Source organism: Cucumis melo, chromosome 1 (assembly GCF_025177605.1).
Source record: "Cucumis melo cultivar AY chromosome 1, USDA_Cmelo_AY_1.0, whole genome shotgun sequence".
NCBI lineage: Eukaryota > Viridiplantae > Streptophyta > Magnoliopsida > Cucurbitales > Cucurbitaceae > Cucumis > Cucumis melo.
In genome coordinates, this window is record NC_066857.1 from 10,032,824 (window position 1) to 10,104,912 (window position 72,089).

The window sequence follows — 72,089 nt, forward strand, 5'->3', positions numbered from 1 at the left end:
GACATATTAAATATTTTTTAAAGTTGTAAATTCAAATAAACTTAAATGTTAAAAATCAAGGAACAACTTGTAATTTAACCTAAAATTTCAGTTTAGTGTCTATAATTTGAATTGTTGTTCTAAGAAAAACCATATTCATACATTAACAAAAATAATTGCATTGATCTCTAGGATTTTAGATAGTATGTCTCACGTTAAGGTTTTTTTCTTTAAAAAAGATATGACAGGTCAGTAGATGCTCCAAGATATCTCTACTAGGTGGACACCTCATAGAACCCTCATCATTCTTGCTTCATTAATATAAGAAAGAGATACATGAAAAGCCAAGGATGAGGTCCAACAAAAACTACAATCAAAAGGCTAGAGGCAAGCCCAAGCAAACTAAGAAAGTAAAAAGCGTTCAAATTAAGAGCAATATAATTGACACTAAAATTAGTAAAAAGCGACAATCTGTTTGCCCAAAAACCCAAAAGAGCACAAGTGTCCTCCCAAAAATTGATTGTAGACCTATTCTTTTCTTTAAAAGTATGATTGTTTCTTTCCAACCATATAGTGCAAAGCACAACCGAAATAGTATTGAATTTGATGATGCCCTTTTTGCTTTTTTTATTCATTTTGCACATCTTAGAACACAAAGAAGAGTCATTTTGGTGCTGCATTTTCCATAATAGGAGCCTTTCAATCTTTACCCAAAACACTTCTGTAAAAGAGCAGCTAAATGAAAATATGGTCAAGGTCTTTAGAGCTATTACGACATAAGATACACCAGTTAAGATTCTGATGAAGACTTGGAGTTTTTCTTTGAAAAACCTCGACAATGTTTAAGCATCTGTGGATAAGAGACCAAATGAAAAATCGACATTTTTTTAGAATTTTAGACTTTCACAGCTAGTTGAAGATGCCACTATTGAAATTTGTATGGTCTTGTTCAAAATTGATAAGATTTGTTTTAACAGAAGCAACAGTGAAGCTGCCATTTGAGATTAATTTCCATTTGGGAGTATCTTTGTCTCTCCCTTCATTTGGATGTGGAAGAGTTTGTTTAATTTCCTCATGCTAGTTGATTTTTCTCTCTACTTAACTAAAATAACTATGCTTAAATTATTTTTCACCCAATTATTTGAACATACTGTTTTCTTTCTCGCTACCCTTTTCAAAAATGGTTGTTTTTAAATATAACAATATTTTACTTTTTTATAGTGATAAGTTCCACAAAGACTACAATATGCATTTCAAGAAATTCAAATAGTAGTATTACAGTCCAATCACTAATAGATTTGATATTTTACTATATGTATAAATATTTTCAGTTATCTTATCATTTAAAACACTTCTCCATGGAAAAAAGTTCCAACAATTTAGAATGCTTACTCTTCTACAAGAAATTTATTAACAATATTTATAGGGAAATTTCATCCGATGACAAAAAAATTTAGAAAGCTAGTCCATAGCACTTCTTTTTTGCATATTGTAAATATGACAAATATGACAAGTAATTTAGATATATCAGAAAGTTATCCACTTTTAAATTTGTTAGTTTTGCAATTTAGAAAATGTAATAAAAATATAAAGAAATTTGGAGAGTTTTTGTCTAAGTAGCCAAAAGTATAACTTGAATGAATGAGTAAGACACAATGAGTCTCTTTGGTCAAAGGAGTTTTGTTTAAATATATATATATTATATTCTTTATTTTTTATATTTTTTTTCCCTCTACCTCACGTCCAAAAGCGATAGAATTCAAACTAAAAGTACTTGAATTCTCTTTACGAGACAAAGTAAAAGTTGTTCGGACATGCTTCTATTTACGACAGAATTAAATATCTTAGAAAAAAATATAGATTATAGAATTAATACTAAATCAAAACAAAATTACAAGTTTAATGCATAAACTCTTGCTTATTCTTGAGTTTGTATTTATCAGTTCTTTTGACATTAAGAAGAATGCCTTAAAATTATAAACATCTTTAATTTATTCTTTTATATATATCTACTTTTCATTAATGTTTTCAACACCACCTAGAGTTTTGAAAACTAGAAAAAGAAAAAAAAAACTCTTTAAATTTTGGGTCTTTCCTTTTCTTAAATATTGACTAAAAATTCAATTTTTTTTTTAGAAACTTGAAAATAAATTGAAAAAAAAAAACAAGCATACATTTTAAATGATAAAACTAAAAATTCAATCATTTTCAAAATAATCATGTAATATTATATATGATTGAGGCGGAAAGATGATTTCTAGTTATTCTCTGGAGACATTTCAAAAATAGCAAAATGAACCAAAACATTTTTAAAAATATAGTAAAATGAATCCAAATATAAAAAATTATATATTTTATTAATGATTGAAATTCATATACATGTACGTCAATAGATTTTATCTATGTTTGTCAATATTGATAGACATTTGGTACATTGATTGAAGTGATCTATCAATATTGATAGACATTGATCGAAGTGATTTATTGATGTATTTACAAAATTTTGCGTACGTATTGTAAAAACATTTTAGCATTTTTTCATTTATAATAATTAACTTATCTATTTTTTATGTAAATACACTTAGAAAATTTTACTTTTTACTATTTTTTATTTTAAATGATTTCATTATAACTTTCTTTCTACAAAACAGTATGGCTATGTTGTGTGTTTGGTCAAAAATTAGGGTTTCGAGGTAAATTAATTATAGATATTTGGAAGAGCATGCATGCATTATGAAATGATTTTGTTCCTTTGCTATCATTTTGTAAAGGGCATCAAAGCCCGACGTTGATTTATATATCTCCATCACCTTTTTTCTATATCAATTTTTCTTTTGTGTTTAATTTCTGCAGTTTCTTGAATGTCATACTTTTGAGTATATGTTTGTTGGGATAAAGTACAATCTTGTAAATGATGTGTTTTCTTGTTGTTAAAAGTAATAATTTCAAATTCATTTACTAAAAGTCTCTTAACTTTGTCTTTATGAATGGTTTTTTTTTTTAAGGTATTTGTAAAAGGTTTTCCACATATGGGTGTACAGTATGGCCAAATTATGTACAAATGGTAGTATATATTTGGCCAACAATAATAAAGGTTCGTTTTTCTCCTTTTCCCTCTTTATGACAAATTAACTTTCTTGTTCAACTATAGTTTTAAGTATCCCAATTTAATGTATGTGTGTTTGCATGTCCAACTCAAGTTAGGAGAGATTTATTATATATAGTACATATATTCTTTTAATACTCAATATATTTTCTTTTAATACATTTTTTTCATGAAATATGTTATGTGTAAAAATAATTAATTGGGCATTTTTTTTGCTAACCCTAGTTTATATATTGCATTTCTTTACATTTTAGGATCAAATTGTAAATACTTATAAATAAATAATACGTTGAATATAAAAATTGGAGAGGTTGTTTGCAGCAAGATTTTCGTATTTGATTATCGATAGTGCCACATAACGAATACAAGGCAATCAAATGTAATTTTTTATTTGAACTAATACTCCTACCACTAGCTACCAAGATGTAGCAGCAGAAGTGGCGAGTTGGAGTCAATTTGCTAGACAGCACTAGGTACATACTGTCTCTAAGCTAATTTCTTTAACTATAGCAATAAAATTGTTAAATAAAATATTTTAGTAAGTAAAATTTATATTAATATTTTATTCCAAAATAGCATTATTCAAATTATTAAGAGAACTAGCAATGTGGAAGTCCCTTTAAGTACCAATACTTTTATATTTGGGTTTGGGCCCGAAGGAGCACCCTAGTTTTGGTAGGGGAGAGGAGATAGGCAAAAGTAGGTTTGTCGATATCTTCACAGACGCACGTGCCGCCGTCCATCCGCCAGTTGAGCGAGACGAGGAATAAAATGATAATATAATATTTTTTGCTACACTTATTTTTAATTTTCCAAACTGTTTATTTTGTTATAAACGTTTTTGTAAATTAAATTTTTAAAATTGAAACCATTTCAAATTGAAAGAAAATATAATTAATCAGCGGTTTTCTTTAGTCATTAATTTTATGGTCGTTTGAGTCTCTTTCCCCGCTCACTATATATTTATGGTTCTCATTCTTCTCACAAGACATAAGACACATAACACAAAAACACGAAACAATTTCTTCCTCTCCAAAGTTCTCTCCACCTGCTACCCTCTCTTGATCAAAATTTCTTTCTTTCAATATACCAAGTATAAGAGTGTCTAGTTGAGTGTTGGTATTCCGATCAATTTCCAATGTAGTTCTGATTGACAAAACATGACTGTTTTATCCTGGGGACGATGAGGCAATACAAATCTGTTTGCACAAAAGAGCAAAGTCACGAAACATCTTAAAGAAAGCAAGATTTGCGACTCGGTCTTTTACTCTAACTTGTTTCTGTTTTGCAATAGGCGTTTTGACTAGATGAGTTGATTATTAGGCAACTTGATCATTAGGTGATTTGACCAGTAGGCGAACTGACTAGAGAAGGCATTCTGTCCAGATGAGATACCAATACACTAGGTGAGAAAGAATGTGTTTTATCTAGGCATTCTATGTAACGACCCAACTTTCCGGACTAAGCTGAGGTCACTACCAAACACCAAAACTCGACCATTCAACATAAAATTTAAAACGGACCAGTTACGATTCATTAAAACATTAAAAATCTTACAAAAGACAGTTTCGGGCCCTATTTTAAATAATCAAAAAGTCACAAAATAAAATATCAAGTCACAAGTTCAAAATCACAAGTCAAAATATTCTGACAAAATACATAGCGGAAGCGATAAGAAAACCAGACGCGTCCATATGGCCTTCACGCGTCCTTCCTGCCTCTCGTCGGTCTGCCCCTCGCTGTACCCCTACCTGAAAAGTTAAAGAAGAGAAAGGGTGAGTATAAACATACCCAGTAAGGGACCCACTACTGGGCCCGTTAGGGAACAACAGTTAACTTCCTATTCGGGGGTACCCTACATAACAGTCTAGTGGTTCCGTAGAACGCACATATCAGTCTAATGCTCCCGAAGGATGCACATATCAGTCTAGTGCTCCCGAAGGATGCACATATCAGTCTAGTGCTCCCGAAGGATGCACATATCAGTCTAGTGCTCCCGAAGGATGCACATATCAGTCTAGTGCTCCCGAAGGATGCACATATCAGTCTAGTGCTCCCGAAGGATGCACATATCCGTAAGGCACACTACCCCATAGATGAAGCTAACCGTTACCCCTCAGTCCATTCTAAACTGTCTACATCAGTCACATCTCGACGGCATTCATATTACAGTTCCGCCATAGGCTTTGTCAGTCAGATAGTATAGGTTTAAACATCTACACCCTCAGTTGCTATATGCATTACCGATTCGCACACCATTAGGGAAAACCCTAGATCCAATCGACTAACCAACCAAAAACCGGACTCACTGTTCTTCCCCGTCCAAACTCCATGAACAACATCCAGATCAATGTTTTACTACATACTGAACCGTAACTTTAAGGTCCATCAACATAAAATCTCAATCCACAATTAGCAGTCACAGTATCTTTACATCAGACTAAATATAATATCAGTACTTAACAGTCAACACGCATACAGTTATTCAGTACAGTCACTAACGTGTAATCCCCTGTGGATTACTACGTTTTCAGTCTGGATTCGGGGTCCAGTAGTAGGAAAACCCTTACCTGATACTCGGTTATGCCCCTCGATCGAATCCACGCTCAACGGATCAACCTGAACGATAACACAAGGGTTTTAGTTGATGACTCTAGTAGAAGTCGCTTTAAAAGGTCCGAAACGACACCCGTTGACTTACCCAAGGAAAGGAGGACTACCTCCAAACAAGCCTGCCGCGGGACCCGAGAACTTAAGCGTCAACTCCTTACTACCTTCAAGGGAGAAAAGTAGGCCCATATCTTATTCCAATATTCAAACTCGAATTGGATGTAGTAACATTAGGGAATTCATCAAAACAATCCTTACCGAAGACTCACCGTGACCCGAAGTGGAGGAAGGAAGGCTTAGGTGGCTCGGCTCGGCTCGGCTTGGACTCGGCTCAGCTCGGCTCGGCTCGGCTCGGCTTAACTCGGCTTGGTTCTCGGCTCGGCTCGGCTCGGCTCGGCTCGGCTTAGTTCGGCTCGCGGCTCGGCTCACTCGGCTCGCGGCTCGGCTCACTCGGCTCGCGGCTCAGCTCACTCGGCTCGCTCGGCTCGGCTCACTCGGCTCGCTCGGCTCGGCTCACGCGGCTCGCTCGGCTCGGCTCACGCGGCTCACTCGACTCAGACTGGAAGCGGTTTCGGGTCGGGTCAGCTTGGAACCGGGTCGGGTTGGACGAAAACGGCAGCCACGGTTTTGATGGTCCTTTCTTCCGGCGAACGACGGCGGTACGATGGCCGAATGGCTTGCCCTTACGTCGATGCTGGTATGGCGACAGCCGACGCCGCACCACCGAGGCAAAGACGGCCGATGGCTGGCCGTGCACGCGGAACCCGGAAGAAGAACGGTCGGGACGGCTGTCGCTGTGGCTTCCCGTCGGTGAGATGCGGATGGAGAAATATGGGCGGCGCAAGACGGAAAGGAGAAGGAAACAGACGAAGGAGAAACGAAGGAGAAGGAGAAAATGAAAGGGGGCGGCGGCGTCGGGCGAAGGATGGAGGAAGAAGAGAAAATGGATGGGCGGCGGCGCTGCGGTGGAGAAGAGACCGAAAACGAAAAAAAAAAGGGGGGGGGCGCGCGTCTCTTTAGGGTTTTTTTTTAAAAAAAAGTTTTATTATATATATATATATATACTTTTAATAATTATATTATAAAATAATAATAATAATTATATAAAGTATTAATAATAATATATAATAATATTAATATTAAATAAATAATAAATTAATATTATGTAATAATAATGTCATTGTTTTAAAATAATAATATTACTATAATATTAAATAATAATAATAATTATAATATTAATATTATAATAAATAAAATAAATATTAATAATAATAATATAATTAATATTATATTATTATTATATCAACTTACACCAACATTTTAGATTTCCGAATAATTTACATAAAACGAGAAAATTTTACCTCGAATTTTCGGGGCGTTACATTCTATCTAGGCGATATTCCTTCAAGGCGTCCCTACAATTTTAAGACGTTCTTTTTGCTGCGATGGTCGGATCATTCCAAAGCGATTTGATCTCTTTTGATCTCAACAGCCCATTTCATTTAAAGGAGCACACTTTATACGATGGAAGCAAAAGATGCTATATTTTATTACATTGAAGAAAGTTGTTGCCACATGTACCACTGAATAACCAAAGGTCTTAGAATCCAATTCCAACGGAGGAGCAGATTAAGAGTCTTACTGCATGGACAGAGACACATTTCATTTGTAAGAACTTAATATTGAATAGACTTCCTGACGAGTTGTACGACTATTACAACATGGTGTCAACCTCAAAAGAGGTTTGGGACGCTTTACAAAAAAAATAAGATACTAAGGAAGCCAGATCCAAGAAGTATGCGGTAAGTAGATACTTGCGATATCAAATGATTGCTGTAATTATTGATAAGCCACCTTCACTATGGAAGGACTTTAAGAACACTCTAAGGCACAACATGAAAGAGTTCTTGTTGGAGAGTCTAATTACGCGACAAGATTGAGGAGGAGGTGAGAAAACATGACCAAAAGGAAGAGGTGAATGTCGTTTCTAGAAAGCAATCCACTGTCGTTCTGAAGCCAGACCTAAAACCAAAAGGAAACAAAATGAAGAGAGCTCCCAACAAATAGAAGAACTCCTAGAAACCCTAGTTTGAAAGTACGGTACAAATTGTTTGCTATAATTGTAATAAACTTGGGCATTTAGCTACAAATTGTAGAAACGAGAATCATCTTAATGTACAGGTGAACCTGGTAGAAGAAGATTTAATTAGTAGCTATGATCATAGAAGTAAATGTGATCGGAGGCTCTAAAGGTTGGCGGCTAGACACTAATGCATCATGCCATGTCTATCATGACCTTAGTTTATTTAGAAAATAAAATAAAACTAAGGATAAAAATATCCTTCTGGGGAATAATTACACAACTGAAGTGACCGACATTGGAGAAGCAGAACTGAAATTCACATATGATAAGACACTTGTCCTGAAAGAAGTTCTGCACAGTCCTAAAATTCGGAAGAATCTGGTCTCAGAATATCTCCTCAACAAAGTCGGCTTCACTCAAACAATAGGATCATATCTTTTTACCTTAACAAAAAATAATGTATTTGTGGGAAAGGGTTATGCAACTGATGACATGTTTAAATTAAATTTGGAAATGAATAAGAAAAAATCATTTTCTTATATGTTGTCTACTTTTAATATTTAGCATGCTAGACTTTGTCATGTTAATAAAAGATAATTTATTAGCAACATGAGTAGGTTAAATATTATTCCTAGGTTATCTTTACATGAATTTGAAAAATGTGCATGTTGTAGTCAAGCTAAGATAACTAAAATTTCACATAAATCTATAACTAGGATAGCTGAACTTTTAGAATTAATTCATTCTCATTTATGTGAATTTGATGGTATGTTAACTAGGAATAGTAAAAGGTATTTTATAACCTTTATATATGACTGTTTCAACTTTACTTTTGTTTATCTGCTTAAAAATAAAAGTGATGCCTTTGGTATGTTTAAGGTGTTTATAACTAAAATAAAGAATTAGTTTAATAAAAGAATTAAGAGACTTCATAATGATAGAAAAACTGAATATGATTCAATTGCTTTTAATGAGTTTTATAACTAAAATGAATGGAAAAGTTGAAAGGAAGAATAGAACTCTAACTACGTTAGTAGTTGTTATCTTACTTGATTCAGAAGCAGTACCATCTTGGTGGGGTAAAATAATAAAGACCGTTAATTATGTCCTTCATAGGATTCCTAAATCAAACAATAAAACTTCACCATACGAAGTCCTTAAGAATAAAACACCAAGCCTATCTTATCTCATAACTTGCTGTCTAGCCTACGTTAGAATACCTTATCCTAAAAGAAGAAAACTAGTAAGTAGAGCGTATGAATGTGTCTTTATAGGATACGCTGAAAATAGTAAAACCTATAGGTTCTATGACTTAGAAAATAAGGTAATTATAGAATAAAACGATGTAGACTTTTTCAAAGATAAATTTCCTTTTAAATGTAGAAATAGTGGGGGCTTAAATAGTCAAACTAGTGGAGTATCAAGTTCAAGCAGTCTACCTTTAGTTAGGATCCAAACCCAAGATAAGGAAGTAGATCCTGAACCTAGAAGAAGCAAGAGAGTTAGAACAATAAAAGATTTTGGAGAAGACTTCGAAACGTATAATGTAGAAGATTTGAAAGATCTAACAGAACCCTTATCCTCAGTGGATGCCAACTTATGGCAAGAAGTCATCAATGATGAAATGGACTCTCTTGAATCTAATAGGGCTTGGCACCTAGTTGACCTAACCCTTGGTTACAAAGCAATAGGTTGTAAATGAGTTTTGAGGAAAAAACTTAAACCTTATGAATCAGTAGATAAGTATAAGGTTAGACTAGTATCAAAAGGTTTTAGACAGAGGGAAAACATAGATTTCTTCAACACTTTCTCCCCAGTTACTAGAATCACCTCAATTAGAGTACTGATTTCTATAGTTACCCTGAACAATCTCTTAATACATCAGATGAATGTTAAGATTGTCTTCCTAAACAATGATTTACAAGAAGAGATCTATATGAAACAACCTGAAGGTTTCATAGTTCATGGTCAAGAATCTAAAGTTTGTAAATTAGATAAATCCCTCTATGACCTCGAAAAGTTTGACAATCTAATAATGTCTAAAGAATTCAAAGTAAATGAGAGTGACAAATGTATCTATTATAATACTGAAGATAGGTTATGCATTATCATATGCTTATATATAGATGACATGTTAATCTTTGGATCCAACCTGTATGTCATAAATGATGTAAAATCAATGTTGAGTAGAAATTTTGATATGAAAGACTTACGAGAAGCCAATGTAATCCTAGGCATCAAAATTACTAGAACTGAAAATGAAATTTTCTTAGATCAATCTCATTACATAAAGAAGATCCTAAAGAAGTATAACTGCTTTGAAAGTAAACCAACTTGTACACCTTATGATTCTGGTGTTAAATGATTCAAAAACACTAGCGACAATGTTAATCAACCCGAATATGTAAGCATCATTGGATGTCTGAGATATGTTGCTGACTGCACTAAACCAGACATAGTTTATGTTGTAGGGTTACTTGTAGGTTTACTATCAGGCCTAGTTTAGAACATTGGAATGTTGTAAAAAGAGTAATGAGATATCTTAAGAAAATCCAAAACCTAGGATTCATTATCAAAAGTTTCCCATTGTACTTGAAAGTTACAGCGATGTTGATTGGAACTCTCTCTCAGATGACTCAGAAACTACAAGTGGCTATATTTTTAATATAGTAGGAGGAGTTGTTTCGTGATCAAAATCTAAGAAACATATCATCTAAGATCGGTACTAGCCATAATAATCAATTACGATAATACTAAAACTAATGTAAAAGTTCATAACAATTATTACAACGGTAAGAGATGACAAATACGTCGTAAACCTAGTACCATTAGAGAATTTCTTACTACTAGTGCAGTGGTAGTGGATTATGTGCGGTCTGGTAACAACTTGGTTGATCCTTTGACGAAAGGACTAGCTAGAGAGAATATTTTTTAAAACCTTTGAAAGAATGAGACTCGAGCCTATAGAAAACTGAATTACTTATGAGATAAACCCAACAAATTGAAAGGTTGAAGATCCTAAGAAATAAGTTCAATGGTTAATAACTGATCATAAGTGATATGAAGAGAATCATGCTAAAATAACTAAAAGTTCTATTCTTATGATTGAGTGATTTGCATGACATCCTGAAGCGTATGAAAAGGATGAACTTAGTTCTTAATGAATTCTATACTTGATATCAAGTAGGGCACCTAGCTACAGGAGTACCTTTGATATTTTCACCTTTGTGGATGTGGAAGTGATGGCCGCTTCCTATGGAATTATAGAGAAATTCTCTAGAGAGTGCACTAAACTGGGATATACGTGCAAGGCCTTAAAGCACGAACAATTTTAGAACTTCACTCGAATAATGTTTGTGTGCACTTTTGTTAGAAGTAAAGTTCAAAACTACGAGTTACTTTACAATAGTTACTACGTAAAGGTTGAACTCATTTAACACCTTTACTTAAACACAATATTATAAAGATAGACACTGCTCGATGAAAATGTATTAAAAAATTTCAAATGAGGTACTGTGTTAGTAAAAATTTTCAAGTGGAGGATTGTTGAATGAAAACTTTTAATAAGCAAAATTTACATTAATATTTTAGGTAAATTGCATCAGATGACAAAAAAATTTAGAAAAAAGCGACCCTAGCACCTTTTTTTTACATATTGCAAATATGACAAATATGACAAGTAAGTAGATATGTCAAACGACTACCAAATGGCTATTATAAGGCTATCCACTTTTAAATTTCCTACTTTTTCAATTTAGAAAACGTAGTAACATGGGCCCCATTATCATAAATGTTTTTGCTATGTTTGCAAACGTCCCAATACTTTATTCCAAAATAGCATTCCGAGCAATGTGGAAGTCCCTTTAAGTACCAATACTGGGTTTGGGCCTCAAGGGGCACACAAGTTTTGGAAAGGGAGAGGAGATAGGAAAAAGTAGGTTTGTCGATAACTCCACACGCACGCGCTACCGCCGTCATTCGTCAGGTGGGCAAGGTGAGGAATAAAATAATAATATAATATAATTTTGCTAAAATTATTTTTAATTTTCAAAACCATTTCTTATGTTATGAACTTTTTTGTAAATTAAATTTTTAAAACCGAAACCGTTTCAAAATGAATGAAAAAAATTATTAATTAGCGATTTTCTTTGGTCATTAATTTTATGGTCGTTGGAGCCTCTCTCCCTGCTCACTATATATATATGGGTCTCATTCTTCTCACAAGATAGTAAACACAAAAACACAAAATAATTTCTTTCGCTCCAAATAATTATCTCCACTTGCTATCCCTCTCTAGGCCAAGATTTCTTTCTTTTAGTATATAGAGCATAAAGGTGTCTAGTTGATTGTTGGTATTCCGATCAACTTCCAGTGCAATTCTGATTGATAAAACATGACTATTTTATCCTGGAGATGATGGGACGATATAAATCAATTTGCACAAAAAGTAGAGACGCGAAACGTCTTAAAGAAAGTGAGATCAGGGACTCAGTCTTTTATTCTAACTTATTTCTATTTTGCAGTAGGCATTTTAACCAGGCAACTTAACTAGACGAGTTGATCATTATGCGGTTTAACCCGTAGGTAATTTGACTAGTAACCAAGTTGACTAGAGAAGGTATTCTGTTCAAGCGAAATACCAATACACTATGTGAGATACAAGGTGAGAAAACACACATTCTGTTTAGATATTTTATGTAGGCGATATCCTTCAAGGCGTTCCTACAAAAAGGGGAGGGGAGGGGGAGGGGAGGGGGAGGGGGAGGGGGAGGGGGGGGGGAGCAAAATTGGACTCCAATCAAAATTTCTATCATTGGAATATCTTTGTTGAACATATGTTAAATATTTATGCATGCTTAATTTCCAACATATGTTAAATATCTTTGATTTGATCAAGACTTGTTTAAAGAAAGCAATTTAGTTTTAGTCATGCAAACAAAATCAAGAGGAGTAGGAGGAAATTTCATGTTTTATTTGGGTTCTTTTAGAGGGAGAGTCAAGCCCTTTTCATTCCAAATCATAACTTTCATACAGAACTATTAGATCCCGATGACTCAAAGCTAGCATCATCTTTGTTTTCACTGTGCAGAAGAGTACCTAAAGTACTAGGATAAGCATTTATATCTAGCGCGAGCTTCAAGTTATTTCCCTTTCAACTATATAACAAGTTGTTTGGTACATATGTGAACCAATGCATGATAAGCCTAATTAATTAACCAAAATGTCTTTTAACCTAATTAAACAATGCATCCTAACATCCAAGATAAGCTTAAAATTATAGCATACAAGATTCAATTAGGATTTGCTCCCAAAAATTAGAAAAATATACTTACTTGAACATCTTTCTAGACAAAGAAATTAGAGTAATGAGCTCCAATCCAGATTGAAAAAAATATGGGGAAAGAAAATAAAAAATCTAATATTACAAGTAGATAAGTGGACATACAAAAAATGTGTTATCTAATCTTGCTTAATTCAAGATTGTTCTATAATTTGTATATTTTAATTTGATTATCCTATAAATTTCGAGAGTCAAAAAAGGAAGAATCGAGCATGGGATAAAAGCTAGGGAGCTAAAATGGACCAATTTGGAGTTCGAACGAAGAAATTAGGCCAAAAGACTAAAAAATTGCAAAACTTCCACTTAAAGGGTGCATAATCTGTGTTTTTATGACAACGGCACACAAATATAAATTCATAGCTTCGAATTTTAAATTATAACTTTTGAGCTGATTGGTCGTTATGAGCATATGACCACTTGTTTTTTTCGTTTTTTTTAGGTTGATTATGTAGGATTCTCTCCCTACCTCATATATTTGTGAGTTTTTGAATCAAATCTTACATTGTAGTGTTGATTCAATTCTGTATTAATAAGATTAAATCATATTGTCATATGCTTGTGGACATATGGTTGTCACTTTGGTTTAATGTGCAATTTGTGACACACGATTGAATATTTATACCAAGAAGTGCAATAAGTTGGGTTGGTTTGCTAATAAAATTAGATTTGCATTGATCTAACCAACTTAGAATTGAAACAATCGAATCATTAGCTATGCACTTGATCAAGCATAATTCGAACAAACATGTTTCATCTCTAAGTTAATTATTCCACTTAACATGCCCTAGATCTTAATGCAATTAGCATAATTCGAACAAACATGTCTTTCATCTCTAAGTTAAACTAATTAGTTATTTAGGATAATCTAATTAGGTTCTCTAATTAGAATGGTTAGGTGAAGGAATATATTAAAGTTTGGTGATGAGAATTCGATAAATGATAAGGTGGGAATTAGCGTCATCGTATGTGATTAACTAATGGTGAACATCTATATTATGCTGGCTATGAAACACCATTTTCTTTTGACAAGATTTGTTGACCTAGATGAGGTCATTGCCATTTGTAAGGATTGCTCCAAAAGTTTGGAAGATGGTTTATTCTATTTCTAGACCGAAATTGATTACCTTATCATTTATAATCTATTTTTGGAAAAAATGTGACAAGTAAAGTGAGTCCAAACATTTGTTGAATTCTCTAGTAATATATATTTGTCTTAGAGTTCATTGAAAGTTTTCTTTTTGGTCAACCGTAAAAATAACTTCGTCACTTATAACTTTTACCTTAACTTACTTAGGAAACATTTCTAACTTTTTATGTTCTAGCTCTTCAAAACCACTTTCTCTGTCATTCAAAATCGATCTTCTTCTTCTTGATCTTCTTCTTCTTCTTCTTCTTCTTCTTCTTCTTCTTCTTCTTCTTCTTTTTTTTTTTTTTTTTTTTTTTTTGTCTCTACTCTATATTCACATAGATTTAGAAAATTTAAGAAGTTCAATATAGAACTATTATTTTAAGTAAAGCTGCCATTTACAATAATTTCATTAATTTTGAACTAAATATAGATGAAACAAAACTTATAATTATATATATATATATATATATATATTTCTTTTGTTGGCATAATATGTAAGCATAAATCACAAAACTGACATACTTGATTCTATGTAATTTCATAGCGATGAAGCAACCATTGCTCCCTAATTAAGTGTGGTCCAAACCTTTTACGAAAAGTTCAAAGCTCACCTAAGTTAGTCCAAAAAGAGCATCCTAAAGAGACATGATTATAACATATTTCAGAATTAAAAAAATATATTGATAAGAAATGAAATGGTAGGGTCTTATTTAATAAATCAAAAAAATTAATAAAAATAATAATTATTATTATTATTATCATTATTATTATTATTATTATTATTATTATATGGAGAAGGAATGATGACCTCATAATATAAAATAGTTGGCAATTGGTCTAAATATAACTTTGCTTAGAACTCACTATAAATGTAATGTGTAAGGGTACTATATAAATAAATTATTAAACAAAAAGAAGAAAACTTTATTTGATTTCTTTTATTTAAAATATGTTTATTTAAGTAATCTTTTCAAAAACCATACAAAAAGTGCATTTAAATATATTAATAGCATATAACGTATTTTGAGATCTAAGAAAAGTTGCATTTTCTTCTCTTCTCTCTTATTATAGCATATATATATATATTGGATTCTAACAATAAAAAAAAAAAAAAAAAAAAAAAAAAAAGTACTGCGTTTAATATATAATGTACTAAAAATACACTAAAGATATTTGAAGAGCTAGTATCCAACTTTTCATTTAAATGGTTGAATTTAAAGGTTAGATATGTCTTTTCGTTTTTATTATCTGGCTAAGTACGTGTTTAAATTCATAACATCGGTAATTTCTTCCTTTTAATGTTGTATTTAAATGTACCAACATTTTCAACTTTTATCCTATTATATGATTGTCCTCTGATATATAAAATTAGATAGTGATAACCGGGTAGAATTGTGAAATAGTAAAAAATTCAACCAAAATTTCTACCCAATTTTTTTTTTAAAAAAAATAGATAAAGAAGAAGAAAGTTCAATTTTTTTCTAATTCATTAAGTTCTTTTTATTTTTTTTATCCCAAGTAAGCTTTAGTCAATTAGTTGCAAAAGAGTTTAGGCTGATGTTGCACGTAGCCCTAAATACTCCAATACAATATAGTATGTCGACACAGAGATTTTAATTAAAATAGTCAAAAACTCTATGGTAACTAATTTACAGGATCAATCTTCTAGATTAACTTTTTCCCAAATGAGTGAGATATTTACGACTTGTTTTTTAGCTATTATAATCACCTCAACGACTCTCATTCAAGTAATTCTAACGGTCACACATTCTATGAGTTGATCCAAGTCTTTCTCTTTCCATCTAAAATTAAAATCAACAAACACAATTAATCCTAACCCTAAAACAAAATTTAAGGCACTAAGCACAAGATGCAAGAATCCTTTGCTGCACTGTAAAAATCTCTAAATTGAGGAAAGAATAAGAAATTAAACATAAAAAATTAAACAATACAAAGTTGTTAGAGTATTGATAAGAATTGACTTCTAACCCCAATGTCATCACACATAACAAAGAACTCATCTAAAATGCATGGGTATAAGAATTCTCTAGCTAAGCACATTTCTTCTTGAGTTGAAGTCAACAATTTCGAGAATAGTCTCCTAGTTTTCAAAATCTTGAAGAAAAAATCGACTTAGAATTATTCATTTTAATTGATATCCTCAAATTCTATATATATCTATGTAAATACTTGTAAGTGATCAATCACTAATTAAAGGTAGCATCTCGACGTTGTCCATAAAAAGTCAAGAATACCACTAGCTTGTAAGACATATATATTCCTCAACTTCGACTTTTTGTTAGCATTTGTAGCATCAAAACACCTTATAGGTAGTGTATCTACGCTAGCTCCTTGGGCCTATCTCTTCTTTGATTACCGTCATTTGAAGCAACCTACATTATCTTGACATTGTCATTTATGCAAGTCTTCATTTTGTACTCTCTATTATATCTTTTTAGTTTCAAACGTTCCTTTTCGCTCCATTTATCCCTATTTTCTTCGTCTAAATTATCATTATCATTTTATTGTTCAAATTACTCAAAAGCATGTAATATAAGCAAAGGAGCTCATGAAAGCATGGATATTCGTCCAAAAAATTAAAATCTAAATTTACCAAAGGATAGGACTAATATATTTTATGTTCAATCAACAATGTTCATGTACTTCTCCAATACTTGGAGTTCTTGAAGATGAGATAATCTTTCCGATCTCGTAACTGCATAAAACCTTTACTTACCAGTTTTATTGACGTCTCTCACACAATGTATTATATAAATCTTTATATAATTTCTTAACTCAAAACTGAAAAATGTTTATTGATGACAAAGATGACAATTAATTAATTGACTCTTGAAGTCCTTGCATATATAGGAAGATTTAGGCTTGAAGATTAACCATGCAAATTAATTTGGGTTTAGGGTAAGTTTCAACAAGCAATTCATTTTTCTCAAGTTGGCTAATAATATATATCTAAATGTTGAAAGGTAATTAAAAAAAAATTAGTAACAATCTTATAATTGATTAAAATTGAAATTCAATAAAAAAAAATGTCTCATCAAACCATTTTCTTTCAACTATCCAAAATCATATTCAAAAAAGAAAATCCAAAATCATAATTTGATCGGTTGTTTAAAATATATAACTAATTCACTAGAAGAGTTGACAATATTATTACAACCTCTATATATTCCTAACTATGTGATTTCCCTCTTTCCTCTGGTTCATGTGAACTCACAAAAATATCTTCTATTGTAATGAATATCTATAATGATTTTAAAGAGTACTTTCCCCAAAAGAGGATTTTATCAATGATTTTAGATTTCAGATGGGACCTTCGATTTTTAATTAGTAATATTTGAATAAGGGTGTGAGATAATCAAAAAATCCTTTAGTTAATTTTAAAGCAAATAACAATCGGAATAGCTAAATACACAAAGGAAGAAAAATAACACAGAGAACTTTAATAACCCAGTTCGGCGAATATCGCCTAGAGCTTCATAACTCAGATAAGAAATATTATTATGATTTACAATAGTCAATATAAATCAATACAATAAGGAACATTCTTCTTATGTATATGATTATTTTTAAGTACAGTATAACTTAGAAGGATTTAGGCTCTCCTGAATTTATTGATAAATCTTCTTGAAGATAAACATAGGTTCCCATGAATTCATTGACCACAATTCAACTATTTCAGTCTTATTTCATATTTTTTATCAGCTCGTACATAGTAAGATTATCAGTAGATCATCAATAATTTGTCATTGCAAAGAAGGTAATTGATGTAACTTCGAAACCTTTCTCCCGAAAGAATGCTTTCAAATTGAATGTTCAGTAATACCCACAATGAATAAGCACAGAGCTTTAATATATAGCCACACTTTCAAATCTTCTAGATCTTTTTTAAGAGATATAGATAAAAGATTTCTATTTATGATGAAAATCTTTTATCCTTTGAAACAAAAATCGTTTTAATCTCTTCATTAATTAATCCTTAAATAATAAAAAGAATTTCATATTCCTAGAAGATATTTTATCTTTTAAAACAAATATCTTTTTAACCTCTTTTTTAAATAATTCTTAAATAATAAAAATAATCTCGTTATTATTATTTTTTTTTTTTGACAAAAATCTCAACTTACTTTAGTTAGGGTCCTATATCATAAAGTTAGGTGAGTTTTATAGAGATCATGACATGGCTAAAATCTAACCTTGATTAGAAGGTAATTTATTTAGTGTTAAATTCCAAAATAATCTTGAGTGTATCAAACGAATTACAAATCTCAACCAAAAATAAATATAGCTTAACTAGAATAAAGTTTATATTACTGCAAGGTCAAAACTTGATTGCCCCACGTACATATCGTAAAAATATGCGCAATGCAAAGTAAGTGCTAATATGAGTTCCAGAAATCTATGATCACAGGGTAAATTTTGATGCTTATATTATTTATTTTGGTTGTCTTTTAGTGGGCATGTAGAATGAAGGATTTACTAGAAATTGGAATAAGTGTTAGATGCTAAAATCTGATAAAAGGGAAAACACACTTGACTTTTCCATACCAACAATTATTTATTTATAATTTAGGAAAGATGTAACCTACAAAACAAGAAGAGCTCATGTAAACTACGCCTTTGATGTCAAGTTAAGTCGATAAGAATAAGAAACTTTTAGTTTGTAGTAAAAGTTTTAAGCGTGAAGATGAACTCACTTCTTTTAAAAGTCATAATCATGTACGTGTATAATGAAATCTTAACCTAGGGTGTCCCTTTTAAAGGTTTCCGAGTTAGATTGTGTTAGTCCTTGAGCCAAACGAGTTAGGGCATGCATTTATCATGCCCCATTTTCCCAAATCAAGAGGGTTGGTTTTGAATTGATTCTTGGTTGAGGTGGAGGTCAAGGTCATTTGGCCTTTTGGTTCAAACTTTATTCTTCTTGAGGTCCATAATAAGTCAGGCATATCCTACTTTTATGAACTATTGGAGATCAGGCTCGGCTTCGATTTCATCCTTAATTGATGTCGAGCTTGAGCAAGTTAGTTTGGGCATTTGGTTCAATCTCCTCTCTTCTCCATGATCAGTTGGGTCTTAGTTAAGGTGAGATAATTTTTTTTGGCTCTAGCTTTACCATTAAATCGATTATGCCTCTGGTCCACATTTATCTATAACAATAAGTATTCTAAGTAAAGTTGGATAAAAATTAGAACATGTACAATTTGTATAATTCAAGTTAACTTTTTTGTTTACCAATTTTATTAGGCCTACACTAGAACAAATATAGGCTTTAATGTCGCTTGGGAAAAATGAAAAAAGACCATTGGTGTCGGTTTTGAAAAAGCGGATCTTTAATGTCGGTTCTCCACCGACATTAAAGACAAAGCTTTAATGTCGGTTTTAAAACGACATTAAAGGTCCGCCATTTTGAGAACCGACATTAAAGGTCCATTTAAATTTTAATTTTAATATTTTTATTTTGTGAAAAAATAGACACTTTAATGTCGGTTTTCCACCGACATTAAAGGTCCATTTAATTTTTTGTTGTTTGTTAGATAGTTTGTACCTACACTTTAGTTAGTGAAGGAACTTTCTATTGTGTTTATAAATCACGATCTTATATATTATCTTTATACTTTAGTTAGTGTGCTTGTATTTTAGTGTTGGATCTTATGCATTGTAGGTGTTTACTATTGGTTTGCCATGGATGGTAGGATGTGTTGTTTGATATGTGTGATTATATATAAGTGTATATATTGGAGGATTTGGAGTAGTTGGACTTATAGTATTGAATATAGTTGTGTTTATTGATATGTGATTATATGTAAGTGTTGGATGATGTGTATTTGTTGTAGTTCTATATGGAAGTGTATGCTGGAATTTTAGGTATTATTGAGTGCATTGCAGGTGAATTAGGTATTATTGTGTGCATTGAGTAGTAGGCATTATAGCTAGTGTGCAAGCCATTTTTTTATTTTTTAAAATATACGATGACGAACATTTCCGGACGTAATTCGACTCAAATAATATCGGTTTTGCCGTCATAAAAACTATTATAAATACGATATGAAATGAATCTTTAAAAACGACATTAAATGTGTCTTTAATGTCGGTGGAAAAACGACATTAAAGATGTGCACTAAGCGACATTAATGTCGGTTTAAAAACGACATTAAAGACAGCTTTAATGTCGGTTATAAACCGACATTAAAGACAGCTTTAATGTCGGTTATAAACCGACATTAAAGATGAACCGACATTAAAGACCTTCAATAACACCTTCAAAGATGTCGGTTTATAACCGACATTAAAGGTCTTTAATGTCGGTTTATAACCGACATTAAAGACATCTTTAATGTCGGTTATAAACCGACATTAAAGCCCAACCGACATTAAAGGCCTTTAATAACGCTTACAAAGATGTCGGTCGCCAAGTGACATTAAAGGCCTTTAATGTCGGTTTTAAACCGACATTAAAGGCCAAATTTCTTGTAGTGCTAGTTTGATAATCATTTTGTTTTTGAAAATTAAATCTATATAAACACTATGTTTACCTTCAATTTATTAGGTCCAATTTAGTAATCGTTTTTATTTTGATATTTGTACTTTTAATTTTTTATTTATTTTAATTTTACATGTACCTTATTTTGATCTTTATACTTGGTAAAAAGTAGTAACTTAAACTAACCAACGTTCCACTTTATTTCAGCTCTTTAGTCTCCATCAACATTTTAGCACTACCATTCATTTCCTTAAAAGAAAAAAAAAAGTTATAAATTTGTTCCAAAAGTAGAGTTTCCATTGATTTATCAATTTTTTATGTAGAGATCTATATATATATTTATTATTATATTGGTCTAGACAATATATATATATATATATATATATATATATATATATATATATATATATATATATATATATATATATATATATTTTAATAAATTACAACACTGAATGAATATTTAAAGTATATATATGAACCAAAATTATTTCCAAACTTGATTTTAAAATTAATTTAATGTTTGATTTACTTAATTAAAGAATTACAGACATGTTGCAAATAAAAAAATGGGTGAAATTAAGCATTTCAACAAAAATCACTCACAAACATATTATTAACTATTATATTAGCATTACATCTGCTGTTATATTATTATTATTTGGATAAGATTAAATAATAAATACTTCTTTTTTCTTTTTCTTTTTGTAAAAAAAGCTTATTGATGACACTCTCAAAATATATAGTTAATACCCTACAAAGACTTTTATAAAAGTACCATTTGTTTTTTTGTGAACAAGTTATATAGGTGTCAAAAGCATAAATTAAAATTATTAAGTTTTCTTTTTTTTTTTTTATCAATTTTTCCAATATGCTTCTAAAAGATTCATTTTGATACCATTTTATCAAATGAACTTAGTTAGTTGTTATTAATTAATGGGGTTCTTATCTACATTTAGCTTATTTTAATGAACCAGATTTGACACATGTACACATGTAGTATTTCCATTTAAAATTTAATTTGAATAATAAGTATATAAATGTTTTTTTTGTACAACCTGGAATAGGAACCATTTCCAACTCTCGTAGGTTCATAGTATACATGTTGGACCGGTTAAACTATTATTATAGTTTAAGTTCATTACTAAATTGAGTAAATTTGTAGGCAACTTTCTAAAAATAACAAAACGGTAAAATATTTCTACTCTATAAAACAATTTTGGAAACGAAAAAAATCTGCAAAAACGTCTGCAGAGGTACAATGAAAAATATAAAAACTGTCCCGTCAACAATGCGCATAATATATTTGGTACAAGATTGTTTCAATTTGGCTATTGTTTGGTACACCATCAAATCTAAACAATTTATTTTTTCTATTCTTCCGTTTAATTTGATTACACGATCGATTAGATTTCGTTATAGGATCGTTTAGATTTGGTCGTTAAGATTTGACTACATGATCTTCTAGATTTGGCTAAACAAAAATTTTTAAGATTCTTTTAGTACACGATATTCTTTAATACAGATCGTTTAGATTTGGCTAAACGAGTTTTTTTAATTCTTTTGGCATACAATTGTTTATTTATTTTATATGATATTTGGCTACTTCAATATAAACGACTCTTTTCAAGATTCTGTTACCTTAATCTAAATGACGAATGAATGAAGAGAGATGATAAAAACGCAACAGAAAGATGGAAAAACAAATCTAGAAGATTTGAAAAATTGCTAATTTTACGGGCTTTATTAGACAGACCGTAAATATTTGAGTAATTTGTTATATTTATGAAAAATTTAGCAAATTTTTATCTAGTGCTATTTAAATAATTGAGCTTTATTATAAAATACATTTATAATTAACTGGTAAAAAACACGAGCGATACAATTGGAAAATTATGGGTTAATTTAATTTTGTGGAATGGAAAAAGTTCATATCTCAATCTCAAATATTTTATTCTTTTAAATAATATAATGTATATTATATTTTAATTAATTGTAAAATTTACATTTAAATTTATTTACAACATAATCTTCAAATAGAAAAATTATAAATAAAAAATAAAGTTTACCACAGTTTTTTAATTTACATTCTTAAGTGATTAGGCTTATAAGCTCAAGAGGAATCTACCAATACAAACAATATCGAGTTGTTGTGAACATATATTTCAAAACACTCTTGCTAAAGAAATAATAAAGTAAATAAATAAAAACCTAAATCCCACATTTTTCTTTAACGCCTCTACTTTTCATCTACTTGGCGCCACAATGCACATTATCTGATCTACATAAACCTTTGTGTCGCAACAGATGCTTAGCTATAGTCAGTCAGGAAAAGATTCCTCCTTTGATGTAATGCTCCGAGTTTAAAATGGTAACATTGTATCACATTAGGGATGATAAGGATCTCGAGGACATGAAAAGTAAGGTTAAAAAACATAAAAGAATTAAAAGTTACTATCTATACCAACAAAGTGTATCTTCCTTTTCGGTGGCTCGATCATAAGAACTCCAAAGTTAAACGTGCTTAGCTTAGAGCAATTCTATGTTTGGTGACCTCCTTGTCAGAGATGCATAACCACATGTGATGATTGCTTTCTATTTGTGTGCAAATAATTAATTGTAAATTTCGCATGATATTTATGAAAGTGATGAGTTAGATTAAGTTCGTTAACCAAAATCTATTGTTTTAAAGAAAATTGAGCACAATATAGAGAAAATAGATATAATCTCTATAGCAGGAAGGAATGACATTTGTAAAAATTGACCATTTTTTACCGGTGATAAATTTTTCAAAATTATCAATTTTGCTCTTTAGTTTCCTTCCTTTCATGCTATAAGTGATACTTATATCACTGATATCACGTTATCAGTGATGACATCTATCAATGACGACAAGCATAATATGTCAATGTTAATTTCATGAATTTATCATTAATAATTTGAACTTTGAATTTCTATATGATATAAATGTTGGAATGCCTTGAATTCGTTAGTATAACACTAAGAACAACAAAAGTGTAGGAGTTTCTATATGTATCTATTCATGGCCATTTACGTTTTTTACTATAGGGTCTAGAGAGGTGCAATATATAAACCTTTTGTCCTAGTGTCGTCGTGGACGTAAATAAACCACTTATATCTATATATGTCAATTTCTATACAATTCTTTTTATAATTGTTGAATTTGTAATGAATGATTTAAGCGAAGATGGTACAAGATGAGCTTTGAAACTTGAAACAAAAATTAATTGATGACTAAATTTTAAAAAGGGAAAGTCTATACAAAGATGTTTAATTTAGAAGTTGATTTTGGAAATTAGTAAACCAGTTTTTTTTTTTTTTTTTTTTTTCAAAAAAGGGGAACCACTCGGTTAGATGATTCTAGCCCTAAATACACATTTAGAAGATTTGGTTACACCTCATTCTCGGCCAAAGAGCTTAGTTCAACCGGTTTTGGATTATGAGTTCAACCTCATTCACGGATTGAGTTTTTTTTTTTTTTTTTCCTTTTCAGATTTATTTAGAATTTTGATTGTAATTTTTGAATTTTTAGGAATATTGCACTTTATTTCTCTCATTTTCTACTCTAGTTAGAATTTTGGTCTCTAAATTGGGTAGGATATCATTTCTTTTTTAGATTTTTTTTTTAAATATAGCAAAATGAATAAAAATATTTAAAATTATAGAAAGATATGATAGCTATAAACTACTATTTATGTCTTTATGTGATACTTTGTTATATTGTAAACATTTTTAACAATTTTGTCATTAAAAATAATTTATCATTTGTAAATGCATATTTCTTTTTAACAGAAAGTATATATTTGATTTTAAGGAAGTATTTCATTTTTTATTATAGGATTATGTTTATTATTTGTTGTGCCAGTTTAGGTGTTTGGCTTCTTCTTTCAATAAAATTTATTCTTTACATGTTTTTTATTTTAATATTTTAAATATGATAATTTTCATCTTGCCCTTATTTTTTGGAGATTTAACACCAGCCCTGGGAGACAAAAGTTAGAACTTTAAAAGATATGACAAGACACACAAACCCTAAAGTTTAATCTAACATATCCGTGTTCTAACCTAACTGAAGTTCCAATTTTGTGAAATTACAACAAAAGAAAAGTAAAAAAAAAAAATTGTCGTAAGAAAGAGATTGGAGCATAATTAGAGTACTTAATAAGTACTTACACATAAGAAAATTAAATAAAAATGTATGTATGAAAGAGAAAAAAGAAGAAGACGAGAGAGATGTTAAATCAAATAATATGTATGTGTGGGGAACACAAATGATTAGCAATTCCACAAGGACAAGCTGGAAAGTCTGACATGGAAAGACACATGGCAAGAAGTGTTTGGTGCCAAATGGCAAAGGGTGGCTTGAGCAAAGGAGGGAGAGAGAGAGAGAGACAACCTAAGCTGGATTGTGGGAGTGAGTGACAGAAAGCGACCTTTTTTAAAACAGACAATTCCTTTTGCTCAAACTTCGTCTTATATAATTGTTTCTTTAATTCTAAAATTACTTTTGCAAAACCCCAAAGTTAAATGACTTTGAATAGTTTTCATGTTAATTTCACACAAATACGAAGAAAAAAAATATTTTGACTATGCAAACCTTCAGAAGTGAGAACCACTAGAATTATTTTCATAAACAATTTTTTTCAACGATTTTTTCTTACATTGATTTTTTAATTAAATTGAACCTGACAACCGTTAAAAATTTCATAATGAGAAAACTAAACACACTCATTCTCCTTATAAGATGGATTAGCTACTTTATTATGTTGTCAATTGACTATATGTATTTGATAACATTTGATATTCACTAGAATAAGAAAAAACAAAAGTTAACCATTTAAACGAAAACTAAAAGGAAGAGACAGAGAGCACAAAATCGTATACATTTCACAAAGAAGAAAAGGGGAAAAATCCTGTAGAACAAGTTGGAAAGAAGAGTACAAATTCCTCCAAAAATATTGACCTAATATGGTAGATAGGGTTTGCATAACATAAAATATAAAGGAAAAAGAAAAGGGAAAATAAGAAAGTGAGAAAGAGAGTATTGAGAGATAAAATTGCGGTGGGAAGAAAGAAGTAAGAGCAAGAGAAGAGAGGAGGGAGGGGGTGGGGGGTGGCGTGAAAACAATGGTTTCACGCCGTCCAAACAAACCTTTCCATTTCATCTGCCACCCCACGCGCAATCACTACCCCCCCCCCCCCCTTTTTTTTTTTTTCATTTTTCCAATTTGTTTTTTGTTCTCTCTTTAGTTTATATATATATCTTATCCTCTTTTATTCTTCTTCCATTCCAATTAACAACAATCTTCTATACTTCTCTTCTTCTATTTTCACATCACAACACATCACAAAAGCATCTGCAACATTTCTATGTGAGTTCATATACAATTGTATATATCTATATCTATCTCTCCTTCATTCTTTCTTTCCTTATTAATTAGGGTTTTCTTTTATTCCATCGATATTCTTTTTTCTATGGTTATATTATATATACTTCATTGAGTGAAAAAAACATTTGAATAGAATTGTTTAGAGCAATATTGGATGTGGCTTAAGGTGCACTCATCTACAAACAATATCGTCAAACTATTTTAGTTGAAAAATTGAGTTTGTTACTAAAAACTAATAGTTGGTCATTTAGATAGATAGATTGCACGAACATGAGTTCACATAGGAATGCACTCATACATTTTTAAGGTTTATATTAGAGTTCGGTGCTTTCTGTTCAAAATTTTGTTTGAAAATTACAATTTTTTATAGTATCAAAAGAATTGCTAGTCATATTGTCTTGATGAACATTTAAGTAATTTTCAAAAGAGTTTGAGTTTCGTTCTATCACTTAGAATTCTTAGAACGTCTTTAGAAGGTATGTGTTTTCTCTTCTTTTTCTTTTTTGTTTTGTTTTGTTCTCTATTTTTGTTTTTTTTTTTTTTCGGAAACTCCACTCCACACGTGTGACCTACAAAAAGAGAGAGAGAGGAGAAGAGAGAGAGAGAAAGGTTAGTTGTTGGTGTGAAAATGTCTGTAAACCACAAAAGGAGAGAGAGAGAAGAAAAAAGGGAGTGAACTGCACTCAAAGAAATGTATCAGTAACATGCTTTGTGACAGCAAAAGTCAAGCTTTTCGGCCAACTTTTATTTTCTATTTTATTCTTTAAAAAAAGAAACAAAACCCTAAAAAACAATAGTTTCACTTCATGCAGCTAAGAAATCACCCAAGATTAAGATTCTTGTCTCAAAACAATATCAAATTTTACACTACTAAAATTAAACATTCTCTTTCTTTTCTCTTCGTTTCTACTCATTATTGTCTGCCATTATATCCAAAATAATTTTCAGTTATACTATTATTTAATTCAATAAAATTCACATAAATAATTCATACAATCAAAACATTTAGGAGAGTTTTATCTAACCGTAATTACTAACTAAATTCTTACATTCTTCAAAATAATTATACGAATAGAAATTGAACCAAAATTTTTCTTTAGCTAGGGCTTCAAATTCAAGGCTTTATGGTTTTGGTTTTAATGGCTACTTCAGCTCACATTGTTTTATATGTTTTCTAACAGAAGAAGAAGACGGTAGGCGATATTAAGAATGGAGATTTTGGAGTCATGTGTGCCACCAGGGTTTAGGTTTCATCCAACTGAGGAAGAACTTGTTGGTTATTATCTTAAAAGGAAGATCAACTCACAAAAGATTGACTTAGATGTTATTATTGATATTGATCTTTACAAAATGGAGCCATGGGATATTCAAGGTAATTTATTATATTCATTACATTCATTCACAATATTATTTCTTTCATAGTCAAGCTTTTAGTGGAAGGGTTAGCTAGCTTCAGAACCATACATATGTGTATATATATATATATATATATATTCATTTTCCAAACATAATCCATTTCCCCTATTTGGACTTTCTCATTCACTCTATAAAAACTAGGCTTCACTTTTTCACTTTCAACCATTTTGAAAGACTGAGTTTTTTTGCTTTGTTTTCATACTGCTTTTCTTTATGTGCAAAATCAATGGAATCCACTTTGTTTAGTAATAATCCACTCTTCTTAAGTATTGTTTTATTTATTTATTTATTTATTACTATAGAAACTTATGTTCGTTAATTTCTTCATATTATTTTTTGGTTTTCTTGTAAATAATAAGCTAAATTTGATGTGATTCTCACTCGTTCAGCAAGTACTTTTAAATTGTTAAAAGTAGTTTCTATTCTATCAAAAAATCACATCAAACTCACTCTTAAATTTACAATATATGATACGTGCAGCAAATTGTAAATTTGGTTATGATGAGCAAAAGGAGTGGTACTTCTTTAGTCACAAAGACCGAAAATACCCGACGGGAAGTCGAACGAACCGAGCTACAAGTGCTGGGTTTTGGAAGGCCACAGGGAGGGATAAGGCAGTTTTGTCAAAGAATAGAGTGATTGGGATGAGAAAGACATTGGTGTTTTATAAAGGTCGAGCTCCAAACGGAAGAAAAACAGATTGGATTATGCATGAATATCGTCTCCAAACCTCTGAACTTGCACCTATTCAGGCAAGTTTTCTTATATATTAACTTCTTTCTTAATTAATAGGATGAAGAACCATGTAGTGTAAGAAAATTGCACTTCTTTTTAATTGTTACTGATACAAGAGGAGGTAGGGGGAATCGACTTAATTTCTAGTTTATTTGATACATTTTAAAAACAAAATCATTTCTGTAACACCAACTTTTTCCAAAAAAAAAACAAGATTAATAATTCAAAATGTGTGTTGTTAATGACTATAACTTCTCATGTGATTTTTTAAAGACTAAAATTTATTTAAAAAATCTTAATAAATAAAAAATAATATTTCTGGAAGGGCAAAAAGAAAAAAAAAAGTTTTAAGATAAATGTGCTTTTGACTTTCATATTAAATATTTTTCCTATTATAATAAATTTTAATTTTGAATTTTTTGGATTTTGAAAGTTATATTATTCTTACCAGACACTATTTCGGGTATCTTTTTTTTTTTTTTTTTTTTTTTTTTTTTTTTTTTTTGCTATGTTATATCTACTTTTCTGTAATGTTTTTGAAAATCAAGGTAAAATCTTGGAAGCTAAAAGACATACTTTTTAAAAAATTGTTTTTGTTCTTAAAACTGTACTAAGAATAAGGTATTTACTTTGTTAAACGAAAACGACGATAAAGAAATTGTAAGAAGAGAAGCATATACAAAAATATTAAAAAACTAAAAACAACAAATAAAATAGCTATAAAGAAAACTCATTTGTAAGTTCATTTAGATCGATTCAATTAGACTTTAATATTTTGAGACTCAATTGTTCGATTTTTAAAAACACATATAATATAACCCAAGATTTTTGTTTTGATATATGCAGGAAGAAGGTTGGGTCGTTTGTAGGGCATTCAGAAAACCAAGCCCTAATCAAAACCAAGTCATTGGACCTTTGAATAGCTATCAACATCAAGCTTTATACTACGATCTCAAAAACAACAACAATAACAATAATAGTCAGTTTGTTAGGTCCCCTTCATTTTCAGATGCCATGACCCCTCACACTAACATGGTCAACTCTTCAGACCAACACCTCTCAAATTTTCACCAGGCATATGGCTCCGATCTTGGCCACCACCAACAACAAAATTACCAATTCGTCCAGCTCCCTAATCTCGAGAGCCCGACACTCTCGACAAGCTTCGGAACCAACGAAACAAAGATAAATAATAACAACAACAATAATCACAACGGTCCGTGCCTTGAATGGAATGTTGATTTGGATGACTTCCTCTCATCGTCGCAGATTGTTGAAACATCCCCTTCTTCTTACCCTAATTTTCCCCAAACTTTTGTTGACTTTTGTAATGATATATGAAAGAAGATATGCTGAAAAATTAGTTAACAAAATGATTTTAGAGTGTTTTCTTTTCTTTTCTTTTTTCTGTAAGTATAAAGAGAGATCAGCTACAAAGTGAAAGGTCTTCTCTTCTTTGAAACAGATATATATCTGATTGATTGATTAGGGTTTATGAGAAAGTTGTTTTAAATTGTAAATGTATCACTGCATGTAGATAAATTTATACGTATATGCATGTAGTGATCCAATGAAGTTGATATTTTCTTAAGAATAAGATGTTTCTTTGTGTTTTTTTAGTTATTAATATTATTTTCTCATCACTTCTAATTTAATAAGCTTTTTTGGGATCAGTGAAAAACTTGATCAATTATTAGGGTCATTAATTTTATTATTATTCTCATAAATGAATCAACTATATATATATATATATATATATATATATATATATATATATATATATATATATATATTATTTTATTAAAAAAGATTTGTACCTAATAAATTTTGGATCTAGTTTTCATGTGAATGGTAGATTTAAAAAAATGTTACACATTTAGTAATTCATTTTATAGATTGGCTTTCAATTTAGTTCCAAAATTTCTAAATGATACAATTTTACTACTCTAGAAATCTAAGTTTTGTTTTAACTTAATCACTAAGTTATAAGTTATAAAGTCTTATGCTTCCAACTTTTAAAATCTATGTAAACTTAGAAACAAAATCGATTCCAAAATGTATGGACCAAAAAGTGTTATGGGATTGGACTGGAAAATTATTTCTTGCTTAACCCAAAGTTGTTTCCAGCCAAAGGCAAGTCTTTTTTTTTTTTTTCCCTAACGTTCTAGAAGAAATTAAAAGGCTGCTTTCTTTTTAAAATAATAAAACAATAACCAATAATAATTTATTTATATTCCTCACTTGTCATGGGTTTTGATGTGCATGCAAGAGAGTTTAAAATTAATGATAAATTTCTTGCTAAAAATAATGAGGTTGGCAACCCAAGGACATTAATTTAAAAGAGAGGAATAACTGTATTAAAATAATAATATTAAATAAAATAAATCAAAATATTTATAAAATATAACAGAATTAAATATGACATTCTACTCGCCATATATCGAGATTGACCAAGATAAAACTATTATCTAGATATTATGATAAACACAAATAATTATCTAACTTGATTTGTCACAGTCTATCATAGATAGATCATTATGATATTTTACTATATTTATAAATAATTTCAAAAGTTTTGTAATTGAAGTAACATTCTTACTTTTAATAGATAAAAGAATAATAAGGAAAAAAATCCAAAATGGTAGCACATGTCTAATTGTAAATATGACAAATATTGACCGGTTAACTTTTTAACTTTTTCTAGGGGGTTGCATCTTCTTCTCCTTTTTCTTTTTCTTTTCTTTACTTTTTTGGATTTTTGCTTCCACGACCTAGAGAGATGACAGTGGCGTGGCCATAACTTCAAGCTGGGCACACTTATGTATTATAGGATTAGAAATTTAATTCATAAAGTTCCAAATATTTAGTGTTTAAGTCTCTAAACTTTGTATGATAGATTACATATTTTATTTTACCCCTGGTCTCCACGTGGCTCTTGACCTAGCGCAAGTTTATATAAATATATAGAAATAATATCAAAATCATATTATATCGTCAAGACGAACAAAACTAATACATATCGGTAGATCTAAAATTTCATAATTGGGGCACAATTTTTTATAAGATAAAAATTTTAGCTCGTTAACGTCTCAATTTATGTCATATATAGTTCTTAAAATTTAAATAATATATAGTAGATCTAGACATCTCGAATGTGTATCTAACGTGCCATACCAAATATATTTATTTAAAAGAATAATATATGGATTGTATATTCGAAACTAAGGTTTAATTAGAAACAAAAATAAATTTTCTCGTTTAATACCAGGACTAATTTGTAACCATTTTATATATTTTCTGAAATTTTTCGATACAAAACTAAAAAATTATATATTTACTAGACATCTTGAAGAGGTTTGTCATTGTTAAAATTGAAACTTTAGATATTTAATTAGTCATAATTTTAGAAATTAAAAAATAAACTTATGCTAACTTGAGTCTAGTTTTAAAATGATGGGATAATAAATGACAACAACAAAGTTTATATGTAAAAATGTTCTTTATATATCTTAATTTTTAAAATCTAAAAAAAATAACCAAATAATTACTAATCAACATTAAAACATAAAAAAGTATTTGTAAATAAATATGAAAACCGAAAAATACAAAATAAAAAAAAAGTTTGTGGGTTGAGAAGACCAAAATAAATTTTAGATTTAGTTTTCATTTGGTCGTAGAAATTAGAATTAATTAGATATTTTGAAAAAATATTTAAATAATTATTTGAAATTTGAAACTGTTGGTGGAAAGATTTGATTTAGTGAATATTATTGGTCGATTTAATTTTGGTGGATTTGGGAGTAATTATATATAGTTATATATATAATTAATATTAAGGGAATGGTGGAATAATTATATTAAGTATAATATAATTATTAAAGATTGGTATATTATTTTGTAAAGATAAAAGTGATGTGAGTGAGGAGAGAGAAATAATTGATGTTATTTTTTGGATTAAGAAAAAGAAGATAAAAAGGAGATTGGATTGGTATTAAATGAAGAGAGAAAAAGATATAAATTTTGTTTTGAAATAAGGAAAAATAAGAAAAGAAAAGAAAATAATAATAATAATTTTAATTATTATTATTTTCATTAAATAGACTCCTTGGCAAGCGTGCATATTATTCTTCATCTTCTTCCTCACTCATAAAACCCTAACTCTAGTCGCTGCCCCTTACTTCATCGCCCGTCGTTCAACTGCCACCTTTTGCTTAATCTCTTTCTCCATTGTCGTGTCTCGTCAACTCTGCCTCTCGTTTTGGTCATTAACCACCATGAAAGTCGGTCGTCGTTCTCTTTGTTTGCAAAGTCGTCGCCTTCTCCATCTTCATCCATCACCGTCACCGGCAGTGTCGTCATTAGCTCCAATTTTCGATCGTCACGTGCTGTCAGTCGTTCGAGTCGCGTCTTTGCGTAAGCCGACCTGCACGCATCCCTAGTCGAGCCCAACCCGAGTCGCACACGTCTCTTCGAAGCCGCCTCTTAGTCGCGTGTAAGCTGCCCGATCTATCTCTCCTTTTTTAGCGAGCTAAACTCTCCTACCCAAGCCGAGAGCGAGCCATCAAGCCAATTTCCCCTTTAGCTGAGCCACCAAGCTTATTTTAGCCTTCTCCCACCTATTTTGGGTAGTTTTGGTAGTTTTGATTTGGTTTTGGTATGCCAATCAAATATTAATTATTGGACCCTAAATATTTAATTTTGGATTAATTTGGTTAGATTTAACTTGAAGTTTTAGGCTATGAAATTGTCCCAACCAAGGATAAATTGGATTCGACCTAAACTTTGGGTAAGTTGAATTAAATGGATTTTTTGAATCTTTAAACAACTATTAAATTTAGTATCTTAGTTATTGTTGGGAAGCTGACTGATGCTGTTAAAAATAATTTGGTTAAACTAATCTCCAAGTAAGAGATTCTCCTACTAGACCCTCGTACTGAAGTAAAAGTTTTCATGTGTATTCTTATTATGCATTGATGTAGCTAAAGTGCATAATGTATTGATGTTGTTGATGACTGATAGTTATGATTGAGTTAATGTTGATGATGATGACTGATAGTTATAACCGAGTTTATGTTGATGATGATGACCGATAGTTATGACTGAGTTATGTAGATGATGATGATTGATGATGTTAATGTTAATGCATGAAATATTAACCTCATGATTAAGAATACTATGATTAATATTCATGTCATGCTTATGATGTTATGTTATGCTACATGCTATGGACAGGGTGTTCAGTTAACTTTATCTATTAGAGTCGTACCTACATAGTTGTCTCTTGGGCTCACCACCTTTTTATGATTGTGTAGTCCGACGGGATCACCAGTCTAGTATGAGATGATATGTATATGAGTGACTCGACAGGGTCACTCACAGCCTGAACGTCTTAGTGTTTCCTTTAGGTTCATTAAAGACCAGTTTGTTCTAGGTGTTCCTTTGTGTTCACCAAACACCAATTTTGTCCTAGGTATTTCTTTGGGGTCATTATGGACGAGAGATGTTCCTACAGGACCACAATTTGTGCATGTTCGGGAACATGCCAGTTTAGGTGTACTACTTTATAGGACTCTAATAAGAAGTTAACAGACACCTAGCGGGACTAATTAGGTCCCTTACTGAGTATATTTTTGTACTCACTCTTTAAATGTTTAACTTTTCAGGCAAAGGTAGACATAAAGGTAGAGGAAAGTTGGCGAATGACAAAAGTGACTGTGGCATATTATAGGGAAACGTTTTGCTTCCGCTGTTATGTTATTAGTTTTAGTATTTTTGTACTTTCTTTATCACTCTTTTAAAACTAGATAGGGCTCGAGCTGCTCGAGCTAGGATTTTATTTTTTAGATTTATTTCTACTTACATTAATTTATTTATGAGTACTTGAGTTTTTGATTTGGAAAATTTAGTTTACTTTTCATTTTGTTTTAAGAAAGTTTTTATTTCTTTTAAGTAATAATGACCTCAGCTTAGTATAAAAAGTTGGATAGTTACATGAGGTTTTAGGATTGATTGGGAAAAAAATAGACTTTTAAGACAAAATATGAGTGAAAAGTTCAATTTACCCATGAATGAAATTTTCCCTTCTTTTCCACTCAACAAACTCACTCTCTTCTCCCACTTGTTATCTTCTTCCTCTAACTTCTCTCTAACCTCTTACAGACTCTCATTCTCTTGAAAAATTGGTTATTTTAATTATTAAAAACATATTTTTGAAATAAATTTTCTATTAATTTTCTACTTTTACTACATTTTTATTTTAAGTTTCCATCAACATTTGTAACGACCCGAACTTTTTAACTAAGTTAAGGTCATTACTAAAAAGGTAAACATCAAAAGATACTTTTTTGAAGAGGATAATTAAAATCTTTATAAAATTAACATCAAAACGTTCACGAAAATCACAAAATTTACAAAAATAATTTGAAAATGTGACCCGCGAGTTCTAACAATTTTAAAGAACTAAAAACAAATAAATAGAATAAAATCTTTAAGTAAAATGGTTAAAATTTAAAAATACTGAAAGACATATAAATGAGTGCGGAAGCTGAACTGTGTCCCCACATGGCATGTCACGGATCCCTCGCTATCGCTCGCCAGCTTCTTAAGTTCTTTACCTTAGCCTGAAATATTAAACATAGGAAAGAGTGAGTATATAAATATACTCAATAAGGGACCTACTACTAATCCCGCTAGGTGATCTGTTAACTTTCCGTTAGAAACATAATCATAACGTTGTGTGTCCAATGGAGCACACCTGAGTGAGTGAGACCTTACGAACACCCCTAATCGTGCGAGTGATTCCGTAGGAACACCCCTAGTCGTGTGAGTGATCGCAGGTACACACTCCATAAACATATATGTAATACGTAGGTACACCCCTAATCGTGCGAGTGGTCCCGTCGGAACACCCCTAGTCGTGTGAGTGATCCCGTATACACTCCATAACCATATATGTAATACGTAGGTACACCCTTAATCGTGCGAGTGATCCCGTCAGAACACCCCTAGTCGTGCGAGTGATCCCGTATACACAATATAACTGTCCCCTAACCATGCATGTGATCCGTAGGTACACCCCTAATTGTGCGAGTGATCCCATAGGAACACCTCTAGTCGTGCGAGTGACCCCATAGATAGGACCACAATACAGGTGAGGTAAAAGCTTAACAGACGAGTTAACAGACACACCACAATCCAAAGCATGTAACAACATCATAAACATCATAACATGACATGAATATTAATCATAACGTCCTTATTCATGTGATTAATATATCATGTATCATAAATATCATAAACATACCAGTCATCATTGTCAATCATAGTATCAGTCATCATCATCAATTATAATATCAATTATCATCTATAGCACCGCATTATGCATCTTAGCTACCATCAATTCATAATGGTAAATACATGTATTCTCTTAAATTTAGTTCGAAGGTCTAGTAGTATAATCTCTTACCTTGAGATTTTAGCCAAACAAAGTATTCCCTAGGTGACAGTAAAGAAATCTTCAATTAACTTGATTCTAATCATAAAAGGAAAACTCAGTATCTTTATTAATGAAATTAGCAATTGGCTAACATCCAAAATTCTCCCAAATTAATTAACTTCTCAAACAAAAGGGGTTGAAACCAATTCAACCTTAATTGGGAAAAAAATTCAAGATTTAAATCTTAAAAAGTTTAGTCAATTGAACCTTTAAAGAAACCCCAAATAGATCTAAAATTAAATTAATAAAATATTAATTTAATTTCATTGGCTTACCAAGGTTACTCAGATGGAGGTTGAAAAATCCTCTTATTCTTGATGGGAAAAATTCATCACTTTAAATCCTTAAGCTTTCCAAAGAGACTAAGAGGGTTATCTTAGAGAAGAAGATGAAGAACCTTTTTCTCTTTCCTTTACTTTCTAACTTAAGCATTCCAATGCGACCCAAATAATAAGAATAATATTTATTATTATTATTTCCTTTTCCTTTTCCTTTTAGGATATATATATAATACCAAATATAATACCAAATATATACATATATCTTTATTTCCATTATCTTTCCTAAATAAATGCCTTAAATGCACAAAATCTTAGGCATTTGTAACCATTAATAATAATAATAATAATACTTCTTATTATTATTATATTTCTCTCACCAAAATCTAAATAAACATATATATTTATTTAAACAATTATTCTCTCTTTTAAATAAATATATATCTTTTTCATCCAATCAAAGCAACCATCTCTCTCCTCATGGATTATCTTCTTTTTCAAAAAAAATATAATTATATTCCATAATATAATTAACTTCACTTTTCCAAATTATTAATTAAATATATATATCCATATATATACTCAATTAAATCCAATTCCACCAAAACTAACTTTTCCCTCCAAAATCTCAAATTAACTTAAATCCTCAATTAATTTAATCAATCAAATCTTTTCCAATAAATCACTTATAACTTCCAACATAAATTATCTTAACCCAACCATAACAACTTCACTCCATAATCAAGATTTATCTTTCTGCAGAATAATTAATTATCTTCTACAATAATTAATTATTATTTATCTTTCTCCAAAATAATTAATTATCTTCCACAATAATTAATTATTATTTATCTTTCTCAAAAATAAATATAATTATATTTACCCAAAATATAATTATTTTACCTTTTCTCCCCGGCTAAATATCCTTTTTCCAGAATACAATTATCTTTTCCTTAAATAATTATATTTCAACAAATATAATTATCTTTTCCTTTAACATGATAATTATATATATTTCCACATATACATAGAATTATTAAATCTCCAACAAACCTTCCACCCCACAATTTAATTAAATAACATCCATAATTATTTAATTAAATTCAACTTCAACAACACTAAAAATCCACAACTTTACTTAATCCTCTTAACTTACCATTTAATCAAAAACTCAACAAACACCACATGCCAAAACCTCTAATTAATTAAATATTCATCCAACAAATATTTAATTAATTTCAATTCCCACAAAATCAAATACTTTTTATTAAATGAATTCAAAATAACGCCCACTAAATTAAATCTAATTAAATAAAATTAAGATAATTAACTCCAAAATTATCTTAATTTTTTTGGGGCGTTACAACATTCCCCCCCCCCCCCCCCCCCCCAATTTCCGATTCTGTTTTTTCAACATGTCATAAATTTAGATAAGTAATAAGTTAGATTGCTTTTTTTTTTTTTTTTTTTTTTTTTTTTTTTTACTTTTTATAGATAGATAAGATATTTTTTAAATTGTGTTACATTAACATATGTAGTTGAATTTGGATATGATTTGTTGTACAATTTAGCATTTATATATATTTTTTGCTTCATCTCTTTGGTTTAAATTTTAGAACAAAACATTTAGGTTTATGATTATTTTATTTTATTTTATATGTTTATGTGAAAATTAGATAGGCGTATACTCGAACCTTGATTTACTTACCTTATTTATTTAATGATTTATTAAACTTATTATTTCAAACTTACTTTTAATCTTTCTTGCCACTTTTGATCAAGTTGTCGTGTTATTTGGTAAATGTTAATTCGGTTGTTTTTTTACTGTTATATGCTACTGATTTTTTTTTATGGAGAAATTCTTTAAAGTTGATTTTTGTAAATGAGCTTATGATTTCTTAACTAATATGGAAAAACTAACATTATTTTACACATTAGGGGAGCTACTATTTTTTTTTACCTCACAAACATCTCACAAATTTTAAACTTGAAAATACCCAATTTCAAATCAATTCTATAATTATTTTAGGTGATTTCGCATATTTTATAGAGTTTTTAGGTACTATTTTTTTATCTCGCAAACATCTCACAAATATCTCGTAACTTCCAAACTTGAAATGATTAATCCTAAACCAATTATAGGTGATTTAGGAAGATTTTGCACATGGTTTAAGGAGCTTTTAGCCACTATTTGTATCTTACAAACATCTCGTAAACATTTTGCAAACACCTTGCAACTTCTAAACTTCAAATATCTAACCCAATGATCAATTATACACTTGTTTTATGTGATTTAGTGTGATTGTACACATTGATTAAATATGTGACTAATATTTATGATATGACTAACATGTGTGGATGTCGTTATGGATTACTGGTAATTGCCTCATACTTGTAGCAATATGTTCTTTCGCAGTTGTGTCTCTTTTGGGATTCATCAATTATTGTATTTCCTTCAGTTGGGATTCACAAGTTCGGAATGTGCGAGATATATGCGAGATATATACGAGATGCGTGCGAAATAATATATATGTACCTAAAAGGCTTCCTAAAAATGCGTAAAAGCACTTCATAGGACTTAAAAGAAGTAGAAATTCGATTTTGGAACACATAGTAAAAGTTTGAAATGTGCAAGATGTTCGCGAGATAATATATATGTACCTAAAATGCTTCCTAAACATGCGTAAAAGCACTCCATAGGAATTAAGAGAGGTAGAAATTCAATTTTAGAACACCTAGTAAAAGTTTAGAATGTGTGAGATGTGTGTGAGATGTGTGCGAGATATGTGCAAGATGTGTGTGAGATATGTGTAACGACCCAACTCTTTATACTAAGCTGAGGTCGTTACTAAAAAGGAAACAATGACAAGAGACACTTTTTGAAACGAGGGAAGAATAATTTTTCATTAAAAACGGAATATTAAAACACTGAAACATAAACGCGGAAGCAAAACTGAGTCCCCATATGGCATGTCACGGATCCTTCTTTGTCGCTCGCCAGCTTTCCTCTACCTTTACCTTCGCCTGAAATGTTAAACATAGAAAGAGTGAGTATAAACATATACTCAGTAAGGGACCTACTACTAGTCCCGCTAGGTGTCTGTTAACTTCCCATTAGAGTCCTGAAAATGGTACCCAATCTCTGGCACGTTCCCGAACACGTGCAACATGCGCTCCCGTAGGAACGAAAATCTGGTCTTCGGTGTCCCGGGGGAGCACCTAGGACATGCTGGTCTGTAGTGAACCCGGGGGTAACACTAAGACAATCGGGATGCGAGGACCCCGTCGAATCACTCGAATCATATCTATATCCATGCTAGACTGGCGTCCCGTTGGACCACACAGTCCTAAATAGGTGGTGATCCCGAAGGACACCCATGCAGGTACGACTCTAATAGACAAAGTTAACAGAACACCCTATCCATAGCATGTAGCATAACATAACATCATAACATGGCATGAGTATTAATCATAACGTCCTTATTCATGTGATTAATATATCATGTATCATAAACATCATAAACATACCAATCATCATCGTCAATCATAGTATCAGTCATCATCATCAATTTCAATATCAATCATCACAAACACAATATCAATCATCATCTATAGCATCACATTATGCATCTTAGCTACCATCGATGCATAATCATAATTACATGCGGTCTCTTAAATTCAGTTCGAAGGTCTAGTAGGAGAATCTCTTACCTGGAGATTTTAGCCAAACAAAGGTACTCCCTAGTTGACAGTAAAATTCTCCAATTAACTTGATCCTAATCATAAAAGGAACATTTAGTATCTTAATTAATGAAATTAGCAATTGGCTAACATCCAAAAATCCTCCCAAATTAATTAACTTTCTAAAAATTGGGGTTGAAACCAATTCAACCTTGATTGGGAAAAATCCAAGATTTAGATCTTAAAAAGTTTAGCCAATTGAACCTTTTACAGAAAACCCAAATAGATCCAAAATTAAATTAATAAAATATTAATTTAATTTTATTGGCTTACCAAGATTACTCAGATGGAGGTTGGAAAATCCTCTTATCCTTGATGAAAAATTCATCACTTTAAATCCTCAAGCTTCCAAAGAGACCAATCTTAACTTCAACTGAGGCGGCGACAGCAGAGGGTTATCTTAGAGAAGAAGATAAAGAACCTTTTTCTTTTTCCTTTATTTACATCTTAAGCATTCCAATGCTATTTATAGACCCAAATAATAACAATAATAATTATTATTATTATTTCCTTTTCCTTTTCCTTTTCCTTTTAGGATATATATATATATATTATAATAACAATAATATTTATTATTATTATTTTCTTTTCCTTTTCCTTTTAGGATATATATATATAATACCAAAAAAATATACATATATCTTTATTCCCATTATCTTTCCTAAATAAATGCCTTAATCTTAGGCATTTATAACCATTAATAATAATAATAATACTTCTTTATTATTATTATTTTTCTCTCACCAAAATCTACAATAAATATATATTTATTTAAACCATTATTCTCTCTTATAAATATATATCTTTTTCGTCCAATCAAAATCAACCATCTCTCCCTTCATGGATTATTTTCTTTTTCAAATAAATATAATTATATTCCATAATATAACTAACTACACTTTTCCAAATTATTAATTAAATATATATATCCATATATATATACTCAATTAATTACAATTCCACCAAAACTAACTTTTCCCTCCAAAATCTCAAATTAACTTAAGTCCTCAATTAATTTAATCAATCAAATCTTTTCCAATAAATCACTTATAACTTCCAACATGAATTATCTTAACTCAACCATAACAACTTCACTCCATAAACAATATTTATCTTTCTACATAATAATTAATTATCTTCCACAATAACTAATTATTATTTATCTTTCTTCAAAATAATTAATTATCTTCCACAATAATTAATTATTATTTATCTTTCTCCAAAGTAATTAATTATCCTTTTACAAATAATTATATTTTCCCAAAATATAATTATTTTACTTTTTCTCCTTTAATAAATATCCTTTCCCCAAAATACAACTATCTTTTCCTTAAATAATTATATTTCAACAAATATAATTATCTTTTCCTTTAACATAATAATTATATATATATTTCCACATATACATATAATTATTGAATCTCCAACAAACTTTCCACCCGACAATTTAATTAAATAACATCCATAATTATTTAATTAAATTCAACTTCAACAACACTAAAAATCCACAACTTTACTTAATTCTCTTAACTTACCATCTAATCAAAATCTCAACAAACAACACATGCCAAAACCTCTAATTAATTAAATATTCATCCAACAAATATTTAATTAATTTCAATTCCCACATAAATCAAATAATTCTCATTAAATGGATTCAAAATAACGCCCAATAAATTATCTTAATTTTTGGGGCGTTACAATATGTGTGAGATGTGTGCGAGATAATACAATTTTACCTAAAAGGCTTCCTAAACAAGTGTAACACTCCAAAGAACTTAAGAGAGGTAGAAATTTGACTTTTATTAAAGATTGTGTTCTAAACCAAGGAGATGAAGCAAAATATATATATTAATGCTGAATTGTACAACAAATCATATCCAAATTCAACTAGATAAGTTAATGTAACGCAACTAAAAAAATATCTTATCTAACTATAAAAAGTAAAAAAAAAAAAATCTAACATATTACTTGTTTAAATTTATGACATGTTTAAAAAAAGAATCGAAAACCAGGAAAAAAAGGTTGATGGAAAATTAAAACAAAAATGGAAAATTAAAACAAAAATGTTGTATGAGTAGAAAATTAATATAAATTTATTTCAAAGATATTTTTTAATAATTAAAATAAACATTTTTCAAGAAAAAGATAGTTTGAAAGAGGTTAGAGAGAGGTTAGAGGAAGAAGATAACAAGCGAGAGAAGAGAGTGAGTTTGTTGTGTGAAAGAGAAGGAGAAATTTCATTTAAGGGCAAATTGGACATTTCACTCAATTTTGTCCTAAAAATCTATTTTCTTCCAATCAGTCCCAAATCCCCCCAACCCCTTACAAAATAGACTATATTTGACAATTTTCCGAACTTTTTGTACTTCTCAGATTTGTACCATTTTGAGAAACATTTCTTCAATGTTAGAAAAAAAAAAAGAGTATATTTATTAAACAAGTTTATCTCTAAAGAAAAAGTAATGATGAACAACACCACCATCCGAAGGTTAGTAGGTTTTTTATTTTTTTATTTTTATTTTTTTATAGGCCTTTAAAAGTATGAAGTCTATTAATAATAGCCTAATTTTATTATAGTCTATCACTAATAGGCTTCTATCCTTGAGAGGAATACTTTAATCAAGGATACAAGTCTATGACTTATAGACTTTTATCTATTAATGTATACTAATGAATCAGTAGAATGAATGATCCAAAAATTGGGAAAAGTGTCAATAATGACCCAGTTTTTAAAAGAAAGATGTCAAATGGCCATTTGCTAACATCAATTTCTTGTAAAATTACCAAAATACACTCGTGCACAGGAAAAGCAATCTTGCTCTCACTCGTCTAACTTACAATCGGTGTCGCTCTTGTTCAAAATGTTGTCACTCTCGCACAAACTAGGTGTCACTTTTGCCCAAGCCTCGTTGTTGTTCATGTCGCTAGTTTCACCCCTTTCATGATCTTGCCTCTAAAAATCACTAATGGTGTCGCTCTCTCACTTCTTCTCACTCTCACATACTCTCGCTCTCTCTCACTTTCTTGCTCTAACACACTCATGCTTTCTCCCACTTTTTTACTCTCTCTTACTTTCTCGCTTTCTTCCACTCTCTCCATATCTCACTTTTTCTCACACACTCTCTCAGTTGCTCTCATAGACTCATCATCCAGGAGAAGAAGATGCAAAGAAAAGAAGGAGGGAGAAAATTTGTGCAAGGGAGAAGAGGAGGAAAAAGAAAATGAAAAATATGTAACTTCACAGAATCATGACAAATCTGCAAAAGGAAATTTCACATTTTTTTTCAAAAATTGAGTCATATGCCATTCTAGACCTTTAATATGGGTCATCTATATAATTAAGTCTATACTAATTTGTTAGTAAATACTCGATATAAAACTAAATTAAAAGTCTAAAACTTATGGAGTCTATTAGTAGCTATCAATAATTTAGACTTCTATATTATTATGACATAAGAATATAAATCCATCTAATGGAAAGCGGTATAAGCGCAGCGTAAAAACATGATCAATTTTACCTTAATTGCAACTAAACTATTTAGTAATTAACATGGAACACTAAGAATGCCCTAATTAAACTAAATTAGGGCTAAAACAAATATGTATCTTCATAGTTTTTCATTCCTCAAAATCTCCTCACGAATTCAAAGTCAGAACTACCACTAGAGTTGACTCGCTATTCTCCAGACTTAGAAATGGATAGTGGTACTCGTTAATTTGAAGAAAATTGAGAGAGAAAGATGGAAACTGGAAGTGGGATTTAAGGTTGAAATTTAAGAGAGAAATATTTGGTATAATAAATTTTAAAGTAAAACATACCAAAAACAGAAAACATTTATTCTAATTTGAAATGAAGCCAATTTATAACCAAATTACACGTAAGAATGCATGTAATTTGTTCATAAATGTTGGATTTTTCCACTAACTTTAAGGGCAATATCGTCATTTGACCATTCATATCAAAATCAAATTTTAACCTTTTACAATTTTATCCATCTTGACTAATTCTGACCTCCTGAATATGAATCTACATTCATTTTTCTAAAACTTAAATCACATTTGAATATAAAGTCGGTCAAAGTTTGACTTTTCAAAATCAAAAGTCAACATTTTGACTGTTTTCAACTTTGACCATTTCCATCGATGACAGCTTTCAAATATGAGTTTGTATTCATATTTTTTATATTTAAATAACATTAAAATATAAAACTCTATCTCAAACTTATAACTGATGACTATCACATAGATCATAGGCTTCAACAATCCAAGATTAACTGACTAAACCCTTTTAGATCGAGCTAATCAACATTCGTTAACTAACGGGTCATTTCATTAAAGTTCCGTAGGTTGCACTTTGTCAATTTAAAAATCAATACGTATCAATGTATGTGTAGGCAAGGTCATTGCAATCAAGCACATATATGTTTAGAAATGAAATTTATTACTAAAGGTAGGTTGCACTTACCTAGATTTGTGTCGACAAAAGGAATTTGAATTTTACCCTTACTTTTTATCGTAGTTTGGTGCGAAGTACGGATGTTGAACCCAAGAGAATGGTGGCTACATAAGTTTCTAATTGAAATTAATCTTCAAAGAAATGATGTTAGTAGCAAAAGAAAAGCAATGAAGAGTCTGGAAAAATCAAGTAGAACCAAGACTTAAGAGTGAGTTAGGATGTAATCTCAATTCACCAAAAAAAAGAAAAAAGAAAAATTAAAAATTGAACTCTTATGAGAAAAATGAAGGGACAAAGGACACCAATCAATTCTTATCACTGAATTAAGAGGATTATAAAATAATTTTTGCTCAATTAAAAGGGTTTCTTGATCAAGATTCTTGCAAGATCAACTTGCTTGATCTTGTAAGAACTTTGGTCAAGATTTCAAAAAAAGAGACAATCACCTCAAGTATTTACTGTATATTCTTGTAATAACATGTAACGCCCCAAAATTTTGAGGTAAATTTCTTAACACTTTTATCCTAAATTTTGAAGATTTTATTTTGTTGGGTGTTATAATATTTGAGTTTAGTGAGAAAAAGGAAAAGAAAAAGGAAAGGAAAATATATTGAGTAATAAAATAAAATAATAATGAAATAAAATAATATAATATATTATTGTTGTTATTATTATTGTTATTATTATTGTTATTGTATTAAAAACCTAAAATTATTTTCTTCTTCTCCTCCACCCTCACGCATGCAGCTGGCAGCCCCCCACTCTCAATCTTCATCTTCTTCCTCTCCCTGTGAACCACTTAGCGTCGTCGCCTCCGTCCCGTCGTTTCCACCCAAGCCTAGTTGTCCACTGCCTTCTTCCCCGTAGCGTTTGTCTCTGTTAGCGAAGCTCCAACCATCGTCGTTACGTTCTTCGTTCATTGTCCGCAAAGCGCCAGCCACCGTTGTATCCTCGTAAATCAGTCGCTCATCGTCGTGGTTACCCTGTCTGCACCATCGCTCCTTCCTCATGTGCCATCCGATGAAGCCCAACCACTGTCACCACGTTTTCCAAGCTGTGCACAGACCCGAGCCGACCGTCTGCCTTCTTCAGCCACGTGCGCCGAGTGTCACAGGCATACTTGTCCAAGGTGTTGTTTGCCTATGGCCGTATGCCTGGATACCCCTAAATCGCTTTGTCTTTATGTCTTATAAGTAGTTTAGTCTATTTCTTTCATTTTCGTGTCGCCGAGCCACAGTGTGATATTTCGACTTTTTCATATGCAAACCTGCCAAGGCTAGAAATCTCAATATGTATTATAAGGGGTAGCTAGTAGTTGAGCCCCCGCCCGAGCCTTGTCGCACTCTTTGCAAACTAAGCCTCTTCTTTGCAATTGATAGTCTTCAATGCTCTCTTTTATGATGTTTTCAATAATTTATTTTCTCTCACATTTTATAAAACCATTTTCTCAAGAACGTGAAGGGAGGCTACATCATACCGCGAGTTTGTCTGCGGATTTTAAATTTTAAACGGCTGACTTGTTGACCGAGTAGAACAAGTACGGCACAATCGTGTTTGAAGGGTTACGATTGTGACAACTGGTATCAGAGCCAGGTTTCGAGGACGTAAAGACTAGCATCTTATCAGAAAGTACGAAGGACCAGTAGAAGTGTTGAAAAAGGTAGACAATACATCTTAAAAGTAGCGTTACCCACATGGATGAAAATCTTCCCAGTAATTCATGTGAGTAACCTAAAACCCTACCATCAAGACATCAAAGACCTGCAGCGGAATGTCGTAATTCACCAAATTATCGACCTTAGTCAGAAAGAAGACAAAGATGTTAAAGAAATTCTGGCTGAACGAGTAAGAAGGGACAAAAGATCCACATGAAGGATCCACGAGTATCTGGTAAAGTGGAAGAACCTTCCTATGGAGGAAACCAGTTGGGAACGTGTCGAAGATCTAGAAGCCTAGATGCAGAAGATAGAAGAATTCAAGCTTCGCCAGTTGATAGGGACGTCAACCGTTTAGGTTGGGGAGAATGTCACGGGCATACTTGTCCAAGGTGTTGTTTACTTATCGTCATATGTCTGAATGCCCCTAAATCACTTTGTCTTTATGTCTTATAAGTAGTTTAGTCTATATAACGCCCCAAATTTTTTAGGTAAATTTTTTGACACTTATATTAATTTTTTAGGATTTAAAAATTTATAGGGTGTTAAATTAATTAGGTTTAGAAGAGAAAGGAAAAAGAAAAAGAAGGGTATAAAGTTTTAATAATATGATATAATATAAAATAATATAATAATAATATAATATAAGTTTTATTATTAATATTATTATATTATTATTATGATTATGATTATTATTATTAATATATATATATATATATATATATATATATATTTGAAAAAACCTAAATTTCTCTTATTCTCTCTCACGCACCGCCAACCCCCTTTGCACTTTCTTTTTCATTTTCTTCCTCTCCCGACAGCCCACTGTGCATCTCCCTCGTTCGCCTGGAACCGACGCCTTCGGCTGAAAGTTGTCGTCGAGGCCTTGCAAAACAAACCCAAACTCCCCTGTCATTCCTCCATACAACGCCGGGTCTGAACCGTCGCCGCGCTCGAATCTTCTCCTTCTTCTCTGTTCCTGCGCCGCTGCTCCTTCTCCATGTGTTGTTCGCGAATCCCAGCCACCGCCATTCGTCTTTTCGGCTGCAAAACTAGCCACGGCCTTCGTTTGCGCATACGATATGCCGCTGCTTTGCCTATCATCCGCAAAACACCCACCGCCGTCGTACCATCAAAAGCCAGCTGTTCGTGTTTGCCAGCTTCAAGCAGTTTGCACCGTGCCTAGACCCGAGCCAAGCCGCGAGCCAAGTCGAGCTACGAACAGAGCCAAGCTACGAGCTGAGTCGAGTCACGAACCAAGCCGACCCGAGTCAAGCTACCTCCCAAGCCAAGCCAATCTGCCTATTCACTAAGCCACTTAAGTCGTTCCCATCCGCGCTGAGTAATGGTGAGTTTTAGTAAAGGTGATTTAATGAGTTCCTAACGTTTTCTATAGCCGATTCGACTATAAATGTTGAAATAAAACGTTAGACTTATTGGTTGAGTAAACTTTTAATCCTTGAAGGTGTGAGAGAGGTGACGCTCGAATTCTTGAGTTTTACGGCAAGTGTAGTTTGGGTAAGTCTGTAGATGTTGCTTTGGAGCGTTTTAAATGTGAATTTTGATTGTGTTTTCGTTTAAATCCTTATGTTCTTGTTTAGGTTGGTTCGTTTGGATGTTGACTCGAACAAGGATTGTAGCTAAATCTCACGTAAGGGATTTCTTACTACTGGACCCCAAATCGAGACGAAAAACATAGTAACTCATATAAAGATTATACAATAGCGACTATACTGAATTGATTGATGCATGTATGCCTAGAAAACATCACTAGTGTGCACTCTTGACTGATTAAAGGTGACATGATTGTTAGTTGTAGCTTATTGTATATATAAATGTGAATGGGTTGTTCTGTTAATGAGGCTTGGATGCCTAAAATGTTATGCGTAGTTTGTATATATGTGAATGGGTTGTTCTGCTGATGGAGTACGGATGCCCGGATGTTCTGTGTAATATAGTTATGTTGATGGGTCGTGCTGTTAACTGAAATAGTGAGGTCAATGAAATATGAAAATCTTGATGTTATGTATAGCTGAATTATGTTGTTGGGTTGTATATTATTGAGGTATGTCGTTGATGGACTAAGGGTTCGGGACCTCATGTGTAAGTTGTGTATTCGCTGATGAACTGTGTTGTAGACTGAATATTTGAGTCGTTGATTGGACTTAGGTAATGTAACAGTATTGTGTGGATTGGATATATGTATAGTGACAGATGAGACTGGTGACTGAACCTAAACTATCTGACTGACTAAATTTATAAACTAAATTGCTCGTTGAACGGTATTGTGATGTGACTGTTGTACACGGTTTAGTATGGATGGAGTGGTAATGGTTAGCTTTATCTATGGGGTAGTGTACCTTGCAGGCACGGTGTCCTTCGAGATTCCTAGATTGATACGTGTATCCTCTGTGATCACTAGATTGATATGTGCATCCTTTGAGATCACTAGACTGATACGTGTATCCTCCGGGATCACTAGACTGATATGTGCATCCTTCGGGATCACTAGACTGATACGTGTATCCTCCGGGATTACTAGACTGATATGTGCATCATCCGGGATCACTAGACTGATACGTGTATCCTCTGGGATCACTAGACTGATATGTGCATCCTTCGGGATCACTAGACTGATATGTGTATTCTTCAAGATCACTAAACTGATTGATGTGTGAGTTCTACAAAACCACTAGACTGTTTGTGTAGGATACCCCTTAATAGGAAGCTAACTGTTATTACCCTAACGGACCCAATAGTGGGTCCCTTATTGGGTATATTTTTATACTCACCCTTTACTCTTTCATTTTTTTAGGCAAAGGTAACGTGAGGGACAGACCAGCGAGAGACAAGAAGGATGCGTAAAGGCCATATGGACATGTCTAGTTTTTTATGCTCCTGCTGAACGTATTTGTTATTTCTGTTTCTTTTTAATTATTAAATTTAGTAATGATTAGAACAACTATTCTTCTGTTTCATTTTGATGACTTCATGGATTATGTTTTGGAAATTTTAGAAAATGATTTAAAATAGGGCCTAAAATTACTTTTCTTATGTATTGAATGTTTTTAATGAATCGTAAACAGGTCTTTTTATGAGTCTGTGTGTTTTACTGTCGAGTCTTAGTAGTAAGTAGTAACCTCAGCTTAGTCCGAAAAGGATGGGTCGTTACAGTCTATTTATTTCATTTTCGTGTTGTTGAGTCATAGTGTGACATTTCAACTTTTTCATATGCAAGCCTGCCAAGGCCAAAAATCTCAATATGTACTATAGGGGCTACCTAGTATTTGAGCCCCTGTCCGAGCCTTGTCGCCTAGTCTTCAATGCTCTCTTTTATGATGTTTTCAACAATTTATTTTCTCTCTCACATTTTATAAAAGCATTTTCTCAAGAACGTGAAAGGAGGCTACATCATACCGTGAGTTCGTCCGCGGATTTTAAATTTTGAACGGCTGACTTGTTGACCGAGTAGAATAAGTGTCGCAAAATTGTGTTTGAAGTTTGTGACACCGCACAATCTAGTTGAATTTGGATATGATTTGTTGTACACTTCAACATATATATATATATTTTGCTTCATCTCTTTTGTTTAAATTTTAGAACAAAACATTCAGGTTTATGATTATTTTATTTTATTTATCTGTTTATGTGAAATTAGATATAGGTGTGTACCCAAACCTTGATTTACTTACTTATTTATTTAATCATTTATTAAACATATTCTTTCAAACTTACTCTTAATCTTTCTTACCACTTTTGATCAAGTTAATTGTCGTGTTATTTGGTAAATGTTAATTGAGTTTGTTTTTTTTTACTATTATATGCTACTGAAGTTTTTTTATGGAAAAATTCTTTAAAGTCGATTTTTTAAACTGAGCTTATGATTTCTTAACTAATATGCAAAAAATTAGCATGATTTTACACATCATGGGAACTACTATTTTTTTTACCTCGCAGACATCTCACGAGTTTTAAATTTGAAAAAACTCAATTTCAAAGTATTTCTATACTTATTTTAGGTGATTTTATACATATTTTATAGATTCTTTAGGTACTATTTTTTATCTCGCAAATATCTCACAAATATCTCGTAACTTCCGAACTTAAAATGATTAATCCTAAACCAATTATAGGTGATTTAGGAAGATTTTGCACATGGTTTAAGGAGCCTTTAGCTATTATTTGTATCTTACAAACATCTCGCAAACCTTTTGCAAACGCCTCGCAACTTCTAAACTTCAAATATTTAACCCAATGATCAATTTTATACTTGTTTTATTTGATTTAGGGTGATTCTACACGTTGATTAAATATGTGACTAATATTTATGATATGACTGACATGTGTGGATGTTATTATGGATTACTAGCAGTTGCCTCATACTTGTAGCGATGTGTCCTTCCGCAGTTATGTCTCCTTTGGGATTCATAAGCTATTGTGTTTCCTTCAAGTTATTGTGTTTCATTTGGGATTCACAAGTTTGGAATGTGCGAGATGTGTGAGAGATGTGTGGGAGATATGCATGAGATATGTACAAGATGTATGCGAGATATGTACGAGATGTTTGCAAGATAATACATATGTATCTAAATTGCTTTCTAAACATGCGTAAAAGCACTCCATAGGACTTAAGAGAGCTAGAAATTCAATTTTGGAACACATAGTAAAAGTTTGTAATGTGCGAGATATATGCGCGTTGTGTGCGAGATATATGCGAGATGTGTGCGAAATAATACATATGTACCTAAAAGGCTTCCTAAACATGTGTAAAAGCACTCCATAAGACTTAAGAGAGGTAGAAATTCGATTTTAGAACACATAGTAAAAGTTTGAAATGTTTGAGATGTGTACGAGATGTGTGCAAGATATGTGCAAGATGTGTGCGAGATAATACATGTGTAACTATAAGGCTTCCTAAACACGTATAGGACTCTAAAGAACTTAAGAGATGTAGAAATTTGATTTTTGTTCTAGATTGTGTACCAAGATCTTTTATATTTGGTACACGATCTTGAACTAAAAACACTTTGAAAAAACTAATACAAGATTTATTATTGATTGAAAACAAATATCATGATTTCAGAAAAATATAAATGAAAAATTGCAGAAGCAAAGAAGAAAGAAGATGGAAAGGAAAATAAAGTTGCAGAAGAAGAGAAGAAAGAATATTGAAAGGAAGAACAAACCTAAAATAATTTTAAAAAAATAGCAGGCTTCATGAGTTTTTTTGATTTTGTTACACAGATCGTAAATATTTTAGTGTTTCGTTATATTTATGAAAATTACCACGAACCTAAATGTTTTGTTCTAAAATTTGAAACAAAGAGATGAAGCAATATATATAAATGTTGAATTGTACAACAAATCATATCCAAATTCAACTAGATAAGTTAATGTAGTATAGTTAAAAAACTATCTTATCTGACTATAAAAAGTAAAAAAGAATCTAACTTATTACTTGTTTAAATTTATGAAATGTTTAAAGAAAGAATCGAAAATCAGGGGAGAAAAAGTTGGTGGAAACTTAAAACAAAAATGTTCTAAGAGTAGAAAATTAATATAAATTTATTTAAAAAATATTTTTTAATAATTAAAATGAACAATTTTTCAAGAGAAATAGAGTTTGAGAGATGTTAGACAGAAGTTTGAGGAAGAAGATAACAATTGGGAGAAGAGAATGAGTTTGTTGTGTGAAAGACAAGTGGAAATTTCATTCAAAGGGTAAATTGGACTTTTTACTCATATGTTGTCCTAAAACTCTATTTTCTCCCCCATCAATCCTAAAATCCAACACACACCCTTGAAAAATGGATTATATTTGACAATTTCCCAAATTAGTTGTGCTTAAAAGACAAGTGTGTGATTAAATGAATCTCGAAAATGTTTATAATGTAAAGGCATAATGAGCGTAAAACGTTCTCCCTATTTCCCCTTTTATAACATAATTCTATAGATGATATTTAGTGATACCAATTATATAACTTAGGTAAATATATAAATGATATCCATATATCAGTAATATGGTAGACATTAGTTAAATGACTTGGATAGAATTAAGTGATCTTCGCATTTCGATAATATCAATTATAAGTGATATCAGTAATAGAACTTAGGTAGATATCAGTGATATTCATATATCAATTTTTTCAAACTTAGGTATATTTCAGTAATATTAATGACAAAGATTTATCAATGATAATCATGATAAATGTTTATCAACGATAGTCGTTGATAGCTTTGAATGTTAATCTTTTGAAGTTAATCGTCACCAATAAAAGTCTATTGGGGAAAGCTACTAATAAATTTCTATCCACGAGAGCTTAACTTTTTTAAGTCAATGGTATGCTTTCAAAGTTAATAACCACTTGCAAAAAGTATATAAGTGCTATGATTGATTAGATGAAGGAAGTTGTCAAGTGATTAACTTTAAAAGTAATAAGCAAGCTTTCTTAATAGAATTAGATGAAGGAAAGTGTTAGTGATACTATTAGTGATATCATTGATAACATACTATGAATGATAGAAAAAACATAGATAGCATGTTATCAGTAATCGATGAAAACTGTCATTGATAACATACTAAAGTAAGCTTACAGATAGTATGTTGTATAGAAGCTATCACTGATAGCATAACATCACTAAACTTACTAATAGTATATTACTAGTGATATCGATATATCGATAATATCGATTATCAATTATATCAATGGTATAACTTAGATACATTTCAATGAAATTTGTGTATCAATGATATAACTTAGGTACATATTAAAGTCTATTAGTGATAAAAATCATTTTGATGATAAGTTATAAATGAAATGCTTCTATCACTGATGTAAGTTTACCAAGGACGAACTTTATTAACTTTATTATATGTGTTTTTATATAAGATGTATCAACGATAAACATCTATCACTAATAGGATGTATCAATGATATGATTTAACTTATAGACTTAGTCACTTAAAGCTAACAATCGATAGTTAAGTAAAGTTGGTACACATTAGTTGAAGTTCATCGATAATAGAAACAGTAGCTTTTAAGTGTTAATGTTTCAAAACTGATAATCATTGATACAAGACTATCAGTGATTGCCATTGTTAGCTTTTTATCATTAGGGTTTAGGGTTTAATTTTAAAGTTAATAACCATTAATCAATATCATTTATATCATTAATAACTTTAAGAATAAGATTTATTGAAGAGAACTAAAATTATCAAACTCTTCTTTCCTGGAAATGAAAATTTGAAAACGAATTGAAAGGAAATTGAACTTCTATTGAAAGCTCTGATACCAATTGTTTGATGCTAACCGCAAGGAGAACTAGGATCCATAGTTTACAAGAAGGAAGTAGTCAAAATATTTGGAGCTTATTGTTTTAGAGCTCAATAATGTTTTACGATGTGTGCTTTGCATTAAAACTTAGAAGTCTATTTATAGACCCCGGTTTTCAAACACAATTGAAATTGAAAAATGTTAAAAGATAAGATCAAATCAGATAAAATATGACCCCTTATCTAATAAAATTCTCGTTTATCTTAAAATCATAAAAGCTAAATTTATTTATACAAGAAGTTAAATAATAAATGATGGAAAAGAATTCATCTTCGTACAAAACTAAAATGTGGAAATTTCTTCCACCTAGTAACCTACTTCATTATTACATTACTTTTTTATTGTACATACTTAATAACTAACCTATTTATTATTCACAAATATTTACTATCAACGTTAACATTATTTACATAACAAATGAAGAAAATATATAACAAAATAAGGATTTGTCGGCCATTGATTCAAGGAGGAATTGCTGCTCTTTTCTATATTTTTTGTCCTTTCTTGCAAGTAGAAATCATGTATACCATTAATCGTATTCCTTATGGTGGATTACTGACTGACCAATGGACTCACTACGCTTCATCATTGCGACTTATGGTCGGAACTATCAAACGTAGTCGAACATTCCATGAAATATACACAATTTCATTTTAGCTCGTGGACTTGGTCTTTTTTAGCGCTTGTTTTCTTCAATTTTTCCTAGATTTCTGGATGATAGAACAATATTTACCAAGGAAACTATAATATTTACAAAGTTTACTCATGAATTACACTACTGATGAGAATATACAGTATATAGTAATTTTAAATAGAAAGCTTCTTTCAATAGACTCTATATTGAACCTATTTTTCTTTTGAAACAAGTTTTTGGATTTAGAGCTCACATAGGTTGTGAATGAAGAATTCTAGATTCGGAGCTCACATAGGTTGTGAATGAAGAATTCTAGATTCAAAGCTCACATAGGTTGTGAATGAAGAATTCTAGATTCAAAGCTCATATAGGTTATGAGTAGAGAAATTGGTTGTCCAGTTCGTATTCTGGATCTACTTACTCTTTGTCTTCCTATATGGATGAATATGCTGATTTTGAAGATGAAGAAGCATTTACTACTGTCAATAATAACCTTTGGAAATCTGCATCAGTTGTGGTCTGTGCTGCAAAAAGCTTTGATTTATCATTTAAGAACTCAATGTTCTTTTTTTGATCAAGGTTTGTAAATATTCGTTCTCTGCAAACCATTCTTTCATGTGTTTGATGGTGGCATGTTGAAAATTATATTTTTTCCACCATTTGATCTTGAGATTTTTTACCAACATTTTGTATTGGAGATATGATGCTGTGTTGTAGCTCCAACAAAATATCCATGGGATTTGAAAATAAAGGCAGAATCTCATCGAATTATGAAAAGAACTCTTTTGAATTGTTCTTAAGAAATAAAAATATGATTGTTGAACTAGAGTTGCTAGAATATCATCTATAAGATCAAAATTATTCTACAATTGAATAAACCATAAAGGAATTAAATTTATTTTGCAGGCATTTTGACAAAAAGAAATGAACCATGAGTGGTTCCTATTTGGAAACCAAAATACTCTAAACCAAACTTTGATGTAATTTTGGTAGGAGTAGGATTGAGGAACAAAAGGCTTCGAAAGGGATTTTTCTATAAAAAATTCCTTGATTCCAATGAGTTGGATTGATTTCTTTGAAAATTTTTAATTTTGAATAACGAATTTTGAAGGATTGTTTTTGTATGGAACATGAGTTATTTCTATAGACTTGGTGTCTACTAGAATAAACTCATAGAACTTTCTTGTTTTTGTGAGGTCTTCTGGAAGGAAATTAAAGCCCTTAGGGAAGATTTTTGTCTCTTCTAGAGTGAGACTTTGATATTCAGGTTCTATGATGGGATCATAGAGGACAATTGATTTTTGAAAATAAGTTTTGATCTTGGGTCTGGGCACGAACCATTTATCGAGGGTGATAGCCTTAGAAAAAGTTGTAGGAGGAGGAGTAGAAGACTCCCTATTGGATGAAGAGGAGGTAGGAGGCCTCATTGAACGACTCCGTCGGAAGGATGGATGAGATTGGCCGAAGGCCTTGGTGGAGTTGATGACTCTGTGGTAGATCCTATCCGTATGCCAAACAATCTTGCTCTTGATTGGGTTACCGTGGTAAACCCTAAATCCATTGCATATTGAGTTGCACTCATAGGTGAGAGTGTAAAGTTAGAAGAAGAAGATTGACGATTCCCCTTTGAAGAGGTAGATTTGCTCTTCCTCTAGCACTTCCCTTTTCTGAACTCATTTTCTTTCAAGAGAGAGTTTTTAGAAAGGAGAGAAAGTTTTTAAGTTAGAAACTCCTTTGAGAGGTAATAAGCGAGGGGTTTTATTTTCCTTTTATAGACACAACCTCGAAATCAAAGTAAAACAATATGGCTTGCCATTTTACAAAAATTTGCTTTGAGACTATTTTTTACATCTTTTTCTAACACAAATTTTGAAGCTCTAGAATCTGTTTTGCTAATGAATTTTTTTATTGATTAGTTCTCCTTGGAATTTTTTAACACATAGAACTATTTCAAGTAATTTTTTTTCACCGTTGAGTAATTTTTTGTGTCATTCCAAATTCTTAAATGGAATCAGATTATTAATTATGTCTTATCTAGACACTGTTTTAGGATTCCTCCATATTTGATATTAGAGGCATTAGTTTTGAAGATGAGGTTTGCTTTTGGATTAATAAGATTGAGGCAAGGAATTGATTAGACTAGAGACTTAATTTTTTGAATAGGTTAGATGTGTTTGTCTGACCACATTTTTGGATTTTTCTTTAATCTTTGGTACAGTGGTTTGCAAATGGGCTTGAAGTTTTGGATAAAATCAGATACATAATTTAAACAGCCTAAAAACCTTTGAAGTTGGATTTTATCTAGGATTTGGTCAAGAAAATTTTAAGCAAACTCAATTGATCTTTGAAGTTGGATTTTCTTAAGTGGATTTCAAAACCAAAAAATCTTATTTTTGTTTAAAATAATTTTACTTTTGATAGAGACTACCAGACCATTTCTTTTTGTGATATTTATATAAATATTGATATGTTTAATTTGAGTTTCATAGTAATAAGGTAGTCATGAATAGGTTAGCAAAATGGAATTTTGGGCTAAGTATGAGAGTAGACGTGGAAGATTGCTAAGCGACCAAAAGTAACATGAGAAGCTGTAAAGATAGAGTCTTGGACAGCCAAGGTCGAGTGGGGTGTATGTGGCCGAGAGGTGTTGCCAAGGAGCCACTAAGTACATAAGGATTTCTAGGCGTTAGAGTTGTTGGCATGGTAGGCAGCCAAGTAATTGTAAGAAAACCTCTAAGTGTGTTTAGACGTCAAGCATGAAAAGGTTTAAGTGTAGGCGAGAAAACCTCTAAGAAGTTTTCATAGGTGGCCACTTGAACCTAGGCAAGATAGGGCAAGGTATTGAGAGGTTAGTGAGGCCAAGTGTTGATGAAGAAAAGGCTAGGAGTTGGGATGGCAAGGGATTTTTTAGGCGAGATGGCTTAAGCTAGGTAACCATGTACACAAGGATGAGCCTTGTGACCAATTGAGAGAGGTTAGCTTGGGGAGTTGATTGAAGAGTTGGGTGTGGAAATTAAGGTTAGGTAAGATGAGGAGGATTGTAGGCATTCAAGATAGATTGGTGGAGTGGATTCAAAGTTTCCATATCATGCATGGGTGTAAATTGCAGCAGCATTGGGTGGCAAAAGTTTCATGCAAGGTGCTCTATATAAGAGTGCATTCAGACGAGGAATGTATTTAAACCACTCGTGAATTTTCCTTTAAACCACTTGAAAATACTACCAAATTGAGTCTATTTTATAAAGTGGGGCTGTCAGAAGAAAACAAGGCAAGGAGACTAGAGTTTGAGTTCAAAAAAAAGGGAGAAATGTCATTTTTTGGAAGAATCTGAGTAGTGTTGAGTTTCAGTAGGCAAGGAGACTGGAACCTGAAATTTTGCGGTAAGCACGATAAGAAAAGTATAAGCAAGTTTGAAGAAGGAAATTTTTTATTTTGATGGTTGGATAAAAAGTTATAAGTGTTGGAAGTTGATTGTAGTTTCTAGATGTTTTCCCAATTTGTAGGTAGGTTTAAATGTGGTCAAGCATTAGGGCGTGAAGGCTTGTCAAACATGCATCATTCAGGTAAAAGATGTTATTTTGGTTAGGTTGAGGGCGTATGACAAGGCCAATGTATAACTAAGTGCTTGTTGTGCATTTTCATTATTAACAAAGCTTTGAGGATATGTCATGCAAGGCTCTAAGTGAGCGACTTAATAGGCGGCTAGAATAGGGTGATGCGATAAAAGATGCATGTCCTACCTATGTGTTGTTGATTTGATAATGATATGCATGTAGTACAAGTTTTTCTCTCTATCATCCAAGTGTAAGCGAATAGAGGTTTCTTGGTAAGTCGAGGGTTAAACTTAGGGAATTGGTGTTCTAAATGAGTCTATAACGTAGCAAATCCTATGCGGTATACTCTATAGAGTGTCGATAAGCACAATATGATTATCCTAACTATATACACTAAGCTACAATTGGTGGTGTAAGGTGAACATGGCGATGGAGTGTAATGAATTGTGAACTCATGTAATAGGTGTGGCATGAAAGAAAATTTAAATAATTAATTGCAATGTATTATGCATTAATAACTCGTGGAAATACAAAGCATCTATTAACTTCAGAATTAAGATGAGCATCCTCTCAGTGTCTTCACCATACTTGCTCGCCTCTCAGAATTTAAATACTTAAAGTTAAGCTATGATTTGCATCTAATCAATTTATATGCGCGATAAACAATTTATCCTATTTTAAGGTGAGCATCCTTTCGGTGCCTTCACCACACATGTTGAACATTTTTCAACCTATGCGAATGATGAATTTGGTGATAAGACTGTATTTCTACAATCCTTTCATTGTCCAATTAGTTAAATACGGGTTTTCACTTGTCAGCTGATCACATTCAATGCCATTGTTTTTTCTCTTGAATAAAAAGACTGTTCTCTACGTTTAGCTAAGCAGTACTTATAACACATACATCACGATTCTCTTAATATTAATAACACATGAAATTGTTCACAAGCTAATTAAATAAGAAATGCTCGATAAGCAAAAGAGATATGGGAGAATGGTGGAAGAAATGTATTAATATCATAACTAGAACTTTAGGCCTCATGGCCGTAAAGTTATTATTACAACTTGATACAAAAGAAATATAAAAATGAATACATAGAAATGAATTGAGCCTCATAATATGATTTCTTATATTCTTTGGCTATGATTTTTGCCTGTTGTGATGAAGAAAAATGGTAGGGGAAGTCTCTCTCTTTTGTTCTAGACTCTAACTTAAAACTTTAAGAAATAAGGGATAAAGAGAAGAATTAGCTTGCTCTTCGAGACCCAAATTTTGCACACTGATTATGAAGTAAACGCCTCTATTTATAGGCGAGGAGTGATTTGACATGACATTTCACACCTCATTAATTCTTTTGATAAAGCTGATCGGTGCCACAGATGTCCCTTTGTCCTTTTTCTGACATTTGCGCAACCAATTTTGTCCGCTAGTGCTTTAGATCCCCTAGCTTGTTGTGGTTGTTGCCTTGCTGGACTATACTTCTTTTTGCCTAAAAATTATGCGATATGAAAAAGCAATGTGAGATTATCAATTAAACCTTCAGTTAATACTAAAGCAAATAATTGTTCTAATAGCTAGAGGGAGAATAACACAAGAAGCTTTGGTAACCCAGTTCGGCCAATGTTGCCTACGTTTGGGAGCTGCGCACAACCCTAATGAGTTATTTTATTAAGATTCACTTCAGTCAACATACATCGATACAACATATAAACTTAGTTCAACTATATGACTAAATAACATGCATATTAGCTTCAGACTTCAGACTCTCCCTGAATGCATGCGTAACTCTCCTCAATGATGTCTGACTTCAGGCTCCCAGTGAATGCATGAGTGAATCTATTTGACAATATTTTCATCCTCTTCTAAAGTTTTCTGTGACCACTTGAATCACTACTATGTTGTATACCTTACTCATCATCAATATCAACTTAGTTCAACATGCTAATCTTATAGGCATAAGATCATAATACATTTTCGTTCCTGCAGCTTCTGCAACCAGTTCTTCGAAAACCTTCAGCCGTGAATAATCTTTTTAATATTTTTTCGTGCACGCACCCTATCTTCGAAAACCCTATTTATACATATAAGATCTATATTCATAAATCTTGTTTCTTAAAAGATAATTAACAAGATTCCTAAAATCAAGAACCCTTTTATCCTTTAATTATCTTATCTTTTAAAAGAATAATCTAATAATATCTTTTAGACAAAATAAACTTCCCCTTTTGTCTAAAAGAAATTTCAATAAACTCCCCCTTTTGTCTAAAAGAAACTTCTTTTCTGGTTCAAAACAAAGCTTCCACAGAACTATCTTTTGAAACAGATAGTTTTTAAAATCACATGGACAGTATCTATCATCACACGCTTCCATCATTTAATCAAACTGAATCACCATTTCAAACATAGAAGATTTTCAAACAACACAAATCAGTAGTTAATAGGAACAACTACTTTTATCTTCCTTCTTTCTTACAAAAAATCAATCAAAAGAAAAAACAAGAGGAAACTTCTACTAAAAACAAAACATCAGCAACTCAACCAAAACACATCAACAACACAAACATTACACCCCACAGTCACAACATCACCCATCCTTCAAAACAGTTGTTGCTCTTCTTTTGAACCAAAAAAAAATATTAGTCAGATTCAAGATCCCTTCGACTACTAGACGATGCAAAAGACTTTAAATGACAAATGAGAGAGTCAACTTCTAGCCGCCGTTTAGATAATAGATTGATGGAATTAGACAGAGCTCGAGATACCACGGTAAGTGAATTCACAATCCTAGATGCCAACTCGCGATCAACAAAGAAGCCTTCAACAGACTCATCCTAGTCACTTGTATCGAAGATGCGCGATCTGCAAGAAGGATGCACATCATGATCAATATCAGGCACATGGCTGCCCTGAAAAATTTTATAGCTGAGGGATAATGTTTTAGGATCAGGTCCAAGAGCATCAGATGCAGTTATCACAACAACATTCAAATGAAGAAGAAGACTAGAGAAAAAACATGGGAGAGCAATTGGAATCTTGTCTAAACAAACCAACATGCCGTAAAAGATGATTATAAATAAAAGTGCCTGTATCCATCTTGTTGTCATTACAAATTTGATACAAGAAAGTTCCTAAGACAGCAGATACACTGAAACCATGGAAAGATGGGAACCAATTAGCAATACCAATCTTATGCATAATGACATATTTGAAACTAAGAGCAACTGCAAGTATTCCATTAACAGGCCACGAAGATAAAGTCCGATCAGATAAAACAGAAGCCAAAACTTCAGTTAAAGGAGACAACGGAGAACAGTCAAGATCAACAACATTTCTTAGAAAACCGTTTATCACCGCAGGAGAAATTACAAATTTGAAACCCCTAATATGAACGATCTGATAATCCGTGCTACTAGGATCATTAAATTCATCAGGCAAGTTGACAATATACTCCCTAATAAGCTGGGAATAAAATGGTCCGACATTTGAAATAGTTTTAAATAAACCTGCCCTTTCAATAAGATTCATGATACTCATGCAGGACTGATGTTTGTCGGAGACATTTACCTCATCTGCTAACCTCCGCTGAACCAGAAACTTCCAACGTTGAACATTCTCCTCATGATGAAAGGAGATTCCATCGATTGGAACAGATGAAATATTAGGAGGAATCTTCTTTCTGCCAGTTTTGATAGTAATATTACGTCAATTCTGTTGAGATTTTCTCTTTGCTGGCTATGGTGCAACAGGGACTTCAGGAGACACAGGTAGAACAGTTGGGTTATTATCAGTACCAACAGGAACTTCTTCCGAATGAATGTCAGGATTGGGAGGATCCAACTCATTCTCATCACTACGAACATCAGTTCTTACTTCAGGTGCAGTAGAAACATCACTAGGAACAAAAGCATGTGCAACATTCGGTTCAGAGGGAATTGAAGGTCCAGGTTGAAAATTAGAAGTGTGATGAATACTAGGAGTAGGAACAAACACTCCTTGTGTGGACGAGCTTTCCTAAGAATGAACAGACACGGAAGGAGCAGTAGGCATTTCAACAAGAACGTCAAGAACAGTGGTCTTCTTCAATAATTGAGCCAAAGGAAAATCATCCAGGTCATCTGAATCCATATCAGACAGAAGAGTCTCAGGAACATTCGATACATGTGTACCAAAAGATGCAGGATAAAGAGAATCAATAGTTTCTGGCACGGACTTAGGTAGTTTGCTTGAAACCTCCGCCTGAGATTTTTCGAATCGGAGACGATAAGGTCTCCATGGTGGAGTACTTTTGAACCTACGTCCTTTCATCTTTTGTATAGAGGGCGACAAAATTTAAGTTGTAGGTTCATCTTCGGACGATTTCATCATATACGAACCCTTTCAAGTATTCACCATAATGCAGTTTACACTGAAGCAGAGAGCAGAAGATTTCGAAAAGTGAAGAATGTCAAAGATGAAGCAAACACAATAATGCCAGTTTAAATAACCAGTAATGATTAAGATTAAAAAAGCTCTTCAAGTGTCGAAAAGATAGCCATTAATGCCGAAGACGGTGCTGGCAGCATCAATATTTCTGAACGTGTAAACATGCACCATCTTTTTAGCTGCTCACAGATTAAATGCGACATACTCCTAAGCCAGTACGTAAAATGCTCAAATGTGTTTGCATCAAGTGGCTTAGTGAAAATATTTGCTAATTGCAAGTCTGATCGAATATGATCCAGTATAATAACCTTATTTTCAACAAGTTCTCTAATAAAATGATGCCTAATATCAATATGTTTGGTTCGACTATGTTGAACTAGATTTTTCGATATATCAATGGGACTCATATTATCACAATATAAAGTCATGATATCTTGTGTGAATCCATACTCATCTAACATATTTTTCATCTAAATCAACTGGGTACAAGCACTCCATGCCGCTATGTATTCAGCTTTTGCTGTAGACAAGGAAACACTATTTTGTTTCTTACTAAACCATGAGATAAGATTATTCCCAAGAAATAAACAGCCTCCAAGGGTGCTTTTCCTATCATCAGAAGAGCCTGCCCTATCGACATTGCAATATCCAACACAAATCGAAGTTGTTTCATAGGAATATAGAATTCCAAAATAACTTGTTCCATGAACATACTTGAGGATCAGCCTGATAACAAGCACATATCCCAACAGCATAAGCAATGTCAGGTTGACTGGCAGTTAGAAAAAACAGACTACCGATTATACTTCTGTAAAGTTTGTGATCTGCTCTTGCACCATCAGTATCTTTGGTAATTTTAACGTGTGTCGCAGCTGGAGTCCTTTTGTGTCGAGACTATTCTAACCCAATTTTTTAAAACTATTTTCTTGGCATACTTTTCTTTAGATATGAATATACCCTCACTTTTCTGCTTGATTTGAAGCCCCAGAAAACAGGGTAGTTCTCCCACCATGCTCATCTCAAATTTTGACTTCATGGTATCAATGAAGTTATTAACAAGATCTTGAGGAAACCCTCAAAAAATGATATCACCCACATAGATTTGTGTGACAATGAGTTGATCATTTGTTATGTGAATAAATAATGTTTTGTCATCCCCGCCTCTAGAATACCCTTTATAACTAAATAAATTGTCAATCGTTTGTATCAAGCTTTAGGAGCTTGCTTAAGTCCATATAAAGCTTTATTAAGCTTATACACATGTTGAGGATATTCGAAATTGATAAATCCTTTAGGTTGAGCAACATAGACTTCTTCGTTTAAATAATCGTTCAGGAAAGCACTCTTTACATCCATTTGATATAATTTAAATCTTTGAATACAAGATATTTCAAGTAACAAGCGAATAGCTTCAAGCCTAGCTATGGGTGTAAACGTTTCATCAAAGTCAACCCCCTCGACTTGAGCATAACCCTGAGCAACTAATCGAGCTTTATTCTTTGTGACACACCCTGCTTCATCAGTCTTATTTTTGAAGATTCGTTTTGTACCTATAATATTCACTCCTTCTGGCTTGGGAACTAATGTTCAGACATTATTACGACTAAATTGAAGTAGTTCTTCCTGCATTGCATTTATCCAATATTCATCTTTAAGAGCAACATCAACAGTCGAGGGTTCAATGGCAGATGTATAACATAAATCAGCGATCATCTTCGAGTAATCTACTTTCTCTTTCTTTCTTGTGATAACTCAAGATGAAGGATCACCTATTATAGAACTTGATGGATCTTTCTCAGATGTGCAAATGGAACAAGCTCAGAGTTATCAGCTATAACTTCCTTAGATATCGTTTTTGTATATCAATATCATCTGCCTGAGCATCAGCTTTTGGTACTTCTATAGGAAATGTAGAAGAATCTACAGGCATATTTAGAGTCTCATCATCCTCATCATAAGTTCGTTTGGCAATTGATTCAAAATCATTTACCACAACATTGATCGTTTTCATAACTGTACCAGATCTATTATTAAAGACTTTATAAGCTCGGCTATTCTGAGAATATCCAAGAAAGATACCCTGTTATGATTTCACATCCCACTTTGGATGATATTCTCTATCAGCTAGAATATAACAAGTACTTCCAAATACATGAACATACTTTACGTTTGGCTTTCTTCCCTTCCAATGTTCATATAAGGTGACAACCATTCCAGATCGAGTAGTAATTCTGTTATGAATGTGGCATGTTGTGTTAATAGCTTCTACCCAAAAATTCAAGGGTAAATTTTTTGCACGTATCATGACTCGAGCCATTTCTTGTAGAGTTCTATTTTTCCGTTCCACTAATCCATTTTGTTGAAGAGTTATGGGATTAGAGAATTCATGATAAATACCTTCTAACTGACAGAAACTATTTAGATCTTCATTATCAAACTCCTTACCATGATCACTTCTGATCTTGATTATCTTTTTCCCTTTTTCACATTGCAAATTCAAGCATAGACTGATGCAAATTTTAACAGTATCTGATTTTTCTTTCAAGAAACGAACCCAAGTAAATCTTGAATAATCATCCACAGCAACCAATACATACTTCTTTCCACCTAGACTTTCAGTTTGCAGAGGACCCATAAGATCCAGATGTAAAAGTTCAAGTATTCTATTTGTGGAACGTTGCTTTAAGCTTTTGTGAGAAGTTTTAGTTTGCTTTCCAATTAGACAGTAACCACAAAAGAATTTACTACTGATGTCACTAGAAGAAATATGACCTTTAATGTCGTTGAAAAAAAATGGAAACGGATATTTAATGTCGTTTTTTAAAATGTGGATGTTTAATGTCGGTTTTTAATCGACATAAAAGACCCACTTTTTTAAAACCGACATAAAATATCCGTTTCCATTTTTTCAAAAGAGAAGCTTTTCTTATTAAACCTAAAGAGATGTATCTTTTTTTTTCTCACTTTGTTTTGATCATATGCAACAGACTACTCATTCTTTTTCTACTTGCTATTGTACAGATATACCCCTCCTTTGTTATTTTGGTTTTCTTTTTCCTGTGATGGTAGAATTCCTTATTTGGTTGGTGAGAGTGATTAAGTACAAAAGAAACTTCCATGGTGAAATAAACAAAAGAAAATTCTATAGCATTGGGTGCTTTATTGGGAGAGTTGCTGAAAGGAGTTCATTTAAAACCTGAGCTTGAAGTACTCAAATCACTAGTTGAGTTTTTAATTAAAGCCATTAATGGATAAGGTGAGCATGGTGATGATTTCAAGCTTCAATATTCTGATGAAACCTTCAAGATACTCGTACATAAGCAACTTATTAAAGAATGCAATAAAGCTGCCGTTGTTGTTTTACCACTACAAGAGACTCAAAGGTAAATTATATGTATCATTATTAACTAACCTTATATTCACGATCATCACCATCACAACATCTTCATATGTTCTTTTAAGTATATATATGAAACATTGTTTGTATGATATTACTAAATTGCATAAGTGCGTGCAAGGAAAGCCGGTGCAAATTTTGTTGATGCTTTTGTGGGAAGAGCTGTAGAACACATTAAGGACGACCCAAAGGAAGGTGGGTTTATATAAAAAAAAATTAATATTGTACTAATTCTCTTTTTATAATTATTTTAAATTAAGAAAAAAGTGTGTTTAATTAATTTAAAGGGATCTGAAAACCATACTCTTGGCCTTAACTCTGCAAAGTCTATTGGATGCACAGTAGTTAACATTCGCAAACAAGATTTGGTGGCCACCTATTGGGTCTGCATATTATTCAATTAAATAAAATCTATTGTTTAGTTTCCTAATTTTGTTGTCACTTTTTTAATTTTGTTTTCTAGCTGCATTTGCTTAAGGTATTAAATAATTGATCCGTCTTCATTTTGCTTTTTGAATGGTTTTTTTTTTTGTTGAGAGACATATGCAGTAAATATATTCGATTTTTGAAGGTCTTTACAATTGTGAGTTAGCTTTATTTATCTCTTTTACTGTGTTGGGAATGTAGATTCAAGTGCTGGCTGATCTTAATCTGGAAAAAAACTCCTCAACTTGTGGAACTAGTGGATGATAGCAAGGTGATTTTTTTGGGTTAATGTCTTTACATTTCATTTATGAATGGATTCTAGATGTTTGATCATTTGGACATAGTTTGATCTGTTCTCTTTTCAATCATGAAATTAATTGTCTTAGTTAGATCCATTCTTTTTGTCTTTTTTTGCTCTAGCTTCCATGTGAAGTGTGTCCTCCGTGAGCATGGTTTACCAATTTGCTAACGCATTTCACTTATTTTTTACAATGGCTTTCTCGGAGAAAAATGTATAGTGTGAAAATTATTGTCTATGTGGTTGACTCGTTTTAGGACTTGGAATGGAACTCAAAATTTTGTGTAACCATATTGAAATTTTTGTTAGAGCCCTTAATTTAACTAGAGAATTTAGACTCGTTTAAATATTTTGGAAAAGTATTTAGTGATGTTGTGTTTTATATATTGATTACGCAATCAAAATTTTCATTTCTAGGATGGAGAGGCATATGCTTATTTGCTCAATGCTCTTGAACCAGAGTTCTCTGGTCCAGGAACTTTGAATGTTAAAGATCCTTCTGAACGAGCTAATACGGTTGTTCTTGAGCTTGCAGAAAAATTGGATTATAAAAGATATACTAGTCCCAAGGACATTGTTGAGGGTACATCAAATCTTAATCTTGCATTTGTTATCCAAATTGTTCAGCACAGGTGAGAAACGTCATTTTCCACATCATGTTTGTTTCATAAATAACCATTTCTAGCAATATTAAAATACTTAATAAACAATGCTTGACCATTTGTTCTAAATCCTTTGCAAATGTGTGTACCTCTCACTGTTGATGTGCCTTTTTTCTCTCATTCAAAAAATGTTATTTCATTTCTTAATACTCTAAGTAAACACGTGGATAGTTGCTTGTGAACATAGAACTTTGAGTATGCTTTTTATGACTTTGGGACACGTTATACTAGGGTCATTTTCTTTTGTATTTTGTTTTTGAAAATTGAATATGTTTGTTTGCATCGATGATCTGATTCGGAATTTTGTTTATTTACTATCAAATTTGTGATTCAAGTGGAGCACTGTTTCCTGATAGAGATTGCTTTACTCGTGTGAGTTCTCCAAATAATGAAAATGATCTCTAAAGCCTTGATCAAATTTCTGTAAGTTAATTTCGTTTGACTATATTCCTTCCTAATCTTTATCAAATGAGGTTGTTTGTGCTATTAATAATGTAGGAAGGAAGCTACATCACTTTAGAGAGAGGTATTTACAGCATCAGATGTGTAAGATTTATGATTTTGAACATAGAGAAGTTTAGCTCTAACCATTGAAATATTTAGTGCATTGAACTTGCTAGGATGCCATATTTTTTTTTTCAAAGTTGCCTTGTTAGAATTCTAAAGATTAAATGGTTTATTTTGATTTTGCTTGTAGAATGATTGAAGTCATATCATATTGAAAGCTAAGCGATTGTGTAGATAGGTAGGCAATCGTTGAAGATTGAAGGCTGAGAAGGCTTTTAGGATAACTTATTTAAGTCCTGTATTAGGATCTTATTTCATGTAATGTTGTAGAATGTATATATAAACACAATATTAAGATTTCATTTTGTGTATGCAAATGTAAAAGACAAATATTATAGTTTCTAAAATTATATTAATTTTATTGATTTATTGGAGAAAATAAAATATGTATCTATATAGATCCAATGTTGATTTATAAAAAATGGATAAAAATACAACAGTTAAATAAAAATAAATTTGTAAAAATGGACCCAAAAACAAGGCTTTAATGTCGGTTTTAAATTGACATTATTGGGGATCTATAATGTCGGTTATGAACCAACATTGTTGGCCTCTTTAATGTCAGTTTTAAAATGACATCAAACCCCAACCGACATTAAAGAGCTTCAATAACACTATCAAAGATGTCGGTTGAAAACCTACATTAAAGACCTTTAATGTTGGTTTTAAACCGACATTAAAGAGGCCTTTAATAACACTCGCAAAGATGTCGGTCGCCAAGTGACATTAAAGCCCTTTAATGTCGGTTTTAAAACGACAATAAAGGTCAGATTTCTTCTAGTGTGTCTATAATAGGAATGCCTTCAACAACTTTGTTTCTTATAGCTTTAGCTATGCTTCTTAAGTTAATGTGCCCCAACTTTCTATGCCACAACCAAGTTTGATCTTCTTTAGTTAAGTGGCACATATTTGAGTTATTAGAGCTCCAGTGATAACAGTTATCTGCTTGTCGTCTATGACTCATAAGAACCTGATTATCTTTGTTAGTAAAAACACAACCAGTATTGCTAAAATTTACATTGTAGCCTTGATCGCATAGCTAACTTACATTAATAAAATTTGCCTTTAATCCATCCATATATCTAACATCATTTACACAGGGTAGATTATTTTTATCAATGTTTCCTTTAGCTATAATTCTTCCTCTTGCACCATCACCAAAAGTAACATGACCTGAGGCACATTCCTTTAACTCAAAAAAGAACGACCCGTTACCAGTCATATGTCTAGAACATCCACTATCAAAGTACCAAGGACCACTCGTGGTTTGGACAGTTGTAAACGCAATATTGCAATTTTCAGATGATTTAACTCTCTATATCATGCGACTTCTTTTACTTCTGTTCCATTTTGAAAATGTAAAATTATATTTTTGACTTCCATAAACAATCTTCAGCTGACACCATGTGTCTCTTCGCAATTTATAGCAAAAAGGTTTGATATGGCCTTTTTTACCATAGTAATAACAAATCCTTCTGGAAATTTTAGCATGAGGGCTACCAACAATAGATGTATGAGTTGTTTCAGTTTCAGCTTTCACTAAAGCAGGAACAAACTTTACTTGAGATGTAGATTTACGACTACTTACTGAGGCATCAAAACTAAGACCATATTTACTTGAATTATTCTGCCTTGATTTTAGTATTGAGTTTAAGTTTTCAGTTCCTAAGTTTAACATCTTTACAGGTTTAATTGTCTGATCATACTTATTATGAACCTCTTTCAATTTCAGCTTTAAAGATGATACGACTGACATTAATCGTTCATTTTCTTCCATCAGATCTTGATTCTCTCTTTTTGAATTGCTTTGGCTTCAGTGTCTTCTTTCCTTAACATCTTGAGTTCTTCAAAAGTTAGATCTTCATCACCATCTTCATTAGAACACCCACTATCGTTTACGAGATCAATTTCGGTAAAGCATGCTGTAAAGGCATTCATGCTACTACCATCTTTAGTATCATTAGTGTCCTCATCTATCAAGGTAGCATGATAATTTTTCTTTTGTCTTCTTAAAAATGTGGGTCATTCAGCTTGGTAATGACCAACTCCACCACATTCTCTACATCTGAAAAACCTTCCTTCTTCCTCTTTTTTCTTTCCATAATCACCGCCCCTCCTATTTGAGACTTCATTATACCTTCTTGTAGTGTTCTCACCATCTTTTCCTCGATATTGATTTGAAGTTTGAGCATTCAATCCTGTAGTATTCATATTTTTTAATCTCATGATCACTTTAGAGAATTGCTCTATTAGTAGAGCTATTGACTCATCCATGTTAGCTTCATTATCAGAATGATTCACTATTGTCTCTTTTTCATATATGGATTCAAACGCGATCCCCTTGCCTTTCTTGTTCTCTCTATCAGATATAGCCATTTCAAATGTAAGCAAGGACCCAAATAACTCCTCAAGTTTTAATGTAGTAATATCATATGCTTCCTCTATGGCAGTGACCTTCACGTCAAATTTCCTCGATAGAGACCGAAGCACTTTCTGCACAATCTTAGAATCAGGGATTTTTTCACCAAGCAACAGAGATTCATTAGCAATCTCCAGAACTCTCTTATTGTACTCAGAAACTGACTCATCTTCAGACATTTTCAATGCTTTAAAATTTGATGTTATCAGCTGTAATCTGGATATCTTGACTTTAGAAGTCCATTCATAGGCAACTTCCAATATTCTCGTTGCTTATTTGGTTGTAATACAAGAATTTATAAGTTTGAACACATTTAGGTCTACACCATTGAATATTGCATTAAGAGCTCTAGCATTTCCAACTGATGCTTGTTCTTCAACATCATTCTAATCAACCTCAGGTTTTGGCACTGATACACTATCCACAGTAATCATCGGAGGTTCATAACCAGCAACAAGGACTCTCCACTCTTTTCCATCTAATGTTTTAATAAAAAATATCATACAAGGCTTCCAATATGAGTAATTTTTTCCATCCAGTACAGGAAAACGAGAAGCTGATGGTCCCTCTCTTATTATCTCCATGATCTTGCAACTTTGCTCTGATACCAATTGAAAAAGCAATGTGAGATAATCAATTTAACCTTTAGTTAATACTAAAGCTAATGACTGTTGTAATAGCTAGAGGGACAATAGAAGAGAATAACACAAGAAATTTTGGTAATCCAGTTCGGCCAATGTTGCCTACGTCTAGGGATCTGCGCACAACCTTGATGGGTAATTTTATTAAGATTCACTTTAGTCAATATATATTGATATAACATATAAACTTTGTTTAACTATATGACTAAATAACATGTGTATTAGCTTCAGACTCCAGGCTCCCTCTGAATGCATGAGTAACTCTCCTCAATGATGTCTGACTTCAAGCTTCCCCTGAATGTATGAGTGAATCTCTTCGACACTATCTTCATCCTCTTTTGAAGTTTTTTATGACCACTCGAATCACTACTATGTCGTATACCTTACTCATCATCAATATCAACTTAGTTCAACATGCTGACCTTATAGACATAAGATCATAATACCTTTTCGTTCCTGCAGCTTCTACAACCAGTTCTTCGAAAACCTTCAGTCGTGAATAATCTTTTTAATATTTTTCGCGCACGCACCCTATTTTCGAAAGCCCTATTTATACATATAAAATCTATATTCATAAATTTTGCTTCTTCAAAGATAATTAGCAAGATTCCTAAAATCAAGAAGAATCTTTTTATCCTTTAATTATCTTATCTTTTAAAATAATAATCTAATAATATCTTTTAGACAAAATCTTCAACACGATAAGACAAGTAAAATGCAATAAACAGAGATAAAGGTCTTTTGTAATTTGTGGTACACAGATTAATTAATTCTTCTAGTTTTCTCTATGTTTTCTTCCAATCTTATGTGTTAAGGCTTCGGTATTTAACATAAAATGCTATAATAACTTGTATTTCTACAAGTTATAACACCCCCAAAATATAGAATAATGCTTGTCCTCAAGCATCATTCTGGAATTCTAAGAATCCATCCCTTTTGCAAGATTCTCTAAACTTGTTATGGGATGAAGGTTCCAATGAGATTTTTGGTGAAGAGGTTGAGTTTTCCGAATAGGACTTAGGGTTTGAGAGAAAAAGTTGATTATTTGAGAGAGCAAAAAGGGCATGTAAAGGTTTGAAGGGATTTTCTCTTTGCTATTGATAACTGGTAGAAATACAAGTTATTGTAGCCTCTTTTATAGAATAATGAGGCCAAAATATAGAAGAAGTGTATCAAAACTTCCTGATTATATTGAAAAAGCATAAGTATTTAGAAATACACTTTACATAAGTATCCATGCTTGTTTTATCATGTTTTTAGTATCTTAATGCACGAATAGAAATAGAAGAAGAGATTATTGAATCATAGAGGATCTCGCGTAAGAGTTAAGTGAGAAGACCCCATCTGGCAAGAACAATTGCTAGGCAAGGATCGACATCATCACACGAGGACGATTCACTAGAAGACAAGAATGGTAGTTGGATTTGATGTGACTTGACAAAGACTACAATCTGCACTGACATGATCAGAAGAACGGAAGTTTTTCGTCAAAAGTTGCCTATATAAAGTCTCTTTCTACCTCAAGAGAAAGGAGGTCTGATTAGACCCAAAAAGGCACCTGAATGGGCCAAACCCTAAAGAGTGGTGGAAAGAATCAGCCTTTCTACCGTCTGTAAAGAGATTTCTTCTTCTTCTCCGATTAGGCTATGAGTGAGAGGTTAGAGTTTGAAGGAAATGAAGTCCATTTCCCTTTTTTCCCTAACTTGTAATCATTTTCCATTCTCTTTTGTCCCCATTTTTATATTCTTTGTAATATATGTTGTTTATATTATACAATGGTCGAACGCCTATATTCTT

At 31.9% G+C, this 72,089-nt stretch overlaps 2 protein-coding genes and 1 long non-coding RNA gene across 3 annotated transcripts; 1 reads left to right on the forward strand and 2 right to left on the reverse strand.

The window, feature by feature from the left end:
- Nucleotides 1-4,713: 4,713 nt before the first annotated feature.
- On the reverse strand, nucleotides 4,714-5,860 carry LOC127148448 (uncharacterized). The gene is made up of 3 exons (XR_007819447.1): nucleotides 5,787-5,860; nucleotides 5,656-5,704; nucleotides 4,714-4,836 (listed from the first exon to the last, which is right to left on the reverse strand). It is a non-coding gene; the product is annotated as an uncharacterized LOC127148448 (long non-coding RNA).
- Nucleotides 5,861-25,964: 20,104 nt separating this feature from the next.
- LOC103500451 (NAC domain-containing protein 30-like) lies at nucleotides 25,965-29,794 on the forward strand. The gene is made up of 4 exons (XM_051082132.1): nucleotides 25,965-26,140; nucleotides 27,340-27,530; nucleotides 28,055-28,330; nucleotides 29,160-29,794. Exons 2-4 carry the CDS (start codon nucleotides 27,368-27,370, stop codon nucleotides 29,648-29,650), a joined length of 930 nt encoding a protein of 309 aa, XP_050938089.1. The 5' UTR covers nucleotides 25,965-26,140; nucleotides 27,340-27,367; the 3' UTR covers nucleotides 29,651-29,794.
- Nucleotides 29,795-60,291: 30,497 nt separating this feature from the next.
- On the reverse strand, nucleotides 60,292-61,765 carry LOC127148356 (uncharacterized). The gene is made up of 5 exons (XM_051081833.1): nucleotides 61,488-61,765; nucleotides 61,221-61,352; nucleotides 61,025-61,136; nucleotides 60,544-60,919; nucleotides 60,292-60,497 (listed from the first exon to the last, which is right to left on the reverse strand). Exons 1-5 carry the CDS (start codon nucleotides 61,763-61,765, stop codon nucleotides 60,292-60,294), a joined length of 1,104 nt encoding a protein of 367 aa, XP_050937790.1.
- Nucleotides 61,766-72,089: the final 10,324 nt, after the last annotated feature.

Coding starts and splice junctions, on each gene's coding strand:
- LOC103500451 (XM_051082132.1), top strand. CDS start 27,368: ATGGAGATTTTGGAGTCATGTGTGCCACCAGGGTTTAGGTTTCATCCA. Junction 27,531..28,054: donor GGAGCCATGGGATATTCAAG/GTAATTTATTAT, acceptor TGATACGTGCAG/CAAATTGTAAATTTGGTTAT. Junction 28,331..29,159: donor ACTTGCACCTATTCAGGCAA/GTTTTCTTATAT, acceptor ATATGCAGGAAG/AAGGTTGGGTCGTTTGTAGG.
- LOC127148356 (XM_051081833.1), bottom strand. CDS start 61,765: ATGAAAGGACGTAGGTTCAAAAGTACTCCACCATGGAGACCTTATCGT. Junction 61,353..61,487: donor ATGCCTACTGCTCCTTCCGT/GTCTGTTCATTC, acceptor TTTTGTTCCTAG/TGATGTTTCTACTGCACCTG. Junction 60,920..61,024: donor AGCGGAGGTTAGCAGATGAG/GTAAATGTCTCC, acceptor TTTTATTCCCAG/CTTATTAGGGAGTATATTGT.